The 71739-nt window shown below is 37.8% G+C and overlaps 2 protein-coding genes across 2 annotated transcripts; one reads left to right on the top strand and one right to left on the bottom strand.

Moving 5' to 3' along the window:
- Positions 1-11086: 11086 nt before the first annotated feature.
- On the bottom strand, positions 11087-21632 carry LOC140164298 (N-alpha-acetyltransferase 80-like). Its single transcript, XM_072187570.1, has 4 exons — positions 21437-21632; positions 18764-18912; positions 17776-17978; positions 11087-12922 (listed from the first exon to the last, which is right to left on the bottom strand). The coding sequence occupies exons 1-4, from the start codon at positions 21541-21543 to the stop codon at positions 12701-12703; spliced, it is 681 nt and encodes a 226-aa protein (XP_072043671.1). The 5' UTR covers positions 21544-21632; the 3' UTR covers positions 11087-12700.
- A 7-nt stretch (positions 21633-21639) lies between these two features.
- Positions 21640-40235, top strand: LOC140164299 (uncharacterized). Its single transcript, XM_072187571.1, has 7 exons — positions 21640-21720; positions 25457-25623; positions 28229-28408; positions 31895-32006; positions 33988-34082; positions 35432-35482; positions 36190-40235. Exons 2-7 carry the CDS (start codon positions 25519-25521, stop codon positions 36313-36315), a joined length of 669 nt encoding a protein of 222 aa, XP_072043672.1. The 5' UTR covers positions 21640-21720; positions 25457-25518; the 3' UTR covers positions 36316-40235.
- The last annotated feature ends 31504 nt before the right edge of the window (positions 40236-71739 follow it).

The following is a 71739-nucleotide window of genomic DNA, read 5'->3' as shown; positions in this document are numbered from 1 at the left end:
ACGTATTTATAAATATAGTCGAAGCATACTGATAATATTCGGGTATTGCACTAAACCTTGATAATGATAGGTCTTGATAGGAGCACCAATATAGACACAATTAGATACATAGACACGATTAATTTATCTATATATTTGTATGTGATAATTTATGATTATTTAATAGTAGTATATTGATGTTCCTTTCATCAAACATGCATTACAATTTGTCAAAATATCTGAGTTGTCTTCATCGTTATATAAAGCCGCAAATCAAATACATTTACAACATATTTCCCAAAGCCGATGTCTCTGTCATGTCTGCATGTATCATTTGTATTACGCAGGAGACTGTATACGGTACATTTAGGACCTCTCAGTGCCGCCGACAAGGGGGTTAACGGGGTGCGTTACCCCGGGCCCGGGGTCCTAGGGGGCCCGTAAAAAGTAAAAAAAACATACTTTACTACGGGCATGTAAAGCAAAGAAAGGTGACTTCAGGGGCCCGTAAAAAAGTAAAGAAAATATAGGCCTACTTTGGCATCTTTTCTTTGCTTTATTATTAGTATACGGGCTAACTATCTTTTCTTGTCCATTAGGCCTAAGGAATCTCTCCTTTGCTTTTTACGAGCCCTCCTTGATCCGAGGTCCCTTTTTTCTTTGCTCACTAAGGTCTCTTTTCTTCATTTACGGGCCCATGGTATCTTTTCTTTACCTTTATACGGGCACACTACGGTTTCTTTCCTTTACTGGTTCATAGAGCAATTGATACTGGCAAATATTGGGTTGACAGATGACAAAGCCTGTATTCTGGCCAAATGCCTAAAAGAGAAGTCCTCACTTCAATCTATTGATCATAGGACAGCATTCAAGCTTTGACTTACATTTGGCGGACACGCGTGTGAAAAAAATATTTAGGGGTGAAAACATTCAAAATTCTTGATTGCTTAAATGTTTCTAGGGGTAAAATGTCACATATTTTCAGATTTTGGCACTTAAAACCCCTTATTTTTCACTGATTTTGAGAAAAATTCATTTTTGGTCCAATTTTGGCCGAAAATGGCCGTTTTGGGGTGACAGAAATTTTGACTTGCTAATTTCCTGTGAGTGTATGAACATGAAAACTACTGAGTAGTGCCTAATTTTTTATGCTAATTATGTGACAAAGGTACATTTGTGATATTCAAATCATTAAATGGGATAAATCTGCTGATGCTTTTTGTGTCTTTATGAAGTCCTTCAAAACTGTGAGGTTTAAGGCTAAACAAATATAAACTTGCTATAGCCAACACCTCCCTCTAGAGCAAGTTTATGTTTGTTTAGCCCTGAGAGTCCCAGTTTTGAAGGACTTATTTTTTTTGCGCCCATTTTCGCTCAAATTTGAGGACTTCGGGCAGAAATATGCCTGTACAGTGCTATGGGGAAATTTTCAAGTTGACAATTATGCATTTTTTATGTCAGATTCAGTTTCTACACAAAATTTCACCCCAGAAAATGTTCCTTCAAGTAGGATATCTTTCACTTTAAGTTCCCACCATTCTGTCTGCCAAACGCAAGTCAAAGCTTGAACGCTGTCATAGATACAATCCTATTATTGGCCCAATTGGACAGGCTGCTTTGAAAGATCTGCTGTTCATACCCCCAATAAGGCCCTATGTCACTTGATCGATAACGCAAAGTAGGCCTATCCTTAAAAAAACAAATTATTTTAGAATATCTCCTGAAATTCAGTGTTACCTTAGAATATCTACTGATATTTTCCGTTATTTTAGAGAATGTTGTGCATTTTTGTGTTTTATTACAATATTCTTGTCTTTTCTTAGGTTTTATTAAAATGTTTCGTTATTTTGCGTTATCGATCATGTGACATAGGGCCTCTTCAATGAGCAAAAATTGAAAATTGCCCAAATGATGGGAAGGGGGGCATGGTGGGTGGGTTTTTCGGGGGTGAAAAATAATATGTTCGAAATTGGCCATATTTTTACTCCCATGAATTCCCCGTTTTTCTGGAAAAATTTCCTTTGCGAAATTTTTTTTAAATCTTTCTCGTTTTGATTTTTAAGTTCGTAAATAGCATATTACTTTTGGGCTTGGAGATAAAAAAAAAAAAAAAAAAAAAAAAAAAAATCAAATCGACGCGAGTTCCTCAAGTGCGTGTGGTCGGTCCGTCAATATGTGTATGTATCAGGTACACAGCAAATAACCACCCTGCCTGCCAGGTGATTTGACGTGGAAATTCAGTCGCGCATCTCAAGCAAGAGGCCCCATGTCACTTGATCGATAACGCAAAGTATCCTTAAAAAAACCAAATTATTTTAGAATATCTCCTGAAATTCAGTGTTACCTTAGAATATCTACTGATATTTTCCGTTATTTTAGAGAATGTTGTGCATTTTTGTGTTTTATTACAATATTCTTGTCTTTTCTTAGGTTTTATTAAAATGTTTCGTTATTTTGCGTTATCGATCATGTGACATAGGGCCTCCAATACCAGATAGTGATGATCTATTTTAAAATGGCAATGTTTCTGAAAGCTTTGGAGCTAAGATTCCAGCTTATATATTTGATGCAGCTTGTTCTTCTGGGTTCTTTGACGCCAATATTATCGGCCAATATTTAAGACAGTGCCTACCAAATAACATCATAAAGAGGGGAGGCCATTGCTTGCCATGATCATGACTTGTCAACTACTTGAAAAAGCAAAAAGCTGAAGTTCTAGCCCTAGCTCTTACCTGTTGTCTTAAGTTGTCTTTTATAATGCTTGGGAGTTCAACTAAAACCTCTCCACCTAGTTGGTAGGAAGATGGTAACAACTAGGCTAAAAAATAAATGTTATGTCTGAAAGCCCCCGCGTGCGTTCATTGTTCTTAGCTCGTCCACTTCAGCTGAAATGGCAAATTCATTAAATGTTTTTGTCGTAAAATCATGAAATTCTGAGAAATACTTTGAAGAAAATCATATTTGATTCGATACTCGCAAATTTTCGTAAAACTAATTATAAAAAAATGCATTCCGCATTCGTATTTAAAAGTTTCAATTTCTATTTCTGTAATCGTCACAAATTGTAACAAAAATATAATACACTCACAGCAAAATAAATCTGTACTTAAATATTATTGTCAAACAACAGTTATCAGCTCAGCGTATATAATAAATATTTAAAGCCATAATGTATGATTTAATTTTCCTTCAAATTTTAATTTTGTTATTCTTTACCTACAATGCTGAAACAATATTAGTAATAACTACCCGGAAGGGTTTATGTCCATTTTAAGCTGAAATCACGAGGTAAAGTGAAAGAAACCCCACTGGCTATCGTTGGCTGTTTAACATGGAGTTCTATTATGGGGACTCAAAGCTTAAAGTCATACAATGTAACAATTATGACTTTATGTCAAAATTGCTCTGGTTGACATACAAATACAACAAATTTGGCTGATTCCATTTACGTGTAAGTTGGGACTTATGTGCAAACATTACAAATATGCCAAAAAAATCAGGTTTGAAAAAAAAAAACCAATTTCATATTATAAGATCGTACATTATGGCTTTTCATTTTACGACATTGCTGGATTGTCCAATGGTGAGCATCATTAAGTTATTCACACATTAGATGTTAAGTGAAAACAAGCTCAAATGGAAGAGTCAATATGTGTAAGGTTCGTAGAATTTATTAAAATGTTATAGTATCCCAGCAAACACAAAACGTTTTACAGATAACGTTGGGTTAAGGGTATCAGGCGTTTTGATAACATTCAGAAAACATTTTTGAAAACTTCATCCAAAACATTATCGACACATACAATTATGAACAAGATCGAACAAACTTGTTCATGATAATGCGGTAATCATTCACCTGGTACGTTGTGGCCCAGTGAGCAGAGCATTAGACTATAGTGCGAGGATAAAGAGAACTAGTAGAGAAGATTGATGGTTCGAATCTCATGCAGAAATTTCTGACAGATTATGATGTCTGTCAATGTTTTTTTCTGATTTGAGGAAATTTTATTCTCTATTTACTTTTATCTTTAACATTGTTTATATAATTTTATTATTTTATCTTGTATGTGTCTTTTTTCATGATTCTTTGTTTTTATCGTTTCATTTTAGAGTAACTCAATCCATTCTATCAAATGTTGTAATGAACCTATTTGATTGTACAGGCATTTGTTATGTGTGTGAGACGAACTGTCGCGTGCGACAAGTCTTTCAATTCGCGCGAGTGTCCTTGCCTATGCATCAGTGGTCATAAGAGGTATATCATTTTATTCGAAAGGGGTGGGGGTCCCAAATATACAGGGGTCATAAAGTCTTGGAAAGAATAATAGGAGGGGGTCATCAAATGTTTTATGACCAAAATGTAGGGAGTCACACGATGACCACAGAAAGTGTGTTATTTTATTCAAAAAGACTGATTTCGATACAATTTAGGGGTTTGGGATCATAAAATTTTTGTTGCCGAAATAGGGGGTGCGCAATTTTATTGACGCAGACTTTTTGTAAATTTGGGACCCCCCTTCCGAAAAAAAAATGATAGCCCTCTAAGAGGATTTAAAAGATAACCCCTACCCCAATAATCCATAGCTATATTTGTTTGAAACTGTTCCACGGAGGATGTATCACAATAGGCTCAGTCTTCAAATGATATAAATAAAATTTGAATGAGTGAACGAACAAAATCATACAACGACCAACTGAATAGAGGCTGTGCATATGACGTATCATCCCGTTAATATGGCGGACTACTCAAATGCATTCAACAAAAGCATGATTGCATCTACCGCGACAGTTCGTCTCACACACATAACAAAATGCACTATGATCAAATAGGTTGATGACAACATTTGATTGAATGGACTGCACTGCGCCATGATTACGGGGAAGAAACCGGTTCAAATCCTTTGTTTGGAGCCAATCGATAAACGCAAGGCCTCTATAGCTATCATTGAATACTGGCTAGGATTCCACAACACAATGAGAACATGTTATAAGGCGCTTTGGAAGACACACAATACCCCAATGGCTTTCCATATTATGTGCACTCAACAACTATTCAGTATCGAAGCCCGGTATCGAAGTTACGTAATGTTACTATGTCAACGGGATCACGCGCTTAAGTAATGAACCACGATCGAAACAATCAGTACACAAAAAAGGCATACCAAAATAGCGTGATCGTAATGATCGCCATACAAACAGTCCCTCATTTCAAATATATAGTTTTTGTTTCTCTATTGTTCAGAAACCAAAAATCAAGGGATTAAAATGTGGAGATGAACTGGTATGCAATCATAACACTATTGTGCTGGGAGGACACAAGAGGGTATATATAATCAAACGTATAATGGCCTATAACCATACGTATATAATAGCCTATTGTGCTAACATTTTCATTATCGATATCTATCAACGCGGACGACTTTTGATGCTCTCTGCCGTATGTGGCACACTTCCATGACACCATAAAATTACACCCGAGTTGATAAGTTATGCATAGACATCATGTGCATATATTGAGGGGTGGGGTGGGGGTGTTTTGTTTATTTGTCTGAAATATAAACGATGCATGATGATGTAGATGATTTGATTATGAATTAGATTATTCCCCGGAAAGCACAACCCACACCTTCTACGTATGTTCCCTCCGCCACCTATATATAACCTCCTCCCTCCCCCCTCCCCACACTCGATATCGACTCTTCCCTATTATTCCACTCCACTCTTGAGCCCCCTCTCCCCCTCCTTCCCTTCCCACTTCCAATGCTCTCTCCCCGCTGTTTCTCTTTCTCCCTTACCCTTACCCCCTCCCCCTCACACACACATTCCCTCTTCCCTGGCGATATCTTCTATCTCTCTCTCTATATATATATTCTCCAATAAATAATAAGAATAAAAGTTAGTTTAAACCAGCTTTCTATGATATTGATCTTCCGTCATGCGACATGCACATAAATAGAGTTGTGTATAATAGTGTTTATAACACTGAAGTCATAATCTGTCAAGTGCCTATTGTAATGTCTGTGGAAATATTTCGATGGTCTATATATTTTCACAGTGAAATCAGCTTAGGCTAATTCGTAGTCTCAAGTCAATGCTTTCAAACTAAATCAATGCTTTCAAATGTAGACTGCTTTGTTCGACTTCTCTGCTCGTGAATATTGCACTGCGAAATTTAAACATTTCTTTTGTATACTTAGAGTAGGTAACTTCAAATCAAATAATTTTACGATCCACACCACTTATAAGAAACTGAAACCAAAACCGAAACTGACTGACACAAATGTTCGGTTTTAAACAAAAGGTAGAAACAATGAGTTCGATATCTTATGATTCAAGTGGTTAGGCAGGACAATAGGAAACCACGTGACCAAAACCAAAACCAAAACTAAAACTATATATTTGAAATGAGGCAGTGCTTGGTTCCGATACCATCACGGAGTTACGTAACTACTTCGTGGTCTGATAGTTATATGATCAATGGTCTGATCTACTTGGGTTAAAATAGCTGATCATTTATAATGGATAAATGAATAAAGTAATGTAGTTACACAATTTGAAACATTGAGGCCGTTCTATTTTTCAAAGGTCATTTAACTGTTAAATGTAGTGGAATATATCACGCATTGATAGGTAGCAGGTGGAGCAAATTTTGTCAGCGGTTTTGTTGCCGTTTGTTCGCAGTGCCTATTTATCTAAAAAAAATAAGAAAATTAAAATTAAATTAAAAAAAATTCACAATATTCGTTTGTAAAATGGGGACAAATCCAAAAACATTTCTTGACCCTTCTTCACATAAAAGTGGGGGCAGAAATCAAGATTCGAACCAGTACCATTCACCATTCAAGGCGCACCCTCTACAGACTGAGCTAACCGGTCAGACAATAGAAGGGTGTAATTTTGAACTGAAGAATATTAAAAAAATATGAAGAAATTACAATGTTATAAAAAGATTTACCAAAATGAGGTATAACGTATGAATCGATTTACAAATTAAGTCCAATGGCACTTTGAGAAAGAATACCTGAAGAAACCCCAAAACATTTGCTGCTCTAGCAACTAACCTAGTGACCTAAAGTATTGGGTCATGTCACGATATTTTTTCTGAGGTATTATGTCCAGGTTGCTCAATTTAACATACACGTATCCTTAATGCTGTTGAGATTTTACAAGGATGGCGCTCTCACATTTCTAAGAATCCAAAAGCGCCATTAGGCGAACGTTTACGGTATTTTGCAGCAACATTTTAATAAAAAAATTCAAATGTTGTTCTAGTGTTTATTAATATAAAATGGTTCCAAAAAATGTTTTCAAATGTTTTTTATTCCGACATTGAAATGTTATTACATTAAAACGTTTTGACCAAAAACTAAAGCGTGTTTATTACACAGACATTTTAAAAACATTTTTGTGTTTGCTGCATATATGTTACTTGAATAATATGATAAACTGACTGAACATTTGTATATATTGTAGCCTACTTTATGCCTTACTAGTGAATGTAATGTGATATACACACATGTGCCTTACACTTATCGAGTATGTATTCTGTATTAAATGAAGATAACTTATACATTACATAGAATTTGATTCTTTTATTAACTTTGTATTTCTATAACAACATTTCAAATTGTATTCTCTAATGAAGACAACTTTCATATGAAATCGTGGATAAGTATGAAATTCTTTTATAAAACGTTGCATTTTTACAACAACATTTATCAACGTATGTGTAAAGATCTGTGTAAAGATTAATTTAAAAAACATGTTACTCTGTGGTTGAAACGAAAAGAAAGCAGCAAGTTTAAATAAAAATCCCTTTAAAAAGATATGTACCACCACAGGGATGAATTACATTGGCACATAAAGCCTTACTCGCAGGCAGGTGAATCAAATTGAGAACATCCAGAAACGTGTTTGCAAATACATCCCGGGTACCAAGCCCGTACGCAGGATTTTTTTGGGGGGTGCTGATTTGGAAAAAGTGGACTTTTTTTTCCAGGGGGGGCGATTTTGTGAAAAGTGGACTTTCTTCCCCAAATTTGGACCTTTTTTGACCAAAAAAGCGTAAAAAACCTGAAATTTTGGGACTTTTTGTACACAGTTTTGCAAATTTGGGGAGGTGCGGTCGCACCCCCCCCCCCCCTGCGTACGGGCCTGCCGGGTACCAAGTATACCACGTATGCAGACGCCTTGGCAATTCTTGAACTCCAATCTCTGCATGAAGGCAGACCAGACCTATTATATGGAGTTTGTCAGAAAGGCATGTAACTATGTTTCATAGGTTCTCATCATGGTTCCCAGTCTGTGAATATAGCTACTTTTGCCCACAAGCGGCTCATTCAAATTCAGAACACAGATTCCAAAATAGCCTGCTCCAATTTCTAAGCTTTTAAAATAATTCCACCCATCTCCGGTCATGATTTTTTTCCCATGCAGTTTCGGTGCAATCATATTGTTTGTATGTATTTTTGTATGAATTAATTTTTATGGTAAGTGCCAATTCTATGTGTGCGATATATGCCATCTTGTATAAATGTTTGTAAAAAAAAATCATTTTTATTATTAAACACGTTTCATAAATGTCATCTTGTAATCGTGTAATTTGTATCTTGAATAATAATTCAATGGCTGCCAATTGTTGAATTTAATAAATATAATACAACACACAATGACTGATATGTATACCACTTTTCTCACGCCATGGTTCCCTGTGCCTTACTCAGGGGTTACTCTATATTTTTGGTATATGAATGGGTCTTTTTTTTTCTTCCTAATTTCCCCCAAAAAAGTACCCCAAATTTTGCATAACTGTTGCCAAAATGTCCAACAAATTGGGAAAAGTAGTAAAAATAATAAACAATTTGCATTAAATATGGCCAACAATTATGACTATAGCAGTGGGTCCAAATTTCTGGGAAAATTGGTATTCTGTCGGTCCAACATCCGGGCTATCTCTAGTCTCGGGCCCAATCTGCATGTGGCTCAAGGTTTGTTATGAACAACAGAAACCGGCTGTGAAGGAGGCTACATAGCGATGTTGCTGGAGTGATATTCAATTTCGGAAAAAACAACACTCGACCATGGAATTTAATTTTAAATTTGTCAGTATATAAACGGTAAATCAAGTAAGTTTCTTCCACTCTGAAGACTTAGAAACGGTAGTTTGATTCCACTGACTATTTGCCATCAAAATTTACATAACACCAATGACAGAAATCATCAACAAAAATCGAATCAGGGACTTGTTTTCACTCGACCGTGAGTCGCATCATCAACCGGAAGTGACGTGGCACGGACCGATAGAATATGGATTGATCACTTCACTTTCAAATTCTCAAAGACACATGCCTCCCCAAACCAAACTTGAGGCCCATCCTCCTCCCCCCCCCCCCCCAGTGTCTTCAAACACCAATTTTGGTATTAATTTTGTGTTTATACATTGTTTTTGTCATGATCTCTTGACAACTTTTTAATATAATTTTACAAGTTTACATCTGGGGGGGGGGGCAGTTTTATTCCGAGATGGATTATCCACATCATCATCATCATGCTCATGCATTAACTTTCAAAACAGACCCTAAACAAGTATTTTATTGGATGTATATTTGTGACGTGTATGTCAAAAACAGACAGGTTTTTACATATCTAAAATAAAGAGATATTTTGCTCCAAAACGCTGCTTTCCTCAATTTATGATCCTGCCCAAAAGTGTCTGCTTTCGATATACCATGTCACATTTGTGTATGTGCATCAAATGGAGGTGCTATTCGACAGTTGTCACTTGAACAATTCTGTGTGGGGGAACTTATTTAGTGGAGGGGTACTAATTCGGTCAAACACCATAAACTACTTGTAAATGTCAGGTTGATGTTTTTATAAAATTAGAAGGCACAGTTTTTCACACATCAGAATAATATAATTTAATAAACTTCAGTGACACTTTCGTACTATAAAAGTTTACGGTGTACTAGTAGTGTAGCCAGATTTTTTTTTCAGAGGTGAGCTAAGAGGGGTACAGGCCGGGGGGCACTTCAATTTGAAATGGATATAGGTGTAGGGCTGGCGTTAGCACTAAGGGGCATTCGTGAGAGCAACATGTAAAAAATATGGGGTCATTGGGTGAGAGCATGATTTTTGGCATTCGGTGAGAGCAAAATGTAAAAAATATGGGGTCATTGGGTGAGAACATGACCTTTTTTTAAATGGAATCTTTGGGTGAGAACCAAAACAGCGCCACAAAAACCTCGAAAATCAAATTTCTAGTTCTAAATGGCTTCAAATTTCTTTATTTTTTCAAAATAAGTACCAAAATCAGTGATAAATGAAAGTTGCTGTTCAAATTGAACTTATAAGGGTCTTTGGGTGACAGACCAAATGGAAAAAAAATATGGGTCTTTGGGTGACAGCGATGCTGAAAAAGGGGTCTTAACAGCCCTACATACGCGTCACCTCCAAAGTTGGAGTGCCCCCGGGTACAGGATGACTTTCAGGGGAATTATAAAAAAGCTGTCCAAAATGGGTTAAAAATCTTAAAACATTTTGGGGGCCAGCATCCCGCAGGGGTGGAAGATGTTTCACAGGGGGGAAGCTCCACCTCCCCCTTGGCAACACCACTGCTGTACTTACTTTGCAGATCTCCAGAACATAAGCTAACCCGGGGAGGGGGGGGGTACTCAGTACAAATGACCATACGGGGACGTGCCGCAAACATGGGTAGCATTTTCGGCCTTCTGGTATATCAATGCCCCCTTTTTCAAAGCCTATTTTTGGTATATGAATGGGTCCTTTTTTCAAAATGTTCTCAATTTTTTCGAAAAACATCCCATTTTTTCCTTAATCTGCAAACATTTTCCCAAAATTTTGGGAAAATTTGTAAAAACTAAGACAATTTTGGTTAAATTCGGCCGAAAATTTTGACTTTTGGTATATCAATGGGTCCAAATTTCTTGAAAAATTGGTATATTTATGGGTCCACTTCCAAAATCTCAGCGGCACGTCCCTACCAAAACCAAACTTGAGTACCCCCCCTCCCCCGGGAAGCTAACATGGAGAACCAAAATTGACAGAAAAACTGAAATATTACACTTTCTGGTTCTGCAAATTTAGCTCAGTTTTATGAAATTTTTATTATCCATGCTATAACTCCAAGTCTATAGCCCAGTCTGGTAGTACCAGCAAATTCGTTGCCTGAAATATCCCCATATATGTTTCTTCTACAAATTTTTTTTGGATATTTATAAACATGATAAAGTTTTTCTCATTTATAATATAACTCTAAAAGTACCACAATATACGTAGTAGTAAGTAGTCTATAGCACAGTCTAGTATTATACCAGCAAAGTCACTGTTCAAAATATCTATTTTCCAAATTTAGTTTTAGTTTTATAAAGTTTTTCTCATCCATGCTATAAGTCTATGGCATAGTCTGGTATTATACCAGCAAAGTCCCTGTTCAAAATATCAGCATTATATAAGTCTTTTTTTCCAAATTAAGTTTAGTTTTATAAAGTTGTTCTCATCGATGCTACATGTATAAAAAAATCCATGGCATAGTCTGGTATTGTACCAGCAAATTTGTTGTCTGAAATATCCCAATATATATCTCTGCTACAAATTTAATTCGGATATGTATAATCATGCAGTGTTTAATTCTCATCCATAATATAACTAAAAGTACCACAATGTGTAGTCTACAACACAGTCTGGTGTATACCAGCAAAGTCACTGTTCAATATGTTAAAGAGGAAGCCCTACCAAAGCAGTTCTTCTGGTGTAAACCAAACCTGTCTGGTTATCAAATTAATCAGTGACAAGGTTAACAGACTGTGCTAATTGATGTTTTAATGTTATTGCATCAATTAGCATCAATCAAATTCAGAGATAACCTTGTCATTGATTAATTTGATAACCAGGTATGTCTGGTTCACCCCAGAAGAACTGCTCTGGTGGGGCTTCCTCTTTAACATATGTCTCTTCTCCAATGCATTCAGTGTTATGAAGTCTTTCTCATCCATGCTATTACTCCCAGTAAGTCTATGACCCTGTCTGGTATAATACCAGCAAATTTGCTGTTCAAAATATCAACATTAGTCTCTTCCAAATTAAGTTCAGTTTTATAAAGTTTTTCTCATCCATGCTATAACTGCCAGTAAGTCTATGGCCCTGTCTGGTATAATACCAGCAAATTTGTGTTCAAAATATCAACATTAGTCTCTTCCAAATTAAGTTCAGTTTTATAAAGTTTTTCTCATCCATGCTATAACTCCCAGTAAGTCTATGACCCTGTCTGGTATAATACCAGCAAATTTGCTGTTCAGAATATCAACATTAGTCTCTTCCAAATTAAGTTCAGTTTTATAAAGTTTTTCTCATCCATGCTATAACTCCCAGTAAGTCTATGACCCTGTCTGGTATAATACAAGCAAATTTGCTGTTCAAAAAATAAACAATAGTCTATTTTCCAAATTAAGTTCAGTTTTATAAAGTTTTTCTCATCCATGCAATAACTCCCAGTAAGTCTATGACCCTGTCTGGTATAATACCAGCAAATTTGCTGTTCAAAATATCAACATTAGTCTCTTCCAAATTAAGTTCAGTTTTATAAAGTTTTTCTCATCCATGCTATAACTCCCAGTAAGTCTATGACCCTGTCTGGTATAATACCAGCAAATTTGCTGTTCAAAAAATAAACAATAGTCTATTTTCCAAATTAAGTTCAGTTTTATAAAGTTTTTCTCATCCATGCAATAACTCCCAGTAAGTCTATGGCATAGTCTGGTATTATACCAGCAAATTCACTGTCTGAAATTTCCACATCTGTCTGTATGTTGTGTGCAGCAAATATCTCTTTCCACTCTTCTTTTGGTGGTGCTTTGAAATAGTACTTCTCATAACCCTGTAGCGATATGTTCAAGGCTGGTGGCAGAGGAGATGTTCTTAACATCTGAAATAAAACAAGGAATAATGTTGAAGGGTGGTTTTCCCTATCAACGTGCATGGGTTCATCAGGCAATGATCAAAGTCAAAGACTCAAGATATATTTATTAATGTCTTTTAATGAAGTAACCATTCTTGTTAGTAGAGAGGCTCATTGGTAAGAGTGTGTCCAGTCCTGAGATCAGAGATCGACTGCCCTAGATCTTCTAAGCAGCCCCAACTCTCTGGGCGTTTCCAAACTAAGTTTATATTATTATTCTCTCATTAATATGATAAGAGGCCACTTAAGATGATTGTTGGTAAACACATTATCATGATGTTTTGGGAGGTCTGACTACCTCTTTGCTCATATCATGAGGAATCACGACTGGTTATTTAGACTGATCTTAAGTGATCATTCATATGATAATGAAGTGGTTAGCACTGCTGGCCTTCTTAGTTTGTCCACTTAGAATGTTGGTGCTACCTAGCAAGCTTATCAATTATTCATGACTCTTAATCTGTTTATGATTTGGGTCTTCATTGGTAATTAGTACCATGATTCCTAAGACAATGGAATCATGATACCAATTAATAGTCAGCCCATTTCTGGTCTCTTACAATAATATGCAAGTAGTCAGTATTTTGGTTTTATTTGCTTGCTTGGTCACCACCACAGAATTAGTGAAGGGGAACCAGGACTCCCTAAATACCACCACATACAATAGCACCATCAGCTATGGGGAGAAAATTGGGGGTATTCAGGTCCTTGCCGATGGTGCAAGAATACCCACAGAATACTTGCACGACAACGAATGCCTAAATAGTATTCAGAGGGAAACAGAATACCCCCAATTTTTGTTCCATGCCTGTATCAAGATGGCGGTCAAGTCCCTGTTCTTCTATTCTAATTCTGTGGTTACCACATAACAGGGCAGCGGAAACGGGTGGGTCCAGGGCCGAAGCCCCAGCGGGATCCAGGCATGGGCCAGCCTACACCACATTTCGCCATACTGCATTTTAGAAACGCTTGCTGTTTCGTTTTTATGGTAATCTAATCTTTTATTTCCTGAAAAAACATTTGGGGTCTAATGTCGATTATTTACATACTTGATCAAAACATCGAACGTGTATACAAGAAAAATGGTAGGTTCCTCTATAGTATTTTACTGACCATGGAAATGTACTGAGACACGAGCACGTGTCAAAATCGGTATAATGTATAGTATTGTCCATATAGACGCCCATTTATCATGTTTATTGTTGGATTTTTTTTATATATGGAACACGCAGTTAACAACAATTGAGCGCTATTAATAAATATTAATGTTTTTAGGCAAATAAAATTCCAAAATATGGTACGTTTTCTGCCTTTGCTTGTCACGTGGTAGGCCTATGTTGAAGTTGCGATTATATCTTCAAATAAGTTTCAAATGGATACTAACAAGACAAGTGGCCGAGTGGTCTAAGGCGCTGGGTTCATAGTGTGTCCAAAGCGGTGTGCCGTGAGTTCGAACCCCGCCTCGGCCAAATTTAATTTTACTTTTTTTAAAAATTTCATATTGAGGAGATGTGACTGGGAGAATTTATATATGGCGTGGAGTGGTGTGGGGCCAGCCGTTGTACGAATTACAAGCAGGTTGCAAAAATTTATACCAAACATCTGAAAATTCAGATATGAAAAAAAAAAACTTGACCTTATTTTTCAGATTTTTGGGTGGGTAAATATTTGTTTTCGGCATGTTGCCAAGCTCTCACCAAGTCAATTTAATTTATGAAAACAGATAATTTGTTTAAAAAGAATAATGATCTGAGACCGTTATTTATTATTTTTGTTCTTGACCCTTGATTCTCGTCCCCTGTCAAACTTCGCGAGTCTCTTCAACAGACTGATATTTGTTTCTTTTGGGGGCTAATCAGACACTAATTTTATTGACACTTCAAACCTTAAATTTTTCTTTACTGTAGCGAATACGATCAATGTAAGATATATTTTTAAATAAAATCTTATTAAAAATTACGGCACAAACCAAAAGTATTCATACTGCAGTTACTGTCTGTTTTCCTATACACAATACACAGTGCTCTCACCATTGACGTGTGACCTCTACAAATAGTGTATGTTAGAAGTATAGGCCATTGCCTAGTTAACGTCACAAAACTATATTTTCTAGAATTTCAGAGAATTTTTTCAATATTGGCCGGTTATTTTTCACACAGTGACGTTAACTAGGCAATGTCCTATTACCTATAACATACACTAAAACACCAAAGTGCGAATATTTCCAAACACCTAAAAATTTAGGACATGTTACAAAACTATATTTTCTAGAATTTCAGAGAATACTTTAAATATAGTTTTGTTCACACAGTGACATGTCCTAAATGTTTAGCTAATTTAGGTGTTTGGAAATATTCGCACTTTGGTGTTTTAGTGTATGTTATAGGTAATAGGACATTGCATAGTTAACGTCACTGTGTGAAAAATAACCGGCCAATATTTAAAGTATTCTCTGAAATTCTAGAAAATATGGTTTTGTAGGTGTTTGGAAATATTCGCACTTTGGTGTTTTAGGAAGGATATGTAAATTACAGATAACACCAAAAAGAAATTATTTCCAAACCATGTTACGGTCTACAACCATTATGTTTCTCATTTTCAAGAATGCTGGTTAACAATATGCACACTATTGTCTCATTTCGTGAACAAAGGCCCACATAGTATTGTTACCTTGCGTTTGCTAAAACAGAAACATGTGTAGTGTGGATTTAACCAGAGAAGATCTGATTTAACATAGTTGAGCTGTTTTCAGTTAGTGTTATCTTGGTTTAATAGCTTTTAATGGGGTTCTGCAAAGGTCGTGGTGAATTCTACTGTAGACATGACTGCATCGTGTTCGGTATAAAGATCTTAAACATACCTCAATAACGTTTCGTACTACTGCTCGTCTGTTTCCTGTTGGAACTTTACGTTGGTGGCGTTTTAGAGTGGATTAATTGGTCATAAATGTGGGGTAGGAAGTGGTTGCCCTCGTTTCGGTTGAGAGTGTTGGCCCCTTTTGCCGGATCAAGATGGCTTCCTTAATGTGTCTTCGTATTCTAGAACCAACGCCAAGTTCCAGGAAACAGACGAGGAGTGTCAGAGTTGATGCAGTCAATTTGAGAAAGTACTACGGTGTAGTACGAAACGACATTGAGGTAGGCCTTTGTTTAAGATCTTTATACCAAAATACTTTTGATTTTGTACACAACAACATTGGCAAATTATGAATTATGGATAATCCTGATGAATTTCTTATGGAATTTAGGTCTACTTTTTGAGAAAATAAGCGATATATATAAAAAGGCCAGATTTCCCTGTGTGGCATCCGACTGCTAACCATGTTTTGACCTCGTCTGTTCATGCGCACATAATCGTAAATATCACTCAAATTGTCGTGTTTTCATTTCAAATTTGTAGAGATCACATTCGCAAGTTCCAGCAAACATGATTTTCAATACTAAAATTGTTAATATTGTACCGCTTTTGCACAATTTTTTTACAAAGTTGGGACTATATCGAGGATTTAGTGGTATGAACCCTTGAAAAACAAGTTGACAGTCCGCATTAATTTTAATTATTTACTTTCTGGGATCCCAGCGGTGTATATGATCGTCTGGGCTGTCTGGAGCTCCTGTTGATGCAGCAGCGTTAGAGACTACAGTCATACAAAATTTAAAATCAACCAATTAAAAGGCATCTGTTTATTTTCATATTTTGTTTACAAATATTCCTCACGTTCGACTGTCGTTCGTCGTTCAATTTTATTGATCAGTTATCCTCAAAGTTCGCGGAAATGTATTTTACAAGAGGTGGTTTCAACAGAATATTTTTAAGATCTGCAGGAAAATTGTATTAAAAGATTAGGATATTTCAAAATATTTTTGCCGTCTTGTTTTTTTCTGCGACTATGAATTTTTTTCTGGGAACGCCGGTACCACGATACCGTGGATTTCGTAGGCCTGCCACATAAAGATACATGGACTGAGGAGGTGGATCAAGAAAGAAAAGCACTATGACCATTTATGGGGCAATGTTCCACTATCACCATGAATTTTATCTGTTGTCCTCAGTTTGGATGATAAAACTTTTCTGCAAAGACAATGAACTGCTCCATTTGGCATTTATACACAAATAGACATACACACAAAAACACCCCCATACCACCACTCCCCACCCACAATACATAATACAATTACACATTCCTACATACCAGTGGCTATATAGCCAGGAATTTTTCCAGAGGGGCCAAACGATGCAAGGTGACTTGGGGGGAATCTAATGAAAATGATCCAAAATGGTTTTTTAAAAGGCCTACAAAATCTATCATAGTGCCCAGCATCAGGCAGCATGTCATAGAGGAGGCATGCAAGAAGGGGTGCAAGATGGGGGAGCAGCCACCCTCTCCTTGCAATGACACTGCTACATACCCCGAAACACACATTTAAAAAAATTAGCCAAGGAGTAAGCTGCTACCTGAATGTGGACCCACTGGCATAGCGTCATAGGAGCACAGGGGGCATGTGCTCCCCCCCCCCCCAAGCAATTGCCAAATTTACAAAATCCCATAGGACTTCCGAAAATTGCCAAAATCATGGTCGGTGCCCCCCGCCCCCAATATGATGACCCACGCTATGCCTCTGTGTGGACCTTTTGTCGAGTACATACTAGTAAGTCATATGAATCATTTTGGTTATTTTGCAAAAGCAGTTTGTGTGCTTTACTCAAACTTTAATTGTCATAATTATACACAAACCTTGAAATTAGAGAGTATTCTGCAAAAACTAAATAGCAATATTTTATACTTCATTGTACCACACATAAACAAACAAGTAACTTACCGTTGCTCCTTGAGGCTGAACATTTTTATCACAATACTCATATCCCATCTTCTCAAAGAGTGGTTTTGAAATATTGGCTTGGTCTGTGAACACTTCAGTCACTACAAAGATAGCCTGGAAACCCTTATCTCTAAAATAATCTTCCACAATCATAAATAGCCTTTTTCCATATCCTTTACCTCGAAAATCTGATGAAATTGCAGCTGGAATTAAAAATCAGTTATATGCAAAGTTGAGATTCAGAACAAAATATGTTACTCAGGTGGTGAACCAATTTGTCAATACTAGAAAACCCTTGAAAGAACACAGATGAAATTGTGCAACACGAGGATACACCCCAAGTTGATATATACCTTTTGACAACATTTTGATGGCTCAATTAAAAAGCACTGTCCACTGCAGCTTCATACTGACATCTTTTCATTTTTGCCCCACCTTTTTTTTATAATAACCACCTGATTTAACATAATCATTCTTTCCATAGTGATTTTTTTTTAAAAAGCAAAGACTTTTAGAAGTGGACAGTCTTCCTTCCGCCCCTGCCACCAAGAAGTCAAACCCAGTACCACTGACAAAAAAAGTAAAGAAGCAAGTGCATTTTTTAAATCTCCTGCACCCTGGTGAAAAAAAATTGGGGGGTCAACAATTAACAATTTAAGTCAACATTTTGCGTGTGTTCATACCCCCATACCCAAATGACTCTTGGCAATCATAATCAGACCCTGGCTTGTTTTGAAGGGACAAGAAATGAGCTTATGTCTTGTTATCATATTTTGTTCTATTAAGTTTTTTTTCTTTTCGGTTTTGGAGTGTCTCTGTACCTAGAGCTAAATGCTAGGATCAGTCTTGGTTTGATTAAAAAATAGGCCTTATTATTATTTATTTTTTTATGTTGAAACGGTCAGTGATTTTCCTCAATGGATAATGCATTTGCAGTCAGTTAAACATGTAAACGTTGACACCCCTAGTTGTTATCCCCTATATTTACCTGATTCCAGATATATGGAGTCTTTGTGATTAGCAACACGTACAGCCCGGCAGTGACCAACAATGAACTCTCTGCCATCTTGGTTGGTTTCTAGCAAGACCAGAGAACAAGGAAGACCTGGGCATGATTTACTCTCCAGCTCATGCAACCTGTACTCATGTGAAATTTGAAAGAAAATAAAGAGCAAATTTGAATATTAAACTAGTAGAAGAATTGTATGGGGGACTGAAGATGTGCAGCAATTATGAGCCTGGGAATGGTAAAATTATTGGGGGAAAGTTTTTTGGCAAGCAATTTTTGGCATAGGAAAGTGATTTATGGCACACCTTTATGGGGCACCCCTAAGAAGGCACAGATTAAACTTTCAAATATGCTAAAATTTCCAGGCGGCGGATTACATGATCAAGCCGGCAACTTGTGAAACCGCCTGGCCGTATGGCATTTTCCAATACAGTCGGTTAGTTTTGTGGGGTTCATTATCGAACCCCAACGGTTTTATCTTGTATTTATATTATTTATCAACATAAGCCTATTTGTTTGTGATATTTCAAGCGTTTTAAAATTTCAAAATAATCCCATTCAATTACACGGTTGACGATGAAAATTTACTGAATTTAGAGAATGCAATGCGGCCACCACCTGAAAATTTCCTGCTAGCTATACTTGCATTGAATATATTTATGGTTTGCAAAATGAGGCATTTACAGTGAGTTTGCAAATTGGGTGGGGAGGGAGGGGAGTAAGAATTTGTTGGTTTTAGGAAACCTACATAAATATGTTGTTTATACTTCACTTGACCTTTTAGAAATATATGATTTTTTTTGGTGATGAGACAATCGCACATGGAATTTTAGAGGGATTTTGACAGCAGTTCCACATAGAAAATCTGCACTATCATGAGACTGCTGTTTTGTTTTTTAATTGATGCATTAAATATTGGCTGAATATTTTTGATAAAAGTCAATCTTTGACAAGATGTAACTTTGGTACGGAAAGTGCTATGACAAAACGGTTTTCAGTTTTGGCTTTCTTTACTCAAGGGTATAAAATGATGCAGTTTGATGGCAACTTTGAATTCACCTGGCATACCTAGATATAGCCTACAATGATGTAGTACTAGTAAGGGACCGTTCACAAACACTTGTTAGGGGGGCCTGATGCAAAAACAAAATCATCGTGAAATTTTTTTTGGCCCCCCCCCTTTGCACTTTGCAGACCTCAAAAATTTCAGCCCCCCCCCTTTTTGACATGAAATTATGGGTCAATTAAAAGGGCATTTCGTGATCCACAGCCTCATCCCCCACTTTTCTCCAAAAAGTTGAGATTTTTATACCACTGGAAACCTCTGGCTACATAATGTTTATGTACCAAATATTTCTTGCAGATTAATTCGTTTAGCAAAAATATCGTCAAATTTGAATTACAACAGTGGCCTATGGAGCCGTACATGTAATATGCATAATCATGCATAACTAGCAAACGCAAAATCAGAATCAACTGAAATTTTGGGAGTAAGCTTTTTTCGTGGATATCTACTGAAAAATGTCATAAAAAGAGGATGCTAGGATCACGAAATCCTCCTTTAACCCCATAGAAAAGCATATAAACTCAATTTTAAAATTTTTATCATTTTTTCAGCCCCCCCTTAGGAGGGTCAAAAATGTCAGGCCCCCCTTTTTAGCATCAATCAGGCCCACCTAAGAAGTGTTTGTGAACGGTCCCTAAGCTTAAACTTTTTTTAAAGTGGACATATAAACTTATGCATTATGTTAAAGGTCCGTAACCCGATCGACAGCATCATCCCCGATTTTTTTCATTGTTGATGAGGTTTTGGTATCACATAATAGATACTATTTTTCTCATTACTATCCTGAAATTTGACGCTCCAAGTCGATGTATTTCGAGAAATCATGAATCACAGCGGTTTTACAGGTTACCAGTTTGTAAACAATAAAAATTTCTTCGGATCATGGGAAGAGAAAAAAAGCAAACTACGCTAAGTGTAGTCTCGCCCAGACTGTATGTGGCTATCACGAGGATCGACGAGTGTCAGACCGACGCAAACTGGCTGTGTAGGAGACTACGCTAAGTGCTGAGGAGACGGTCCGCCGTATATAATTAAAACAATTCCTTGATTATTTCAGTTGGTGAAATAGCTCAATTGGCTAGCGCGCCATTCTTTTACCCGAGAGGTACCCGGTTCAAAACCCGGTATCGGAAGGTTTTTTTCCTCTCCATTTTTAACTCAAACTTTTTTATATTCATTTGAAATGTACATATTGCAAGGGGAAATATATTTTGTTTCCTTTTTTTCTGAAACGTTACGAAAAAACAAAAAAAAAAAAAAAACAAATTTCCGTTCAATACGGGCCGGGCATTGCAGCATGTCAGCATTAAATCATACTGAACGGGAATTGTTGTTGTTGCATGCCTACCCAGAATGCAATTCACGTATACAAGGTATTGGATTGCAAATTTGGCTATTTATTCACATTTACGCTGAAAATGCTCTCGTTTTTCACAAAGCAGCATAAAGGGGAGATATTTGATATTATTATGTAATTTTAAAGACAATCCATATCCAAAACCAATAGGGTTACCCCCCTTTAATTGTTATACATCTTTACATGTTTTTTGAATGCAATTATAAATTTATACAAAATACAGATTTACCGTGTTGCTTTACATCGTGGCCACTCAGCCGTCAAAAGAGTGATACAATCATCGATAAGATGTTGTTTTTCATGCAAAGGTACCAGCAGCAACGGAATGGGCATCATTCATTGCTTTTGAGAAATTGAGAATTTTATTCACTCACTTCTTTCTGGTCACTTTCCCTTTGATGCATTGTTTTGGTGACGGGCTGCAAATAACGGGTCAATCGAAGTTCAAAAAATATCCCGGGGAAAAATGGACGAACAGCTTAGAACCGCCAAATTAAGATAAATTTTCTTGTTGTAAGTATTCCGATTTCCCGCGTGTCGTATTTTTTTCAAGTAAATCCTATAAAAATATAGCTATTGTAGATGCATGTATTGTATAAAAGAAACCCATATTTTACATGATATGGGTACATATAATTAGTACCATGGCATGGTCTGTCACTGATGGTATCATGGTACATGATATATACATGACTAGTCCGAATAATCAGACCCTGAACAAAATATTAATTTCTGACATGATACTGTACTGGGTCTGAACTGTATTCATATGAAATCTTGATGGCAAATTGGACAATAGAAGCACATGGTTCTACGTGACAGCTTTTTAATCCCTATTCATGTTACGTGAATCACGGCATTCACGCTATTGTGGACCATCCTTCTGATATTGAGTGTTTGGACAAGCGGAACGGTCTTGCGTCTACCTCTCTGTTTGTTAACAAACCAGGAGGTCGAAATCGTCCTCCTCGCCGAATACGAAAGTCAGCGTAATAGTACGGCACTAATACATGACATGATGTCATGCATGCACATGTGCATGGATGGATGGATGTATGATCATGATGATGTATTCATCATGTTCATGGGAATTATGAAGTGTGTTAATGAATAATGTTATTGTAAGCTTATTAAATATATTATAAGTTACAATGTGTACTGCATGACTGCACATACTGCTTTTGAATTGTAATTCATCACTGAAAGTAAATAATGATAATCGAGAAAGGTAGTTTAATTGACAAAATAATACTACATGTAGATTAAGTTTGTAGGAAATGATTGCCATTGCTCATACATTCATGTGGCAAGCGAGGTCGCTCTGAAGTTAAGATTCATGGATTTCTTCAACTTGCAAAAGCGACATCGTTTTTGTATCAGCTCAGCGATTTGAATCAATTGACCCGGGAAGGCCGGGATTCACACCTCTGTAATTAGGCAGAATTATTTCTCTGTTTCCATAGACTCATTCAACATCAGTCCCAGAACAACGCCAAATATGGATTAAAAGACCTTTGACCTTTAATGTACAACGCATGTTATGATCTACACCACATTTCGCCATAATACATTCTAGAAACGCTTGCTGTTAGAATAAGAAAAATTTTAATTGCAATTATTGCACAGGTCACGGCGACCCTGTGACCTTTCCGGAAAAAGCCGAGTGGCAGGTTTTTCAAATAAATATTTTCTGTGTAAAACTGTACCATCAGATAGGTAATGGAATATATGAATATTAACTGTACATCTATCACAACAATTTTTGATAACAACTTGCGTCACAATTGATCTAGTATAGAAGGTAGAGAATTTATTTCAATCTTATATACGCCATTTTTTTTTTGGAATTAAGTGAAAAATAATTTTGTAAAAACTGTATTTTTTTAATGTAATTTTCACATTAGACCCGACAAAAGATTACCGTTTTGTTGTTATGATAATCTAATCTTTTGATTTCGTAAAGAAAATAAGGGGTCTAATGTGGATTTAGGATGCAAACTGGAACAATCCAATGCCTTGTCAAAAGCATTTGCTTCAAAATGGAGTTCGGATGCACTTCGTAATACAACTTCCGCCACTACGGAAAGCACATGCACAGCAGAGCACGTGGCCGATATCAAAATCGATTTTATGTATTGTGTATGTAGACCTATTCATAGGACCCTCGTATTAATTATCTCTTATGCGCTTGAGAATTCAACAATATAAATAATGGTAGCTTTATTATAAATACACATTAATGTTTTAAGCAGATAAAATTCCAAAATATGATGTAGTAATGAAGTTGCGATTTATTAATATTATATGTTTTAAATTTTCACGATGACACTATCAAGTCCTTCGTGGTCGAAAGCGGTCTAAGGCGCTGGTCGATAGCCAAGGGCGCTGGGCCGTGAGTTCGAACCCTGCCTCTGCCAAACTTTAAAAGAAGTGAAATTAAAATTTACTTTTTAAAAATTTCATATTTGGGAAATGTGACTGGGAGAATTTATGTATGGCGTGGAGTGGTGTGGTTATGATCTAATGGGAAACTGTGCACATCAACAAACACCATTTCTATCAAAAAGGCAACGGCCGATATAATTTGAAACCACATAAATTACTAGAGTTGGTTCTTCTCTTGGATTTGGACCAAGCTTTAGAATATCGACTGTTGCGTTTTGAAATAAAACAAACCAGAAATTTATCACCCATAGTAAAAGGTATGGCACATGTACCGAATACATGTACATACATTGGCTGACCTTGTGGATTTCCTGGCCCAGCCATGCTAACCACATAAGGAGATTATACGATTAACCTAGTGCAGCTAAATTGTCATAGCAGGGTATTATTATGTAATACTCCTGATCCATATTTGGCGTTCTCTTCAACTATATAGGGACTGTCCCAGGGGGGTCACTCCCATTGTGCCCTGTACACCATCCGCGATAATCAACTTTTGAAAAGCACCCTAAACACGGATTTACTCCTTGGCTAAAACAATACCCTAAACAGGGATTTTATTCCTTGCATCAAATTTCATACCCTAAATTTCATTTCAGCGTATTAGCAATTGCAATTTTGCTACCCTTTTTCCAATATTTCATGTTTTTGACACCCTAAACGCTAAGCGTTCAGCATCGTGCTTACCCACGAAAAACTACCCTTTTACGCGTTTTCATTATCGCGGATGGTGTACAGGCCACAATGGGAGTGACCCCGGGGCTGTGCAATAATTATGAGCCCCTCCCCCCGGGGGTAAAACGGCCCGCCAAAAATCACTTGCCCCCCCTCTCGGCCTGCCAAAATTCGCTTGCTCCCCCTCTCGGCCTGCCAAAAAAATCTTTGCCCCCCCTTACACATGCCAAATTTTTTGGATCCCAATTTGCAAACCTTAAATGGTCTACAATGTAGATATATGTTGCGAGCGCAGCGAGCAGGAAAATTTGCATATTAAAGCGTTTCCGTACTGTATTCCTAAGCCTTTTTAGAGTAGGGGTAGGTTAAACAGCCTTTTAAAAAGGGTGATGTTTCAAATTTCTCTTGATGCAGCATGATCTCCTGAGCAATTGGTGAATGCGCATTTCATCTTGCTGCTCCAGCTGTTTGGAACTCGCTTCCAAACAACCTTTAATTGTAATATCCCCAAACTTTCGCAATTGAAACGCCAGCTTAAAACACATTTCTTTTGCCAAGCTTTTCCTGATTCACAGAACTAATTGCTTTGTTTGTTCAGTGGCGTACCGTGGCCGCTCCTACCCCGGGGGCTGAAGAAAGTTAAATTTTGCCGCCCCTTCATCAACAGCCCAAAAAGGTTGACCCAATTTTTTTTTTTTTCGGTGGTTTGAAAAAGTGAAGAGAGAAAAAAAAAAATGGATTATAGGCACCAGCGCCCTAAAAGCAACACATTTTGATGTATAATATCATTTTTTATACCTTTTCTTTCAAAAATTTTCTGCCCTTTTTTCTTTAGTAATTCTTTTTGGCGCCTCTTCTTCTTCCGCCGCCCCTTCGTTTTTTTGCCGCCCCCTGCTTTTACCTGGGGGGCTCGCACCCCAAAGCTACCCCCAAAATATGCACATGTTGTTTGTTTGTCATTTGCGCACTTTGAGTTCCTTGGAAGATTTTGCGCCTTATAAGAACCATTCATCATCATCATTGTCATCATTATTATTATTAAGATTACACATTTTCAAAGAGAATATTGTACATGTACTACCGGTACCCCATGTTAACCATTATTTTAAATCACTTTCCCTCTCTTCAGGACATAATACAATGTAACTATGCTCTTGTTCCTCCAACCATGATGTATTATGTGCACACATAATGGAAGACTTAAGCCACAAATTGATGAGGAGCATTGGACTAAATGAAAGCTCTACGCTGAAGTCAGAAGAAGATGCAATGCATAAAATACCTTTGATGCAACAAGTGAGTATGGAAGTATGAGGGTATAAGTCCAATCGCCATTGTAACTTCCGGTTATTTTGGGACACTTTGACCTCTGACATTTCGGGGAAATTGCTGTAATTATTATTAATTAATTTATTATTGTCATAATGCTATCATTAAAAATATTTAAATAATTAATGTATTCAATAATAATGTTTTTGGGTGTGTTTTCATCCTTGTAAAACATTTTAGATTATATTTTGTACTCACAAAAAACAATTTTTGTCTCGCCTGATAAGGCAGGAGACTATATAATCACTTTTCCGTGTGTAGGGGCGTGTGTGTGTATGTGACAAATTTGGTTAAAGTTTTGGTTAAAGTTTGCCTTCCGCCTATTTTCTCGGAGACTAGGAGTCGCACGTTCCTCAAACTTGGTGGGTGGGTGCATCTTGACCCGAGACAGAACCGGTTTGTATTGGTTAGTGGGTCAAGGTCACTGAGGTCATGTAGGGGTCATCTGAGGTCAAATGAGTAAAACTGTCGATAGGCATGAAACTTGGTTGGTACAGTCAACATTTAAAGCCAAATGTTTGGAAGGTCATTTCAAGGTCACCAGGGGTCATCTGAGGTCAAATTAGTAAAACTGTTGTATGGGCATGAAACTTGGTGGGTACAGTCAACATTTAAAGCCAAATTTTTGGAAGGTCATTTCAAGGTCACCAGGGGTCATCTGAGGTCAAATTAGTAAAACTGTTGTACGGGCATGAAACTTGGTGGGTACAGTCAACATTTAATGCCAAATTTTTGGAAGGTCATTTTGAGGTCACCAGGGGTCATCTGAGGTCAAATTAGTAAAAACTGTTGTACGGGCATGAAACTTGGTGGGTACAGTCGACATTTCAAGCCAAATTTTTGGAAGGTCATTTCAAGGTCATCAGGGGTCATCTGAGGTCAAATTTAGTAAAAACTGTTGTACGGGCATGAAACTTGGTGGGTACAGTCAACATTTAAAGCCAAATTTTGGAAGGTCATTTCAAGGTCACCAGGGGTCATCTGAGGTCAAATTTAGTACAAACTGTTGTACCGGCATGAAACTTGGTGGGTACAGTCACCATCAGCCAGATAATCGTGCCCAGCCGATAACCGCCAAATTCATTTACCTCTACCAAAAGTAATCGCAAAAGCAGGTGGTCGCGAAAGCAGGCGAGACTCGTGGTTCGAGAACCGCCTTGTTCTGAATTTTCCCAATAGGTCAGAAGGCAAAGTGTCCCAAAACTGCAAAAACTGTCCCACAATGCATTGCAAACTTCCAATGCCGATTGGGCTTATTGACTCGGGGAATTCTTGGGTAAATGAACCATGAGATTACAACGTCTTTTGGATGATTGTTAAACCGACGGTCATTCGTACAGAGCCATACTAGTCTGTGCTACAGACAAGGGCTTATTAGGCAGCCAGCAGTGCAGGGAGTGTTTTACACACCTAAATTGTAAATACACACCCAGTTTTTGCCCACATGGCCTATACTTTGTACACAAATCTTAAATTTACACACCCAGTTTTTTTAACTTACACACCCAAACCTTCAAATCCTGCCTAAGACCCTGGCTATACAGACCATGTAACTATGTTATCTAGGGAGAAAAAATACTGGGTACCACACTCTAACAGAAACCAAAGGGAGCTATATCTTTAGAGAGCTTTCGATTTCTAAACGTACGTATCATACGCCCATGCATCTATTCAAATTCACTCTCATGTGACAGGATTTTGATAGATTCACGGGCGTACGATAGTATGATACGTACGTTTGGAAATCGTAAGCTCGCAGTCATTACGAATGTTTGTTGACCCGCTTCCACAAAACCAGACATAAGTCACTAATTTTGAAAATTGAGTTTTTGATGTCATCATTTAGTATAGGTCTTCAGCTTTCATTTGATACCAGAATTATGTTTCTGGGACATGTGGTCCTCATTCTACGGTCTTTCAACGGGAAGGGGGAAGCAACACATAAAGAAAAGGCAAATTCAAAAAAAATGGCTTTAAAATTGTAAAATGACACTTTAAGGACTTGGTTTGACTCAGAAAATGCTAGCTAGACTTGGGTGCTTTAGACGTAAAAGAATATTTTGTTTTCAATGGTACAATGTAGGTTAAAGTAAACATATCAAGGAATCAAAAAATAATAAAAACTGAAATATGCAAGGTTTTCACCCCTTTCCCAACTTTGACTCGCCGTATATCGAAATGACTGTCACTGAGTGCGACTTATGGCAGGTTTCGTCAGAGCGGGTAACAAATATGATATATTTCCACCAGATATTCAACATTATTGTTGGGGTTTTTAATAATTGTCTTAAAATAATTGATTATTCATCAAAAAGCATTTGTTAGAAGATAAAAATGAATTAGAACGAATACTTGTTGCATCTAATATTGATGTCAAGAGAGTTGAAGCGGCCCATATATTAATTTTATGCCAAAAGCTAAATTTTAAATTTAATGAATTTTTGTGATGTTCTTCTTTTAGAAAGAAACAACTAAATGAAGCTTAGGACTATAGATACATGTACTATTATGGTGGAAACATATTAATTTTATGGGATTTTTTAAAAAATCTGTTTCAATTTTTTTTCTACAGTTTCCTCAATTTAAGAAACCATGGACACCTGTTGGACAGAAAAGCTGCCTTGTAACAAAGCTTATGAGGCAGCACAAATCATCATCAAATAGCCAATTATCACCATTAGTTCAGAGAATGATCAACAGCTATAGTAATAATAACAATGACAGGAAATCGTCTAATGCAAAGAATAAAGTGGTGAGTATCATATTTTGCATACCGTATATCCTTGAAGAGTCGCCCCCCGTCCTTCAATTAAACTCCCCCACCATTTTTTTTTCAACCAAGATGTTTCAAAAATGCTGATATTTCCATGCTATCTTTTGTAGTAAGCTTTACCAAGGTGCACAAGGTAGTTGGCGAAAGTCTTATCGAAAACCGGGAAGTGAACCAGAAGTCATCATTCCTAAATTCACAGTTCGTCATTTCAGCGTGAGTTTTAAGCTGAATTTATACCCATACCAAACAATTTTGAACGATCAACCCATTTGATTTTTTTGGCACATCGAACAGGCTCATCCAAACTTGTGCTAACCTAGCGGAAAAAAATCGAGTCAACAATTCAGTGAAATTGATACACACATTGTTAAAAAAAAGTCTTCCAAAATAAAATAAAATTACCCTTTGGGCAATGCGTTATACCCCTTTACAAAAACATTAAATAATTCAGCAAACTGCTTAAAGAAATCCCTGGTTGGCATCACTGCCATTATATATAAATCAGGAGGTTGTTACACAGCCGTGCCGCGGCTGTGTCTTGTATCGTACGAAAACTTTCTGTCGACCTTTACATTTGCTCTAGCACTCACATGCTTGCACCGATTTTGACCCAACTTGGTCACAACTATCATTGACCATGCCCCTACCTGTCACATGAAATTTGTGGGGTCAAAGGTCGCGTAGGGGTCACAGGGGTCAAAAACATGATTTCAATTCAAAATGCTACTTCTCCCACAAATTTCGCAGGACAGTAACGCCACTTGCACACATGCATTGTTATTACCCAGTGTCTATAAATCATACACAGATTTGAGGTCAAAGGTCATAGGGGACACTTCCGGTATAAAACCTAATTCCTTCAAAAAAATTTATAAGCCAAGAAAAACATAGGAGAGTGATGGTATGTTCACACATGAATTGTGTTTACCCAATGTATATGTGGTATTTTTTTATTTGGGGTCAAAGGTTTATTAAGGGGTCACTTCCGGTATAAAACGAAATACCTTCAAAAAATTTTATCAGCCAAGAAAAACATAGCACACTGATGGTATATTCACACATGACTTGATGTTACCTAGTGTACACATGGTATTTTTTTCGGGTGGGTCAAAGGTCATTAAGGGGTCACTTTCGATGTCTGACCGAATACCTTCAAAATACTTCTTCAAAGGTTCTTTCGATAGTATCGATCAATACCTATAATGTATATTGGCCTTTCGTTTTGTTGCTAGCTTTTATCATTAAAGCGCTTGTTTATGTTGCATCAAGTAAATAATTCTTAGATCCGTATGAATTGTAAAAAGTTTAGGTCAATGTCTTCTTTTTAAAAGAACTATTTTACGGGTTACACAATTTGGACTCGGAAGGTTACAGTGATTAACTCTTTCACCGGGACTCCTTATCACCGCCTCTTCACTGTGCTCTTCACAGCTAAAACTTATAAATCATGCATGTGAATGTTGATTCACTTTCCCACGCCTGAATGACATGACATCATATCTTTTAAATACCATTGGATAAACCCTTACACTACACACACGTTCCACAAAGAACAACCGCTAGCAGTTATGTTTACAATGATTTCAATTGTGCGGATTTTCGGCGACACACAAGGCATTTTATGTACCATGTTTATAGTTTTGTGTGATGAAAGGCATGTCATTTATAGGATATAATACGTGCCCTCGGGGATGTGTACTTGAATCCCTCAAGATGATTTTGCGACACAGTTTAAACCTAATGGGTAATTGGGAAGGGGGTGATCAGATTGTTTAAACTCATCTTTCCATTTTTTACGTTAAATGTCTTCATGCCAATATTCAAAGAGGGTCATCCTGAATTGTTTACCATGTAAAAGGTCATTTTGAGGCGATTTACACCGTGCATAGTGCAGTTTTGTTCACGGCAAATTCACTGTGACCTTTTCAGCCATAAACACGCTTAGTGAAGATTAAACCGAAATATGCAGTACAATCTAATGAACAGGGAACATATTGTAGGGTCAGATCAAAGGTCATGCAGAGGTCAAATTTTAGAAATGCATTATCTGGACATCTGTAAGGGTTGCAGGACTCAAATTTGGTGACAACAAGCCTCATGACAAGGGGAACATTTTGGAACATTTTGAAAGGGTCAGATACCACATTGGATCTGACATCATTCGTTCCTCTAACACAGTAAGAAACCTGGGTGTTATTTTTGACTCTACCATGAACATGTCATCTCATATCACATCATTATGTCGCTGTATAAATTTCTCTCTTTGGAACATATCTCAGTATAAGAAGATTCATCAACAGGGACACAACCAGCCATGCCATGCGAGCCCTTGTTCTGTCCAGATTAGACTATGCCAACTCACTCTTAATTGGATGCAACTCTAGCAACATCACCCGCCTTCAGAGATTGCAGAACAGGGCTGCTCGCATAATCTTCCAAGTTGCTCGCCGCCATTCTACAACTCCTCTTCTCGCTAGTCTTCATTGGCTCCCAGTTAAAGATAGAATCGCCTTCAAGACACTTTTGTACATTTTCAAGTCACTTAATGATCAGGCTCCTTCATACCTCACAGACTGCATTACCATATATGAATCAGGTAGACCAGGTCTACGATCTGCTGCAGACACCACACGTCTTGCCATCCCTCGGAATCACCGGGTGGTTGGTGGTGGGGCTTTCAGCATTGCTGGTCCCAAACTTTGGAACAACTTGCCATCATCCATACGGTCATGTCCCACTGTCAGCAGTTTCAAGAGCCATCTTAAGACTCATTTGTTCACCTCATAAGATTTTTTGTTGTTGTTTTCCTCTTTTCTTTTTGTGTAAAGTGCTATGTTCATATTCCTTGAATTTGTAATAGCGCTATATAAGTGCTGGTATTATTATTATTATTATTATTATTATACCTCCAAAACACCAACACGCCCCATCTAGGTTTGTGGTCTATGACCACCATTTGCCACTATTTTCAACTCAAAATGCTACTTCTCCCAAAATTTCGCAGGACAGTAAACGAAACGCCACTTGCACACATGCATTGTTATTACCCCCAGTGTCTATAAATCATACACAGATTTGAGGTCAAAGGTCATTAATTAAGGGGTCACTTCCGGTATAAAACCACATACCTTCACAAAAATTTATTAACTAAGAAAAACATAGCACAGTGATGGTATATTCACACATGAATTGATGTTACCCAGTTTACACATGGTATGTTTTTATTTTGAGTCAAAGGTCATTAAGGGGCCACTTCCGGTCCAAGACAAAAAACATTCAAAATGTCCCTTCTGTCACAAATAACATGGCAGAGTGATACTATGAGCACACATGCATTGACATAAGCTAATGCCTATGGGGGTTTTCGTAGATTTTGGGGTCAAAGGTCATTAAGGGGTCACAACACGGCTGTGTTCGTGGTCTTAGACCACAGCTAAGTCTAGTTGTTTTTATGTTTACTTACAGACTTGGTGTGCATCAAGCAATAAACGATGTAGCTCTGAAATGGAAAGCCAAAATCCTAGGATACCAAAGAATGTGAGCATCCATGCCAGGGGGCGATGGGTCATCAAATTAGGTAAGTGGGGAGGGTAAAAAAGGACTTGCATAACCAGAGATTTTCTGTCATGATCAACAAGCAGAAATAAGTAATTTTAATCGTAATGGTCCATGCAAAGAGGTAGGTTTTGTTGACTTCTTAGGGCTCATATGATACATGTACCTATTTTATACCAGTGTGCAGCCTTCCTCAGCCAAGCTTCAGCTTACTGCAGCCACATGCTTAAGCTCCCATTGAATGAGGATTCCTCAGCCAAGCTAGGGAAAGCTGCACACTGGTATTTAGGTATGGGCCCTTAGTGCTTACAATATATCAAATTTTCAGTTGGCCTATGAAGCTCATGATTCATAAACATTGTTGACAAACTATTCTGTCGGTCCGTGTCACGTCACTTCCGGTTGATGATGTTCGAGTGAAAACAAGTCCCTAATTCGATTTTTGTTGATGATTTCTGTCATTGGTGTTATGTAAATTTCGATCGCAAATAGTCAGTGGAATCAAACAACCGTTTCTAAGTCTTCAGAGTGAAAGAAACTTACTTGATTTACCGTTTATATACTGACAAACTTAAAATTAAATTCCATGGTCGAGTGTCGTGTTTTCCGAAATTGAATGCCACTCCAGCAACATCGCTATGTAGCCTCCTTCACAGCCGGTTTCTGTTCACAACAAACCGTGAGCCACATGCAGTTTGGGCCCGAGACTATAGATAGCCCGGATGTCCGACCGACAGAATATGGGTATACCAATTTGGATGTGATCAGAGCAAAGTCAGACATTTTTAAATTTTGTTATTACCAATTATTGACTTGCTCAGTACCTACATTTTAAGATTACTGATTGATGTTAAAATATTTTTTTATGTTAAATCATTTTAGTTCCAAAGTTATGAAATGTTTATACATTAATTTTGTTGTCTTTTATTGTTTTGCCAACTTTGGTTTGATTGGATCAGATTCAGGTCATGATTGTCACATTTAGAAATCGTCAGAAAAGTGTGTAAATAGTGCCTCAGTGGAGGCAAATGGATACTGAGGGTCGTTTTATCTTTTCAGTTTCCGTAAGTCTATTGTTCAGATATGAAAACGCAAGGGATTAAGTAAGTTTACTGTAATCTGACTTCATTGTCAACTTTGAAGTACCAATCAGCTTATTTCAATAGAGCTGGATGCCTATGTCAATAAAGGCGGGAGAGACAAGATTATGGAACACCGGTGTTAGCACCGGTGTTTTTAATGGTCTAGTGCCCTCTGGTCTTTGACATTGTTAAATTGATCCACATTTATGACAAAATGCCAATCCGAATGAAAAAGTCCACTTTTTTCTGTAAAAACAATGAAAATAAGCCCTTAAATCACAAAAGGTCCGCTTATGAGCCTGTTGCACCTCAATGCACCTGTGCAGGGCCACAGTGTCGCCCTTCCCTCGTATCAATGTCTAGCTCCCTATTTTACTTCCTCCTACTAGATTAGCACCAACCCTCTCATCACAAGGTTTCATGTCAGAAATTAACATAACTTACCAAAACGAAAACTGAAATTATTTGTAACTAACAAAAGGCTTGAATAAAAAATTGGTCACACCTGGGAGGCTACCACTTCAAAATAACAATGACTTAACCAAAACGGATACGAAACAGAAACTGAAAAGATAAAAACGACGGTGATAGTCTCACAGCATCCAGTATCTTCCAATGGGCTATTCCGATTGAAATCCATACACCCCCTATGGAAGACATGATATGTCCTTAGACACAGGGAGTGTGAATTTCAAATGGGGTTACTGAATGGGTGACTCCATTTGATTACACCCCTGTGTGGGAGATTAAGGTTAAATGTTATTTAGCCCAAACTACATTTACCTTAGGCGAGGTGATGTTTCTAAATATAATTTCATTACATGAATTGTAGATAAATGCATGAATAATCACTTCAGTGAAACAATCTTGTAAACAAATCTCAGCTTCAATTTGACCTGAACTTGCTTTCTTTATCACCAGATGACACGTCAACAAAACCTCTAGATCAGATGTGGGTGAAATTATGTCGTCTTTCAAAGAAAGGAGGTCTTCCTCAATGCAACTGTAAATTAAAGGTAAACAGTAAGAGCTTTTCTTTGTGGTTCTTTCTCCCCTTTGCAATCAGATTTTAGCTAAAATCTCAATCTCATGGTTCATTTATTCAAATCTAGATGTCAAATGGAGAGTGAATTCTGTATATTCATAACCTCATTAATAAACGCGATGCGTGCGATCCAATCATATTTTATTATTTGTGAAAACGCAAACGCAAATCGAGGTCATTAATATCTCACAATTGACCGCAAAATTGTTCCAATGTCGCACACAATTGACTTCTCGTGCGCGCCAGACAATCGTCCAACGAACTGCTTGCTGCGCTGTCTGTCAGATTTGGATTGCGCGCTACCATATTTGCACAGATTTTGATACGCACTTTTGTTATTGGTCGTTTTGTTTTAGCCTGATCGATTTTGGGAAAGGGAAGATGTAAAAATTGTTTATTTTTACAAACTTTTGAGGAAAATTTTGTGTTATTTTGTAAAGTTAGAAGATCAAAGTGACGGTTATGAATGAGGTTAATAACTTTGCATCGGTTATATGTCGGGCATTGTGAAAAATCTAAACATTTTGCTTTGGACCTCGGAATATCCCTCGGTTCCAAAGGCAAAATGTTTAGATTTTTCACAATGCCCTCCAAATAACCGATGTGCAGTTATTAACCTCTAAATAGATGTTACCAATTCACCTTTTCGATAAATCTGTGGGTAGACCTGTGATGTCGTCACGCCAATGCACACATCATTACATGCGTACTTCATGGCCTTCAAATGCGCAGTAACGATGTTCACTAAGCGATGTGCACATATACGTGGCCTCAAATGATGACGTATCAGGTCTACCTGCAAAAGGCTGATAGGATTCCAAAAACTGGGAATTTTGCCAATTTCTTATTTTGATTTGGGGCAAAGTCCAGTAGGGAATTTGTGCCACATATACCCTACCACTTGCCATGCCAGTCCAATACCCCCCCCCCCAGCAAGGCAGGCACCACCTGGGATTGCTGTATCCACATTTAAAAGTTGTATTATTATCTACATGTATCTCAATCATTGCAAGTATATAATGTATATTTTGCCGTGATGAGGCCGAGGAAGAATGATTTCATCCTTGACCAGGGCCGGAATCATTTTACATTTAACTATATATTTGCAGCATTTGATACTAAATGTTTTAAAACCTTTTTATGCTATAACCCAAGATTTGAATGTGTTATTAAAACATTTGTAATTTTTTTGGCAAAACTTCTTTAAAAATGTTTTAAAATATCCTTGTGTTTGCTGGGAGCTTGACAATAAAATTGATGGCTAAAAAATAATTAAAAAATATTAGTACTCATACTTTCCTTTCTTCCATCTCTCATTAGGAAATTGAAGGTGCAATTTGGGTATACTGCTATATGTCACAAGCAAGACAGGTAAGTAAATTGATTGATGGGTTTTTCTGTCAGGGTTACTGTATGTAATTAAATCAAACATTTCTTCTTTTGAAACACTGTATGGGACATTTCAAGAGCTAAGGTCTGCTCTTTTCATCAGCCAGATGATGGAATACTACAGTCCTGATCAAGAAAACTGTATGTAAAGTTTTAAATCTAATTTGTTTTTCAAAATGCAGTGATTTATAGTGTGCTAGGCATAGGCATAAACCCATAAGGCCCACCACACTTGCAGCTAAGGTGCACACACCCAACCAATACCAACCACAAAATGAAAACGATGTGGTGGATCACCACAAGAGCATATTACTGTTATTTTTGACACATTTTTGCTTTAATATCCAAACCATTAGCAATGATGAACTCAAAGCTTCTACATTTAGGTGATGGACATGAATGTAATGTAGAAAACATGTGACAAAATCAAACCACACACCTTTACCCCTCTCCATGCAGGTGTCGACTGCAGATGACTAGTTTTCTTTGAAAATTCAAAAATTTCAGAATTGTAAATTTTCATGACTGTATTTGGAATCAGCATGAAAAATGCTTTAAAATGAGTACAAACAAGCCTAGTATTGATTCAGTGAATCTTGAAATAGCTCAAAATTTTGAAACTTTTTATGTTGAAGCCTATATGCCCAGCACACAGAGTATTAATTTGTTTAACTTCTTTTTTTGTGTAGATTTTCACAGTGCTGAAAGCTGAAGTGCTTCTGCAGGGAGCCAAGTTCTATGTACAAGGAAGGTGCCTTCTACAAGCAGATGCAATGGGGATTATAGAAACTGATAATGCTGTATCAGACAGGTGATTGATGACCCAAGAAACCCTGTGTATCCTAGCATCAACAATTATGTGAGATTTTGGCCCACAGCCATACTCTTGGACCAACAATTATGTGAGATTTTGGCCTACGCCATGCTCTTGGACCACGCTGGCGCTATTCATTATTATAAGTCAGCCTTTATTTTCTTTCTTGTATTGAAAAGTATAAGGGGTAAAATTCCATTGTGATGCCTTGAACTGCTAGGGTGGAGTGGTATAGGTACAAATAACCAGTGATAGTGATTGTACATGACAAGATATAGATACATAGTGCCTTGGTTAATGGTTTGAGGCTCAGCACAGTGGAATTTTCTGTCTTTATATATGTGACACGATCTGCTCTATGGGGTATGAAGGAGGCATTTTGAAAATTGAATTACTATGATTATTACCTTATACAAAACATTAGGCTATCATATACTGAAAACTCCAAAGGTCTAGCATACTTTGTTCTAAAGTTTTGTAATGTCTATTTTCTTCTGTATTTTATTGTTTTTGGCTTTATCTCAATTTCAAATTTGTTTTCTTTGCCTCCCATCACAGCAGCTGAAGGGAGTATCCCATCATGCATTGCAGTCTATCTGCTTGCTCCACAGCAAATACATACAAAACATAAGTAAGACCCGCTTATTATTGAGCTATGGATAGTTTCACAATACTTTAGAGAGCATATTTTTTCAAACAAAAGCTCCTCTGATATAAGTGAGTAATTGAAAGTTGAAGTTAGAGATTTTGTGTACACTTTCTATGGCATGTGCGGTTCTACTATGGTATCACAGAGCATGATGGGATACACCTATCAGCTGCTGTGGCCTCCCATGGACTAGATTGTGTCACATATATTTTGTAAGATAGATAAGGTTCAGATATATTGAAGTATCAATTTCATTATAGCTGCTCTGTCTGTGAGATATGTCATCTAGTTATGGTCCTGGAGCATAGTTGTTGGTCAATATCTCATTTGTGCCAGTATCAACCAAGTGCTGGCCACAGTTATGATATTGACAGCATCCACAATACACTGCTATATGAGACTGACTTTTTCACCATTCTCTTGGTCTGGGTTGTTCCATCCATTGCACTTACCCATTTCTGATGTCTGTCAATGGAACACCCTCGCGAAATCCCTATTGGTTTTTACAAGGCCTTTCAGTTCCACGCAGCCCTCGAATTAACCCACGGCACCGACGGCATATTGCCGTGGGTGCCCACCTGCCTTGCCTTTTCAGTGAAAATCCAAGGCAATTATCAGCTTGCCCTAAAAAAGTTGCCGTGCCCCTTAGATCCTTAATTCGAGGGCTGAGTTCCTGTCAATTTTCTCCACATAGAAAATGCCGATTTGCTTTTCCTTTTGTAATTATTTGGAGCTTATATTCCCCCGATAAGAAATCGGACTTCACCAAGAGGTATTTATTACATGACATGTTTTGTGATTTCCTCCATTGAGTGCAACAGTAAGTGTCTCCTTTGTGTCGGATGGCACGTGATGGAACAGCTGAATCCCGGCAAAAACAACTAATGGGATGAGGCGATCTATCGCGAGTGACGTCATGTGAGCTGTCTCCAATTTGAATCTACCCAGACTGATGAGAGACTTGCTGGATTGATTCTAACTTTCTTCATGTATAGACCAAGCTGATCAAAAGACCAGTAATGAGTTATTTTACAAACAAAATATTGAGAAGTGATTTTGCTGTGGCTAAGGTTTTATTGTCATTGTAAGTTACTTTGTTTGCCTCTGTATTCAAATGGGCTGTTACATTTGAGAACCACACCCCCACTTTGGAAGATTTAAAATTCCAACCAAATTCAACATACCAGATTCTACTATTCTCATCCATCAGAAGTGATCAAGATTTTAGAATTCCAAATAAAATTTTAGGTCTAATTTGAGGCCAAATTGTGCAAAATTCAACTGGATTTGACCAATTTCAATAATTTTGATCTGGAATTTCACATAAAACTAGCCAAAATTGACAGCTGGACTGAACATAATGTGTGACTGGAATTGAGCTGGCAGTGAAATCTTCCACCTTGGGGTGTGTGAATTTAATGGACTAGCCCAATATGTCAAACGTAAATTATACTGTTTTTCATCTTGGCGGGTCAGTGATGTGAGTGCACATTTCATTGGACACAGCTTCAAATCACAAGCATTCACTCAAGGTGCTGGCATATGCACACGCACTGACGCACATTTAAAGACGCTACATAGATGTGCACATGAAAGGGCTGCCCCAATGCATTGACATCATTATCTCCCCAAGATGAAAAATAGTTAAGTATAACTTGCAATTGTAAGTGGATTTATCACAGTACATCACAATTTTTATCAACTTTTTAATAAGGGCCGATATAGTCCAAATTTTGTGTGTGTGTTTGCCTTGCAACAAACACTGGTTTATCTCAGCTGTGATTTTTGTTTTCCTCGTCTGATTTTCAGATTAGCTTTGCTGAGGGCGTTGTTCTACTTTTACAAGAGAAAATATAGCACAGTGTGGTGCGATTAAGCTAAATGAGTCTCTTGTCGCTAATATTGATTTTGAGATCGAGTCAGTAATTATTTTATTGATCAACACTAAAATGACTATCTCTGGAATCATAACTCCAATTGAGATGGAGTTTTCATCAAAATAAAGCTTCAAAAGTGGCAAATATAATGAAATTGAAAATTGAATTTTTATTTTGCTCAGCAAACGTCTCATTTTATCTGATCACATCATTTGTCTGTCACAGTAGGCTATTCTAGTTGAAATCCATACACCCCCTATGAAAGACATGACCTTAATCTCCCACACAGGGAGTGGGAATTTCAAATGGGGTTACCTAAATAGGTGACTCCATTTGAAACTCACACTCCCTTAATTTGTGGGAGATTAAGGTCATGTCTTCCACAGGGAGTGTATGGATTTCAAGTGGAATAACCAAATAGCAAAGTGCACACAGAATATTGAGCTATATACGCTGTTCCTAAGTAATTTATTTGTATATAAAGGTTAGGGTGGTATTTATTGAATGTCCAGAAATAGTTTTATCATTGTAAAATATTCTAATTGATAGTACTAGATATTTTTAATCTGTAATTGTTGTATATACATAAATTTGACATAGGTTAAGTGTACTGTTACATGCACCTCACAAGAAGAAAAGTCTATATTTGTCAAGTTTATATTTTAATGACACAAAGTTTTCCTTCAAATTTCCATCATTTAAATTGGAAAAACACAGCAGATAGGCTGACTCTCCCTTTACAGGCACTGCCTTTTGAGAGAAGTGAAAGCAATCACTCCTCTACAGCTCTTCTTAAGTACATTTTAGCATTTGCAAGAGCGATTTATTGCTCCTCTAGATGACTCGTTAAATTCTTTATGCTTTAATGGCCACAAGCGGAAACAGCTCTTCTAAAGCCCTTCTTGAAAGAGCATTTTACAGCTCTTTTCTAATTTTCAAAAGGCAGTCCCTGCCTTTATATCATACGATTTGAGAATTGTTTTTGTTTGTTCCCATGTGTAAGGACTCAAATACTCTTAAATTTTACCCAATAGCTGATGTCAGTAGGCCTGTGTAGGGAGTCCAGATTCTCCTTGTCTAGTTCTGTGATTGATTGTATTCTCCTCAGGATTTTTCCAAGCAGTTTTGTTTTATTTATTTGTTGTAATGAGCTATTCCATTTAAAATCCACACTACCCCTGTGGAAGATTTTGGAAGTATCTTCCACAGGGGGAGTATGTTTTTCAAATGTAATTGGTCAGAGTCAATCATTTTGAAACCCATACTCCCCTGTATTATGCCTTTACATATACTCTTCCACAAATGGAGTGGGTATTTCAAGTGGAAGGTACCAAAATTGTCTATTCTATTTAAAACTTATACTCCCTCTGTGGATAACTTTAGCTAAATCTTCCACAGGGGATTTCAAATGGAATAGTCTAATGTCAATGTCAATGTATTGTATTTCTGCAAGAACCATGTGACATGGGTAGGTCATCATGAAATGAATTTAATATAATGAATTTTTTGAAATAATTCTACAAATGTCTTGATTTATTGACATAATCCTAGTTAGAAGTGTACCTTTTGAGCAGTCAGGTCGGGCCTTATTATATATACTTGATCAGTGCAACAATCACCACTTATACCTCAAAATAGAATTGTCAGCTATAAAGAGAAATTAATAAATCTGTCTGATATTTAGTTTTGATAGCACTTGACATAAATTCTGCACAGTTCATTGGTTGACTGCAATTCAAAATAAAGTGTTTAATAATTTTCACCATCCCAAAGAAGCTTGTGCTGCCCATACATTAGGGTCCGTATGCACAAAACAAGTTATACCAGGTCGAACTTTAGACCTGGTCTATCCATGGAGACTACAATGTAGTCTTAAGGAGAATGAACATTTTGGTATTTACATACCTTATTCTATATTATTGTAGATCAGGCTTCCTCAAATAGATTTGTTGAAGCGCCACATGAAAAAAGAGGGGGGTTCCCCCCTGTGAAGCTATTGATTTTTTTTAATTTGAGGTGCAAATGATGCCATTTGGTGCAACATTTTGTACTATTTTAGCCTGTCTTTACAAGGATAACATGGGAATCGCATTGTTTATTTATTTATTTTTAAATCTAAACGGCACCGCGCGCCACTCGGGAAGCCACGGCGCGCCACATGTGGCGCGCGCGCCGCTATTTGCGGAGCCCTGTTGTAGATCATGTTAAGGGCAAATACATGCAGCTTAATTTAGATTGGCTGCAGTTCAACTTTTGGACTTTGCTAGGAGTAAAGGATGAAAGAAATAATAACATGATCCCTCCCTAATTCTAACCTCCATAGTTAGACCAGGTACCGGTCTAACTTGTTTTGTGCATACAGACCTATGACTTTATATAGTTTGATCTGCTCATAATCGGTGGAAATTGTTAGCCTTTTACCACTACACCGAAAAGTTGACCCACGTTAAGAGTGATATAGTTGACCTGTCTGGTCTATATTTTGTGTGTTATGTGTTGATCTACGATCTATGGTTGACCAATGAAATGTAATAGAATTTATGCAGGAGTAATTCAAATATTAACTATCTTAAACTTGTCACGGTGTAGTGGTCAAAATACAAGGCCAAATTTTAAAAAAACAGTTTGATTCTGAATTGCAGATTCATACATATTGGTAATAAAATGGGAGTAATTTAAATTAAACTTAAACACTACTTGTTTATTTAAAATAAACAAGTAGTGTTGTAGTCAGGAACGGATTTAAGCAGTGGCCCGGGGCCAGTTGATTTTGCCTCTGGCCAGTAAACTTCCAACAATACTGGCCCGGCGGGCCACTAGATTTTTGATCCTGATATAACTCATATGAGGCAAGATATAATCAGCGATGGACGCAATTGGACACAGTTTCTGCTCCACATGTCACCTGTGTGTAATTTATATTTTTATTTAATGATTTTTTGTCCATTTATTCTTATCCGTGTGTTGCAAGCAAGTTGGAAATATACGGCCGCTTTTTACGGCGATGTAGGCCTACATACTATTTCCAAGCTCTTTCATGCTCTATCTGATCATAGCTATATCGCAAATACCCGCGCATACTTGAACCTTTTCTTTTGTGAACTTTTGGAACTATAGATTTATTAATATAAGGAAGGACTACTGACTGAACTAGTGTTAGTGACTATAGTCTCTCTATATTGAATACGCTCAGTACAAAACAATTAAAAATGTTCAGGTTTGCTTGAATTAAAGTGGCACCATAGATCCTGGAAAAAGATCCAGGGTCCATGGTGGCACAGAATAAAATAATGTTAACACACAAGTAACATGTATCAAGTTTGGTAACTGGTAGTCTCTAACTTAGTCGCATTGGAACGTGCAGGTTCGTAACCAGGATTTTTAAAAAGTGGACTTATGTTCAAAATTAGGACCTTTTTTGACCGACAAGGACTGAAAATCTCTATTTTTTCGCTTGCTACGCTCGTGAATGGGACTTGTTGGGTCAAAATAGGGGACTTTTTGGGGCATTTGGCGAGGGGGTGTTCACCACCTGCCCCTGTTTACCAGCATGGGAACATATTATATATCTTTATTTGCACTGTTTGGCGTAGAACATATTGAAAAAGTTGGGCCAGTAAATTTATTGCAGGGCCAGTAGATTTGCCGTTTCACTGGCCCGGAGGGCAAGTAGAAAACTGAAACCTAAGTCTGTCCCTGGTTGTAGTGTTGATTTAAATTACTCTCACATGATTCTGGTCTATGAAATATTGGATATACTGCATTTTTATTGTCATACAGTGTTCATCAGACAAACAAACAGATCTTTTTTCTCTGCCTTATCACTGTGAAAGAGCTAGATGTATACATCTATTGTTCCAGTTTTCACTTTGTAATTATATTGCAACCACAACACCTAAATAGTTTAGATAGATTACTGAACATGTTCATCAGTTTAGATAGACTTTTATAAAAATGTTTTTAATATGTAATAAGTTTTTAGGATTCTATATTCAATATTCTATTCATTCAATCAAAATGTATCGACAATTGCAAGGTGACCCATCAAATTTCACTTGGCCCCAGTTTTAGAAATAAGCCAAATTTTTCAAGGACCATTTGAGCCCTTAGATCTGCAATAAACATCTCAAAAAAGGTAACTGACCCCCCTTAAATAATGGCCATTATTCAAAAAGGGGCTATTGTATTGCAAATCTGTAAAATGCGTTGGAAGCAAAATTTATTTCTGCGCATTTTGACACCTCATTTGATACGATAGCCCAGAAAACAATAAAACACCGCCAATTTAATGTAGTGAGGTCCAGATTTGAAAGTTGCACTTACATACACATTTTAACAATACAAAAACACTCGGATATCATTACACAGATTTCCTTCCATTACACTGAATGCAAAATCAATAGAATTTACTGCAAATTTCAAATCTTGGGCTACATTGATTTAAATGTACGCTGTGACGTCAATATTTAGTCAATTGCTACAAATGAGGTGTCAAAATGTACAGAAATAAATTCCGCTTTCAACGCATTTTACAGATTTGTAATACAATCACCCGTTTTTTAATAATGGTCATTATTTAAGGGGGGTCAGTTACTTTTTTTGAGATGTTTATATGGGTTCTCATCATTTGTTTGAAGCCCAAACTCTCAGTAGGCCATTCCACACACTCCCTATATGGAAGACTTGAGCTTAATCTTCCACATAGGGAATATGTCAAATTGAGTCATCTGAATAGGTGACTTCACTTGAAATCTACACTCTCTGGGTGAAAGATTTAGGTCATGTCTTCCATAGGTGTTTGGATAGCCTGGTATGGAAACATAATTGGTGTCTTAAAGGGGGGGAGGGTAACCCTATCGGTTTAGGATATGGATTCTCTTCAAACTTGTCAAACATTGTCCCCTTTATCCATCTATGTGAGAAAACGGGAACAATTTCAGCATAAATGTGAATAATTAGCATATTAGCAAGCCAATACACTGGTACGCGTGAATTGCATTCTGGTCAGGCATCCCAAAACAATGGCCGAGTGCATGTCCCGGTGGAAACAGGAAGTGTTCGCCTTGGCACTGAAAACCGGCTCGCCCCTGTACACTTTTATACACTCTATTCATACTGATTAATCTTAAAAAACATTACATATCACTGCGCTCATTATCATTCTTGACAAGATAGCCCATGCTGTATTTACTTCGTTTAATTATTTCTTTATTTTTAGCTATATCATGCACATTTTCACATATTTATGATTTTTCTTTGTTTTATTTTTTAACTAATTTTTTAATGGGGGGGGGGGTGGTGCGTTCATAATTTTTTTCATATTCCTCGTATGATGCTTGACAATATAGGTCATGTTTTCTTATTTATTTTGGCTCTTATGTATTTCTTTATTTTTGTTTTTTGTTTTATATCATTATAGCGCCATCTATAGTTTGACATTAGGGGCCTATTTGTGATGTATTTTTATGACTAATTGGTACTGGGGTGAAGTCTTCCGAATCTATTCCGATTTCATTCTATGACTACCCAAAACTCCTGTGTCGTGTAAAATGCGACCAACTGGTAGCCTGTAACAAGGTGGTGTTTTCAAGATTTCTTCGGAAATACATCGATTTGAAGCATCAAATTGCAGGATGGTAATGAGAAAAATACGATTCATTTTATGATATCAAAAACTCATCAACAATGAGAAAAATCGGGGGGATGATGCTGTTGATCGGGTTACGGACCTTTAAAGTGTGAGCGTTCCAAAAGTCTGTGCACTATAAAGCCCACAATTTGGCACAGTGTGTTACACACAGAATGCTGGGTGCAAAGTAAAATTATCTGGAGGTGCTTTATTGGCCCTGCTTATAAGCGAGACATAAACATGGCAGAGTAGGTATACTCGTTGGTTTACCTCATTGATTGTGACAGTCTGTATTTTAACCTGATACTGCCGATCTATAATATATGTTTTATTAAGGACACATACATGTATTATACATTTTTTCTTTTTATTTGATATTTAATTTTACATGTGTGCTTGTCCCTCAGTAATATAATCATACGGGTGTTATACTTATATATTTTAAGTCGTATCATATGCAGTTGCTGTTTTTTGTTTTCTGCCACTATCAGGCTATTCTTTGGTTCACCTCAAGTTCGGTAGTGACGTCAATGCATTTAATCAGTTTAGCTGCAACTGTGCTGATAAACCAACCGTGCATGTGTGCGTGTACGCTCTACGCGATTTAATACGCAAACGATTCAATACTGCGGCCAGCAAAATCCGCACCTACGTCACCATTGAGAGGAACCAATGTATAGTACACCTGTATCAACATCGCAAACAGTTTAATTTATGCAACTTGATTGTTGGTCTCTCAATCTTTGCGACTGTTTAGTATGATATGATCATTATTTATTCTGTACCTAATTTAATAGCTTGTTTAAAATTAAGAAATTTAAGGATGCATATACTTCTAAGCAAGTTCATATTGGACTATTCCAGTTGATCCATACACCCGCTATGGAAGACATGACCTTCATCTTCCACACAGGGGTGTAGATTTCAAATAGAGTCACCCATTCAGGTAACCCCATTTGAAATTTACACTCCTTGTGGAAGATTAAGGTCATGTCTTATGAATCTGGAATAGTCAATTTATAACAGCTTATGAAATGTAATGGGACTTTTATAGCAAAATGAGTTTGTTGTGAAAAATTATGTTTTGTGTATAAGTGATATGCACAGAATTAGAGAAGGAGAACCAGGTCTCGTCCGCCATCTGGATACAGGCATGGACCAAAAATTTGTGGGTATTCAGTTTCCCTCGGAATGTGGTCGAGGCAATCATTGTCATGCAAGCACGACATGGATGATGGGCGCACTTGAGAGACGCACTTGATGTGACCTGCACGAGATACCAAGACACATCAAATGAGATGCAGAATTGTTTTCGATTTGTCTTCCCACACCATCAGCAAGGACCGGAATACCCTCGTTTTTCTCCCCATACCTGACGGCGTAATTGTACGTTGCGGTTTTGGGAGTCCGGGATCTCCTTCTCTAATTCTGTAGTGATATGCTAAAAACTCCCATCAAAAAGGTACGCTTTCTTCCATATAGCTGAAAACTAAAAAAACCTGAATGCTTCTCTCATAATTTGGTGTTTACCAAAATTGAATACATGTATATATTTCGATATATGTATTCAAATCTATAATAACCTAAGGCTCTAAAGTGTGTCCAGTATAAGGTAGAACATGACCTACACCAAAATGCATGGATCTTACACAAATGGCGCAACGGTCATGTTGCCAACTTATGGTAGAACGTACTTGAGTTTGTAGAGATCATGTAGAGAAAGATGGAACTTGACTTTGGACAGGATGTTGGGAGGCCTGTCGAGTGCAGATCTGTTGCAACACGCTTTTCAATACGGAATAAATCAGGCGGCTAATGGCATGATCGAGCCGGCAACTTGTGAAACCGCCCGGCCGTATGGCATTTTCCATATACTTGGTTAGTTTTGTGGGGTTCATTATCGAACCCCAACGGTTTTAGCTTGTATTTATATTATTTATTAACATAGGCCTATTTGTTTGTGATATTTCAAGCGCTTTTAAAATTTCAAAATAATCCCATTCAATTACACGGTTGACGATGAAAATTTACTGAATTTAGAGAATGCACGGCGACCACCACCTGGAATAAATGCTAACCTCATCGTGACATCATCCAAGCAGCAAAATTCATTTCCCATTGAAAAAGCGTTATCTGACGGATCTGCAGTTGACAATCCTGTAAAAGATAACAAAGGTTAATGGATGGGGTCATGCTCCAGCTTAGACTGGACAGACTATAGCAATATGGAAAATGCTTTTTGTTCATGATATCTTTCATGATCATACTTAATTTACAGCAAACAATTATTAAAACTTTCTGTTGATTGGACAAATAATAATCTATCAAATTAATGTATAGGAATAGCTATAGAATGACATTAAGGGAGGACAGCTTTTATGGTGTACTTAGCTCAGCAATGCTTTGCTGTCTTCGATAATGGTTCATGTACGCCAGAGCGTTCGATAGGAACAAGCGAACAGTATACGAGTTTGCTGATATCTATCGGAGCATTCAGCAGAGCAGCAGGATTATAAACACGGTGGATGGTAAAACCATAATCAATTTCCTTTGTGTTCAGTAAGAACATAACGACCCACTCATCAACTACTCAAGTGGTCATTAAATAAGCATGTCTGGGGTCGTGTCTGCGGTCAATAGAAAGTCAATAATGTGTGTAAGTTTATGTTTACATACAGTGGTGTAATTAGGTTTTAAGGGGTTGTTAATTCAAGCATGGTCGTAAAATTGATTCATCGATATTTTAGTCAACGCGTGGTATCGGAGCGGAGTGTACAATTGAGCAGAGCCTGAGAGAGTTTGCTACAGGCTTTTATGGGTTTGGGCTTTGATAAAAGTGAAGCTTTGTATACATTATATTGTTCGTTAGTCTTGCCGTACATGAATTATAGTATTTTAGCATGGGGATGTGCCTGCTCTTCATATATTCATAATCTGTTTAAAATTCAAAAAAGAGCATTGCGTATTATTAGTAACAGTAATTACAGATCTAGAACTAATCCTCTGTTACTTAAATATAATACTTTATGCATCAAAGATATGTACGCTCTAGAGCTTGGGACATTCATGTATAAACATACAAATTGCTTATTACCCAATGTTTTTGACGACCTTTTACAAAGCACTCTGAAATTCACGCTATAAACACTAGATATAGAAACAATCTCATCTTACCTCGAGTCAAGAAAGTCTTTTGTGAGAAATCTATTAAATATGCAGGTATAAAGCTTTGGAATGCTATTGATTCTGATATCAAGTGCTCGTCATCAGTGAAGCAATTCCGGAAAAAGTATAAACAACATCTTATGCAAAGCTATTCTTAGTCTTTCAATCATGTGTACCTCACCAATATTTTGTTCATATAATTTCATTAATTTACTTCAATAATTAGTTTTTGATATGTGCATTTTGTTTTTCTTTGTTTTTTCCTTAAATGTTAACATAGGATATGTCATTGATGGACATGACAGCTGGTTGGTTGGACTCGGCATTTTGTTGTCTACCAACCTGCTGCCATGTCAAATAAATGCCATATACCTGTATCAAGGGGTTACAGAGCTACAGGCCTTTGGGCCTTTACTGTAATTCCTTCACTCATCGTTGTATTATGCATTTCCATAATTATTATATTTGTATTATTATTTATATCTTTATAATGTATTATTCTTATGTATTTTTCTTGTATCATGTAATGAGTGAAAAGATAATAATAAATCTATCTATCTAAAGCCAGGTACCTCTCCGATACAATGCGCTATCGAAGACAGCAAAGCATTGCTGAGCTAAGTAGACCATAAAAGCTGTCCTCCCTAACCCTAAAACCAAATTCTAACCCTAGATGGTAGTTTGTAGCTGGTAGCAATTATGATTTGTTATGTTATCTGATTTGCACCTTGCATTTTGCTTCAAATATTTCTGCCCCAGGGAGGAGGGGTTCTTAACTTTGGGTCGGGATGTGCAGTTTGAATTTGGACCAAATTGAACGGGGGAAGAGATGCAAAATATGCTAATGGTCTTGATATTGAAATGTCTGTCCAAATTGAAGCATCTTTGCCAATTTTGGAAAATGCTTGACTATATCTTGTTTGATTTTAATGATTAAATTAGCAAATTTTCCTAATGTTTGGTGAAATTTTGCAAAATGCACCTCATCTTAATTTTGTGATACATTTGTATATATATCCCACACATGAAAATGTATATATAACCCATCTGAGTTGCACATCCCAGGACCCACCACCATTCCACTTAAAACCAAACCCATCCCCCAGTACCACCTGGGTACCAGATACTAAATAATAAATAAATATATTAAGACATATTTTGGTTTGTCACCAGAATTTTATTGAATGAATTCGTCGGCCGTATCACAGTGCATAACTCATTGTATGGTGTACACATAATTTGTAACAAATGTAAAAGAATTGAAATATTACATCTTGTTACAAAATTAATTCAGTTTGAATTTTTTAATATTCTGCTGTCAGCTTCAACACTAACTTTATTAGAGAACATCATAATATCAGCTAATACAACAGTGTGGCATAAATAATTTAGCAATACCTAACCCCATGAGAACTATTGTCTTTCTTACAGTATATCCGATTGGTTAATTGTGCGATATATTCATCTGAGTGACCAATTAAAATGCAGCTTCTAAATATTTATGTTCAACCCCCTTTAAGGGGGTACTACACCCCTGTGGTAAATTTGTGACTAGTTTTGCATTTTTCTCAAAAAATAATAACACACTGGTAATAAAAATTATATATATTATTGGGGCAAGGAATTGTGACTCAAGACAAGCGGTTCAGTATATATGATAGGAAACGAGGTACATGCAAGCGGTACCTTATTTCTTATCATAAATAACAAACCACTTGTTTTGGGTCACTGAAATTCCAGTGTAATAATTGGATTCCTTGCCCTATAATATACATAACTTTTGTTACCACTGTGTTATTAGTTTTTGAGAAAATGCAAAAATAGACACAAATTTATCGAGGGTGTAGTACCCCTTAATCCTACCTCCATTCTTATGATTCTGATTGGCTCAATAAATCACAATAAGTTTCTTGTAACCAATCAGCAGGTAATACTAATGGGATCAATCCTCTTCAGCCCTTCAGTCCTCTTCTTACCATCATGCTGATTGGCTAAATAAGTAATAATCTTGTAACCAATCAGCAGGTGAGTTAAATGAAGGCACTATCAGCGATTTGCAGAATCAGGAAATCTTAAAAAATAAACTGGTCCGAGAGGAGAGGAAATAACACAAAGTTCTTTAACCATTATTATGAACATTGGTATTTGTCACATTTGAACTACATAGTTCAGTTCAGCCTCCCCAAAAGGAGAGTTTTATTACATTGTAAATATAGGCCACCGGCCCTTTTCACATCGATAAAATCAATGATTACAATATTTACCAATTTTAGAAACACATACAAACAAAGTCAGTCATTTTTTTCAATACTGTATCTGGTAAGCAGTGCATAATGGCAGTATGAAGCAAGTTCTTTTAAAGTGTGTTCATTTGATGAAGTCATAAAACGAATGAAATTAGCCATTGTTGGCCTCGAGTCCAAACAGGAGGGGAAATATTTTGCTCTAAGATCATCGAAGAAGCTGCATTTTAGGAGAAAGTGCAATTCATCTGGTGGTGGGTGACATATGTCACAGGGGTAGGTGATGCGTCTAGTGCATATAGTTGTAGTTGTAGATGTAGTTAGCTGCTGTTTTTCTATCCTTCATTCTTCGCTTTCTACCCTTCTAACATTCTCCTAGCTTCTCTTCTATCGATCTCCTCGCTTCTCTTTTTTGCTTGCTTGAAACGCTTCTATGCTGCGGATCAACCCAACTTGCCGCTGGCTAGCCGCAAGGCAAAAAGGGAAGCAAATTATGTAAGTCTTCTCCTGCCAGTACATAGCCTCTCCTTACTCAAGACTCCTCATGGCCTCCAAGCGGTCACTACCAACCTTTGCCCCAGCTATGGGTCAAATAGCTGAGGTAGTTCACTACCTCAGGCGTAAGGGAGATAGTATCCTGTAAACGGCAAGAGGGCGTAGTGACTAGACTTCACCATACCGGCCAGTGAACAAAAGCAGGGTGTCCTGGAACCTGTACTATTTCTTGTTTTCTTTGGTTGGAGACAGAGATCACAAGTGTGAAGGGCGCAAGAAAGATGTCTTGCATGTACATTTTATACGGCCACTGGACAAGCGGAGAAGGAAAACTCTGTTAACAAAGCTAGCTGTAGGAGTTGCGACCACAGCTATAACAGCAATCGAAAAACTATGATGGCGAACCAAAACTACACTAGGGTTAAAGTCCCTAATTCAGTCTTAACATCTCCTGGTGCAGACATCGATTTGCAAAGATCACATGACGCCTTGCCTCGAAATCCTGATGGAAGGGACAAGTCTGATGAAGGTGCCTGCAGGAGGAGAAACCTTGTAAATTGCAAGAAAGTCATTTCAATCTCCACCATGAATGTACGGACAATAAGAGAACAGCAGTGTAGAGAGGAGCTAGTTTCTAATCTCATTGAGTACAATGTGGAAGTATTGGGAATACAAGAGCATCGTATTATTCACGATGAACCAATTAGATACGAAAACATACTGGGCAGGACACTGATTACAACATCAGCAACTAAGAACGATGCGGGAGCTGCAGTTGGAGGGGTTGGAATCCTACTGAACAAAAATGCTAAAAATTCACTAGCCAGCGTAAGATCACACAACAACAGAATTCTTATTGCAAACTTCCAGGGTAACCCAGCAACAACTGTCATCGTTACATATTGCCCAACCAACGTAGCTGATGAAGACATAGTAGAGAATCACTACGATTGTATGAGGAGAGCCATTGAATCCATCCCGGCTCATAACCTCTTGATAGTAATGGGTGATTTCAATGCTAGAGTTGGACTGGAGGACACTAAATTTACTTACCATGACACCACTAACAGAAATGGAAAGTACCTTGTGGAACTAGCAACAGAGAAGAATCTCATCATTGCAAACACACAGTTTCGCAAGAAAGCTGGAAAATTATGGACATTTACAAGCCCATACAGGAGGGAATAAATACCAACTAGACTACATACTCATACGAAGAAAATGGAGGAACAGTCTGCAGAACGCTGAGGCATACAACACCTTTGCTAGTGTGGGCTCCGATCACAGAATAGTGTCTGCAAGAATAAGACTAAGCCTCAGAAAGAGCAAGACGTTACCAAGGAAGAACCAGTTCGATTGGAAATCCCTGAGCACTGATAGAAATATCCAAAAGATGTACACCATAGAAGTGCACAACAGGTTTGAAATCCTTGAAGACATGGAGGAAACAGCTACGGATAAGTACAGCCGATTTATCGCTGCCAACAAAGAAGCAGCTGAGAAGATCATCCCTGCAAAGAAGCGATCTCGAAGGGCAAACTTTTCTCGTGATCCAAGAGTCGTAAAGGCAAGAGACCATATCAGGGAGACGTATGAGGTGTATCAACTGGACACTACTGATTGTAAAAGAGAGGAGTACAAGAAGGCGAAGAAAAACCTTGATGATGCATACAACGAAGTTATTGAGGCAGATCTAAATGGCAAGTTGCAAGAGGTTGAAAGAGCGCATGTCAACTCCAAACATGGTGAAAGTTGGAAACTGATCAACGACATCACTGGTAGAAAGGCATGCAGTACAGGTCAGTTGAAGGAAATACTCAAAGTGAAAGGGTCACCAATTGGTACAATCACTTCAAAGGCCTTCTTGGAAGCCCTCCTGACATTGATGATGAGGAAGAAGAAATTACACCAATTTTAGACGAGCTTGATATTAAAGTGGGGCCATTTGACAAAGAAGAATATCAAGAAGCTAAGGCATCTTTGGTTGAGGGAAAGAGCTGTGGAGAGGACAACATACCTCCAGAAGTGCTGAAGAGATGCAACCTAGATGACATTGTGTTGGGGTTCTGCAATGACGCACTTCTCAATGGGAAGAAACCGGATCAATGGTCCATACTTAATATTGTTCCTATCCCCAAAACAGGAGATCTTAGTTCAGGAAACAACTATCGCGGTATCAGTCTAAGCTCCATCGTAGCCAAAACCTACAACAGAATGATACTAAATAGGATTAGACCTGAAATTGACCAGCATCTAAGAACAAATCAGAATGGATTTAGAGTTGGTAGAACGACTGTTGGACACATCCTTGCACTACGTAGGCTGATTGAAGAGGTAAAGGCGCATAACCTGCCAGCGATAATAACATTCATCGACTTCAAGAAAGCTTTCGACACCATCCATAGAGGCAAGATGTTGAAGATACTCCATGCCTACGGTATTCCGGAACTCATTGTTGAAGCTATTGGCAAAATGTACCAAAACACAAAAGCGAAAGTAATATCACCAGATGGCGAGACAGAATTGTTTGAAATCTTAGCAGGAGTACTTCAGGGGGATACCCTCGCCCCATACCTGTTCGTGATTGTCCTCGACTTTGCACTGAGAATAGCTATTGAAGGAAATGAAGAGGAGCTAGGATTCCATCTGCAAAAGAGGCGTAGTAGGAGAGTTGGTCCAGTTGTGGTGACAGACTTTGATTTTGCTGACGACATTGCACTGTTGTCTGAGGAAATACACCAAGCACAAGAACTGCTTCGTAGAGTGGAGACTTCAGCTGCTAAAGTGGGCCTGAAGATGAATGGAAGTAAAACAAAGTATATGTCCTACAATAACAGGAGAGAAAGCATCACAACAAATGAGGGTGTAGAACTAGAGGAGGTAGATGACTTCAAATACCTAGGCGCTTGGATGAAAAGCACAGAAAGAGATGTCAAGTTACGTAAAGCAGCAGCATGGAGGGCGTGCAGTAAACTAAAGAAAATCTGGAGGTCAACTCTTACCAAGAGTTTCAAACTTCGTATTTTTGCTGCAACAGTGGAGTCGGTGCTGCTTTATGGATGCGAAGCATGGACCATCACCCCTAAACTTGCAAAGGGTTTGGATGGCTGCTACACCCGTATGCTAAGAACTGTACTGAATGTGCATTGGAAAGAACATAGGTCAAACGCAGATCTATATGGAGATCTTCCCAAATTAAGCCACAAGATCAGGGAAGAAGAACCCGGTTTGCTGGCCACTGTTCTAGAAGTGATGAGCCCGCATCAAAAATGGTTCATTGGACACCCAAGCATGGGAGGCGGAAACCTGGAAGACCTGCTCTGACCTACATTGACATTCTGAAAAATGACACTGGACTGGAGGCAGCAGACTTCAAGACAGCAATGGAGGACAGGAAGTTGTGGAAAGCCATCACAGTTCGAGGACACCACTCGAATTAAGCAAGTAAGTAAGCAATTCATCTTCAACTTCTTCTTCGTCGCATAAACAACAAACACGTTCATCATAAGGCAAATTTTCTCTCCGTCCTGTCTCGGCCCATTTCAGCCCCTTGAGTTTGAAATCTATTAGCTCTCATCAGTCATGGTAAAATTACAATATTTACAAATTACATCCAAGTAAATTAATCTGTATGTAGAATTGTAGATACAACCAACTAAATATATCCAAATGTACATGTATTTGCCAATAACTTGGTTACAGAGAAACGAGAGCAAATCACAAAATGTCTCTAAACATTTTGAGACATTGGCGAAATATATACACAATTTTGAGTTGCATGACACATCATTTGAACATTTTACATCAAGATTGGTCAAAACTAATAAACAATGTACATATATCTTGCTCTCATCCATTTCAGACCCTTGAATTCACAGCCAAGTAAATTAATCTATATGTACAATAATTAGACACAACCAACTAAATATATTCACATGTGGTCATAAGCAAGATTAGACTAACCAATTGCATTATGCAACCACCCCTGATCTTTTAATTGGTAGAATTCAGTCTAAACTATTATTAACATCAATCTAATTGTTTCTATTTATGAATAAGATATTAAGGTATATATTTCAGCCCAAAAAACAAAAACAAAAGTTATTAATCAACTGCTTAATTAGCACTTAATTTCTTAACGAGTCAGTCATATTAGCCTGTAATGCGTAACAACCGAGCTCATGTAGCCTCACTTATTTTCAATTTTCTAAGAGAATTTGAAGATAATTCCTAACAAATAGGGTATCACAGAAAAGCTAAGAATATAAACAATGTCCCGAAGGTAAAGATTAAGTTGTATAAGGATTTATGTAAGTGGCAGTACGTATTGAAAAAACAAAGTACATAGCTCTTTCCAATATTTGTTGACACCATTTTTTACCAGATCAGTCCATTTTCCAAGATGTTTGTTCAGAGACTGATATTTAACAATGGACCAATAGACAAAGCATGTAATGCCCTTTGATTTCTATAGTTAACATGGTTAACATGTATATATAGGCCTACATTATATTTCATCAGATTTCTTATGTTAAATGCTGTCATTGTGATTTTCTTAAAAATGACTTTTAAGTTTCAATGTCAATTCTTAAATTTTATGATAGCAAAAACATCGATTTTTCAATATAGATATAGATGGAAAAGCTAAAATTGCAGTGCATTTCTAAGTGCATCTGCACACAAGGTCACACTTGCACAATCACAATAGGCATACACAAAAGAATTTGGTCATTTCTTTTGTGCTTACCTACACACAAGCAGTGTGTGATGTTCTTGTTACTTCTGGGAGTTACACATTTGGTAGGTCTGATCTTGCTTATAACCATGTACAACATTTTACCCATAGTTGACTATCTAACATGCATACTATGAGTAAAATGTTGTTATTACGCTCCTGTTTTGCAGTTGAGCACTTTCTGACTATCTCCGATAGACGTGACTCTGGGATAGACTTTGGATGTGTTGACACCATGTAATGTATATTCAATCACATCCAAGAGATGATTGCCTTCAAGGCATGAAACTCAGAGTAACGACTACCTATTCTAGAAGGTCTGTTCTTTGAATTTATATTCATATGTACATATATTTGCCCATAACAGAAAAAGTAAATCACCAAATATCTGTGATCGTTTTGAGACATTGGCAGAGGATGTACAGTTTTGAGTTGCATGATACATCATGTGAACTTCTTGTTAAATCTTAAAGCCATTTTGGGGGAGTGCGCAAATAACTTTATTCTAAATCTGAATTGCTGAGAATTTCATGTACACTTTCAAGGATGCTCTCACAAGCTTCGAGTGCCTCTGGTGTATTAAATGGCAATGCCCCAGGTGGCAATGCCTTGTAGACTTCTCCTGTGGTATTCTGTGAATATTCTGGATACCGAGGTCGAATTGGATCACAACCTAGTTGCAGCAGTACTGTCCGATAGAACCTCTCATTTTTGTGTCATGTTCTTCGCCAGCTGCATGTGCATTCACGTCTGGCTTGATGCAGAATAAAAGCTTCTCATGTTAACGATGCTCCGTTTCTATATTGACAAATCTCTTTCACAGTTTCAAAATCTTCCCAAGCTTGCTTTTGCCATAGCTTGGCCTTCACCGAGTCAAGTCGTGATATGTAGCTGTATGACAAAAGGGATGACCCTCGAGAAATGACCACAACTTCACCCTAGCCCTGTATTGTTGTTTGGGATTATAGAAGTGAACACACTCATTTCGTGGGGAGCTTCATTGGTACCAAAGCGTCTTTCACGATCAACTTCTGAACGCTAACGGACTTTCTCTTTCTGATCTGATTTTTCCTGGGGATTCTTCGCTTATGTCATCAGCAGGATCTCTAGGAATGCTTTCCTTAAATATTGACAATGATAAAGTGGACATCGTCATCATTGTGATAAGCTGCCATTTCTCCAAGTTCAAACATATTGGATATGTCATGATCAAGAATGCGGCAAACCTATTCTGGAATGATGGAGCCTGGTCTCTCAGTAATCAGATGTTTGTATTCTGGAACATCATGTGATTGAAGGACTCTCTCTCTCTCTCTTTGGATAGGTGAAGCTGCGAGGACGTCCTTCAGGATACACATATGATACCGATCCAGCCCTAACTTGAATATACGATCAATGCTTTTAGCCAACGGAAGAAAAAGTATCAAGCCGCTCTCTGAATCTTCAGAGAGATATGTGTGAATAATGTGAATAACAAAGCCTGACCGTCTACACAGGATGAAGACAGCAAAACATCCCTTGGTTGAGATCTGTTGCTCAAGCACTTCCCCTCACTACTGAAGAAGGCTGTCTTCAATTCTCGCACACAAACAAAGCCATCAAATCTGCCATTTTCTGCTGCTTTTCTTTGCTTGGAGTTTCGCTTGTTTGATGGTAGATAATTCTGAGTAGGGTTATTTGCAAGTCATCTGAATGCGATAGCTCCTTCATTTTTTGCAGGATTGAACACTGTGAGCCTTCACTGCAAGGAACATTGGTGTCTAATGGTTTCTCTTGTGTCACAAGCTTCTGTGGACGAAGATGTGTTGGCAATAATTCAATAAGCTCTGAATAATTTGTCACACCTATTGAAGTGGGATGTTCAAAGTCATAAAACATTGCTCTCACAGAGGCAACCAACTCGATATTTTGTTCTTTGCCTAAAGAATCTCATCAAGATCGGTGCGGTGAAGACTCGTAGATGGTCTTAGCTTGTTCTCTGTTGTAGGCACATAAAGAGTCAAATCTTCATCTAGATCGTCATATCTTCCCTTGTAAGCAAGATGAGTATGCTTCTGACAGCCGCATATGCACTTCTCTTCTCGTCCTCATTCATGGGTTCATCCCTGCATATATCGTTGATTTCTTTCAACACATTGGCTAATTGTTGAAAGGTGGGTTCCTTCTCCGCACCTAGGACGCTCAGGATGTTGTCAAAACCTCCAAGATGGCGAGGAGCACGGTAGAGGTAAGGTCTCAGATGATCTTCTATGGATTTATCTATGTCTTCAACAAGTTGATTTGCTCTGACCTGCTGGTCCATTTTATCTCCCACGAAGCATATGGGCACCTGTTGCAGTTCCTTTTCGATCTCTGTCTCATTACCGTCCAGATTGATCTTCAAATACTCCATTATCGTTGGGATTGTTTCAATCAGCTTCAGTCTCGCTTTTTTTAAATCTAATTTGTCATTCTGTCCCAACGTATTTTGCTCTGCTGCCTTGATTTGTGTACATAAGAGCGTCATGTGATTGAGCACGGTCTGGAGATTGGGCTCGGTCGTTATTCCTAAATGCTTGTGGATGTTGATCTCTCCAGTTTTTTTCCGAGGGAATTCTTTGCTATAGAATGTGTGTGTCCGCCGTGGAACGCCAGATGAAGCGATCAGAGGGGCAACTGTCCACGTTAGATCTATGTAGTCCTCTGGAATAGCTGCTCGAAAGCAGATAAAGTCACTATGATCTACAGTTGATGTAATAACATTTTGAGGATATTGCTCATCAATTCTTACAGAAGGTACGAACTTGATTTCTGATATGCGCATTAGGACGTCTCCATCCAGGAGATCTTCGTTCCTCTGCAGCTCTTCTATGAGTTTGAATGATACGCCAGTCAAGTAATTGATTTCTTCTGACCCTGTGCATGTATTTGCTCTCTCTTCAATTCTCTAATTCTCTTTGCTAACATGATGAGAATGTCATTGAATGCTTCAAACCAATGTCAATCAGGAATTGATGCCATGCATCTGTACGGAAGTTCTGTGGCAGTAGTTGAATGGGATCCAGTAAAGCTGAGAAGAAATAGTTGTCGGGATCGAAGAAAGATTTTGCTACCTGAACCTCTCCATTCAGATCTTTGATGAAAATATGATGTTGTGACGTGTGATGAGATAACAATGCCACAAACTGATGAAGGAAAAGGTGAGCACAGCACAAAGGGAAAAGCAAAATGCAGCAAGGTATGATCATCACACATCACAAGTTGACTACACAAAAGAGTGGAAGCCGCTTAATTTCATCAGCAGAGAACTCTTCATCTCCTTCTTGGAAGTATCGCAGAAGTGTGTTACATTCATCGTCCTTTAGTTTGCCCGGCACGGTTGCTTTCCCCTCCTTTTCAATCATGCATTTGATCAGCTCGAGGATCTCACTACGGCTATTCGGTCCAACCAAATACCTTCGCAAAATAGCTTTGATACTCAAACTTTTGTATTGACCCAGTATGCTTTTTTCGTCCACTATCGGACAACCTAGCTTCTGAAGTACGTGTAGGTAGCCACTGTCAATCAAATCATCAGGACACAAGACATACTTGGACATTCTGATCGACACAAGATACCCGGATGTAGTCGGAATTACAGGCCAGTCAGCCAAAGCTTGAAGATCAGAAGGGTTGTCTTTTCAGTATACGATAGTGAAATGTAATTCCAAAGACTTTGTAACCACGAGGCTGGTGGGAGACTTCCTTTACTTTGTTTCGCCCACTGAAGATGATGTGGTGGGTCTTTCCAATTTGGGGGGAAATTCGTGTGCATGAATTTCGCCAACTCGTGTATGGTGAACTCTTTTAGAATGCCGGTTTGGTAGAGATCCACTTTAGTTTCCTTTGCTAAATTTTTTCCTCCTTTATTTCCTTTCCTTTCTTTTACTTTATCTTCTCCTTGTTCATTTTCTTGTCTTTTTGTCTCGATCTTGGCCGCCCACATTTGCAACAGAGAAGCAACATTAGTGTCAAGAAATCTACCTTGCTGGCTTGGTAGAAGTGAGTGATCACATGATAAGTATTTTGGGTCATGTGATGAAAACACGTCTAATATACCATCTCCATCAAGTTGGAAAGGCAGTCCTTGTAGTTCGTCAACTTTGCGTAGTCCATCCAGACAATATTCCATAACTATTTTGAGAACAGCTGTATTCTTGAAGGGCGTATCATCTATTCTACACGGTAAACCATGAGTGAGCGTGTTTTTGACATATTCTGTACAACATTCCGGAAATATGAATTCTTCATCTACACCAACTTCTTCAGCTTTAAAAGACCTGCCAATGTTCTCGCCACATGATACCAAGTTGAACCCAATTTCCAGTAAGAAAATCCTGAAATCAGATGCCACTCTTTTGATACCCTGGCTTGGAAAGATGTCAAGTTTGGACAAATCGTCAAAGAAGGCACCACTTGCCGTGTTTGCAGGATCCCTTGTTCGGCCTTTAAGACTAAACCATACTATGTCAAATTGCCTTGTTTTGCCATTATAATTCTTGATAACTGGCAGGACTTCCAGATCGTTCATATATATGTACCTCAAAACCGAAATGCCAATGAGTTTCCAGATGTCACTCAGCTTATAGTCCGTTGACGTCATGTTTGGAAACAGCTGATCATACATCCAGCAACGGAACTGTTGATCAGCTTCATTGACACGTAGTGACTTGCAGAGATTCCTCCTAGCCGCAACAATGAGGTGTGCGTAAGCTGGCCCGATAACATACATCGCCAGCAACTTATTCCACCTGTGTATTGTTTCTTTGTCAACTTTCTTGAGATTTTGACGTGAATGATCAACCCGGAAGGTACCATTCACATGAACTGGCAAATTTGTATCGATCTGTAGAGGCAGGAAACAGAAGGCTTTGCATGACACACCATATAGGGGAGAACCATGTATACGTGCAGCAACTCCTCCTCTAGGCAGATATGATTTTGTCATAAAATCGCCTGCTTGGCAATCCTCTTGAGGTATTGCAGCAGACAGATCTAGACCAATAGACTGGGAAACCATCCACACTTCTTTTTTCTTGTTTGAGTCAGTCATGTTGATGGTGTATACGCGATTCATCACAGGTATTTCTCTAATTGGCACATTCTTGTACTCTTTCAGATGTGTGCCGAGTTCGTTTCGTTTTGCTCTGTCTTGTGATGAAATATCAGCAGAAACGTGATATCTTAATTTCAGTTTACCGGTCTGTTGATCGATCTCAGAAATTGATATCTTGGCTATGTTATTCAGAAATAGCAAAGCCTCCTCAGATACCTTCTCAAAATCTGCAAGTAAATCTTCGACTTTGTCACTGTCGTAACATTTCAGATATTTCAGATTCCATACCATGGGCTCGAAGGGGAAAGCGAAACATTGTGCCCTTCTCATGGTCAAATTCTTTGAATTCCTGAAGATATCCTTGTGTCATGTCGGGATAAGTTTTCAGAAATCGCCGGTTTCCACTGCGGTCATCATTGGTGTATAATTTCCCTGGTCTTTCCATCGTGGCACGAGGAACATATTTGACATGCGGGTCAAACACCCACAGCTTCTTCATATTCTGAGTCAGAAATGTAGGACAATCTGAGAGCATATACACCGCATTGAACCCAATACCAAAACGACCAGTTGTTGTCGTATGAGAGATTTTCCCGCCAACGCCAACATTTTGGATACCTTTGATGTCTTCGTCTGTGAATGGCCTATGATTGTATACGCATATTGCTGGTAGTGAGTGAATAGGTCTCCAAGACTCTCCTGATATCTTAGCACCATTATGGATTCTTGGATCATACACCACATGTATTTCAGATGCTCCTGCATCATCAGCATTCTGAAGAAGCTCGGCCTTCAGCACATCAGGATTGTGAGAGTATTCTGATAAAATCCCTCTCAAGCGAGTAGTCAACTTCTCACGTTGCCCGAAAGGCTGTTCAAATCCTTCATCTACTGAACACTGATCATGTCGAATATCTCGTCGGGTTCTGATTCCGAGCAGTCTGGCTTGATGGTTAGTAATACTGACGAATGTGTACATGAATCCTTCGAAACTTTCTTCAAGTGTTGAATCATCATCCTCATTTTCGGCGTCTCCATTGTAGACTAATTCTGCACATGGCCGCAGCACACCACGAACGTCAGGTACAAGAATTTGTGCACGTATGGTGGTCAGGTCTTCATAGCTGGTCAGAGCCTTGATAATGTCCAATACAACTTCCATATCGGTACTTCTAACAGCCATATCTTTTAGATTCTTCAAGATATTTAGAAAGTCTTCTGCAGCAAAAGATTCTTTCACGCCTAATTTCATCAGCATGATCATGACTTGCTTGTGTTCTTCGTCTTGAAGTTCTGGTGGAACCACAAACAAAGGAGCTTTCAGATATCCAAGCTGAATGCTGCTGTTAAATGCTATCTTGTCTGGTGTTGTGAAGCCACTTCCATGCCACACCCACGACTTGCCTTGTAGCAGTTCTCGGAATGTTTCCAAATGTTGAGTATCATATGAGCACTTGTCAGCCATATACTTGTAGATCTGTTCAACCATCGGACCCATGTAACGTCTAGCGCGTGTACATCTTTGCAGGTTTATCAAGTGTGTGGCTACATCAGTGACTGAACAGGCATACGTTGAGTTTTGATTCCATCCAAAAAGCTTTGAAAAGGCATCATCATGTTCCTTTAAACCAAGAAGCGGAGCTACAGAACCTACAAGCGACGCTGCATCTATGAGTTTAATTTGTTTTGGTTTGTGGAGCCTCTTGGACGTGCCATACCAAGGGGCTGAGGCTGGATACGTTGGCGGACGCGTGCACTCACCCGACACCCATGCTATATCGCTGAGAAGAGACCCTAGTGACTCGTATCGTCCTTGGGAGCTAAGGATGGAGCTAAGGATGTCGGAGTGTCGGGAAATATACTTCAGAAACGCGCTGCTCCTTGATCGATCTTTGGACTTTTCTATTTCCCTAGACAAATCAAGCAGCTCCCGTGCAGTTAGTTAAACCTATCCTCTTCAAGTGCATCAGGATCCTTCCCTTAGCGTAGATCCCGGTTGGAAAAACTGGTCGGCTTTGAAGCAACGTCTTCAGTAGCTTATTATCGGGATCAACCAGGATACCTGGACTTGAATAAGTCTGACTTGTACTTGAAGTTTGAAGGAACTCTATGTTTATCACGTCGTCATCAAAAATAGGATTTTCTAATACCCATTTCATTAGCTTGTCACATTCCTCCATACTATAGATTGACCGATCGTTTACATATGGAAGTAGATGGTCTTTCACGAAAGTATCTCTATATAAGCTTGTTATGTCAAGTGCTCTGGTCAGATTATTTGACACAATAAATCGGGTTCGCAGATTTCGTCTTTGAATTGGAATGCCGTAGAGCTCAGACGGAACCGTAAAGCTACACTCAGTCGCCGTCAAATAATTCCCGTCAGTTGCTTCAAAAATAGGCATCGTACGGACCAAGTCTTTCCACCTTTGTGGGAAAGAATGAATCTCCGGAGAAAGAAGTGAAGCAAGATCGGATTTAAGTCCTGAGGATCCTCGCTTTACCATGACTGGAAGACTAGCTCTACAAAGATTTTCGAGTATGTACATGACACCTTTTCCGTCGCCAGAACGTATGTATGTTGAGATCTCTCTATGCTGAACGACAAATTCCGGGAGATCTTCCTTGACCACAACAGCTCCAATGGATTCAAGAAACGAGCATATACTATTCGAAAGCAGCTTACACGAATCACTGTATCTAGTGTTTATGTTGTATATCAATGTATTCTGACAAAGTCGTGCAAGATGCACTGTACCAGCTGTTTCTTTCAGTTGGATAAGTGGGAGATTGTCAAGATCATCCAGTGATACGGTACTATACCGAAGCCATATCCATAGATTCTTCAGCCAATGCATACGTCCATTTTGTGATCCTGATTTCCAGATGACAACACCGTTTCCATGGACCCAGTCGGAAAGCAAGTTTTCTCTAAGTATAGAAGGCACATCACATGCATACAGTTTCTTCAACTGAGTAGCTGATATGGCGTCATTCAGCTCATCGGGACAATCACTGGAACAAAAGCATGATTTCATGTTTGGAAAAATGTTGAATGTGATACCTTTATTCTGCAGGTAAATGGGTATCAAACGTCTGGAGAATACAGTAAATCGAAGATTTTGTAGTGGAAGCAGATGCACGCCTTCCACATCTGTGAACTCATTGTCTTGCAGAATATACTGAAGTAGACACATTTTTTCCTCCCTTGACAACCATTTCAGAGGATCATACCTGACGACTTCCCTGATAAGTGCAGGTGTTACTTCTCTAACGTTGACCCCTCACCACTCTAAGGCTCGTAGTACATGTGCAGGTGCATGAACAACAGGATATCCTCGCATCTTGTCATGGGTCAACACCTTCTGAATCAAGGGATCCGTATCAACATATACTTCAGCTGGCGTTCTCCATGATTCACCATCGGCAGCCATTGCGTATAAGATTGTCTCTCCTCTGAGTAGCTTCACCGCAGTTTTGATAGCCTTTTCCCATGCTCCATCAAGACCTTGCACATCTGGCCACAACTGGTATACCATTTCCGATGGTAAATTGTGCCTGATAGCTTCTTTGATTAGAGAGCTTGCGAAATTGCGTTACTTTAACTTTAACGTCTAGAGGATTATAGAGGAGTATGTATTCAAAACCAAGGTGGTCTTGAATACATAATCCTCTATAATCCTCTAGACGTTAAAGTTAAAGTTAAAGTAACGCCATTTCGCAAGCTCTCTATTGTTGCGAGCGCAGCGAGCAGGGAAATTTGCATTATGTAAGCGTTTCCGTACTGTTTTCTAAGCCTTTTTAGAGCGTTTTATTTGAAAGGTGCCCCATATGTGCCAAAAATTACTTGTTCCCCCCCCTCTCGGCTTGCCAAAAATTGCTTCCACCCTCCCTTTCAATCGGCTTTTTAGAGAGGCAAAAGATGCAATATTACAGATCTTGCGACATACGGGTGCTGGCACGTCTGTGTTGGTACATACGCTTAGCCAAGGTCTGTTTTGTTTCACCAATGTACAAGTCCTGGCAATTGTTGACCTTGCATTCAATAGCATAGACAATATTGCTCTGTTTGTCTTTGGGTGGCTTCGTTGTCTTTTGGGTGAATCAGCTTTTGTCTCAAAGTGTTGGTAGGTTTGAAAGAGACGGGAATCTGATGTTGGCTGACAAGATCCTACTTAAGAACATTCCAAAGAAGTTTGGCTCTAAATCTACGACCTCTGGCAACACCATCTCGCCACTGGTCAGTGACCCATTGCCGACAGACCAACAGACGGCCTGAAGATGCACTTAGGATAAGGTGTGAAACTGTTGCCTCTCAAAACTGTGAACTCAGTTGAATTGTTTTAACGAATCTAATTTTATATTGATGCTCCTTTCATCAAACATGCATTACAATTTGTCAAAATATCTGAGTTGTCTTCATCGTTATTACGGTGTACCATGAGGGACATGCAAACTTAAAATAATTTTTACAAACTCAAATAATTTTCTACAAACTCAAATAATACAAATAAAACCCAGAAGAAATATTATGAATGTATGCTTTCATTTTCCACTATGGTGTTAAAATTGTCCGTCTGTCACGGAAAAACATCAAAAAGTTGTTTATTTTCTATATTGTAACATATTGTTTGTTCAAAACTTAATTCCTATCTCCTATCAAGTTGGCTTCATATAAAAAAAAAGTAAAATTGTTCCCCAATATTTAGTGAAGAAATTATACCACCCACAAATCTGTCCCGTCTGTCACGATTGTCCCGTCAGTCACGTTTATGTCCCGTCTGTCACGTTCATATCTAGGCGGTCATTATCACTTTTGTTCAAATTGGAGGCAAATATTGTATATTATTGTACAATGATATTTATTTTACATATTTTTACACATTTAATATGTGAGATGTGCAAGATATAAACAGACGGGACATAAACGTGACTGACGGGACATAAACGTGACTGACGGGACATAAACGTGACTGACGGGACATAAACGTGACTGACGGGACATAAACGTGACTGACGGGACATAAACGTGACTGACGGGACATAAACGTAACTGACGGGACATAAACGTGACTGACGGGACAAACAACTTTTTGGTGTTTTTCCGTGACAGACGGACAATTTTAACACCCATAGTCACATTCATAATATTTCTTCTGGGTTTTATTTGTATCCTGGATTGCAGTAGAGGTGTCAAAGCTGATATTACACTATTAATGAATATCCCCAGTGCATATGTATTATAATACACAAATGTGTGCTATTCAAAATTGTGACACAGGACGTGACAGACTGGACGTGACAGACGGGACATTTTTAGTGCTTTTCTTACTAAATTATTTGGGTTTGCAAAAATTATTTGAGTTTGTAAAAATTATTTAAGTTTGTAAAAATTATTTGAGTTTGCAAAAATTATTAGAGTTTGCAAAAATTATTAGAGTGAAAATTATTTGAGTTTGCAAAAAATTATTAGAGTTTGCAAAAATTATTAGAGTTTGCAAAAATTATTTGAGTTTGCAGAAAATAATTTAAGTTTGCAAAAATTATTTGAGTTTGTACAAAATTATTTGAGTTTGTAAAAAATTATTAGAGTTTGCAAAAATTATTAGAGTTTGCAAAAATTATTTGAGTTTGTAAAAAATTATTTGAGTTTGTAGAAAATTATTTGAGTTTGTAAAAAATTATTTTAAGTTTGCATGTCCCTCATGGTACACCGTACGTTATATAAAGCCACAAATCAAATGCATTTACAACATATTTCCCAAAGCCGACGTCTCTGTCATGTCTGCGTGTATCATTTGTATCACGCGGGAGACCGTATACATTTAGAACCTTGTTCCCCTCTGTCTCCGTGTATCATTTATATCACTCAGGAGACCTTTCCTGAAGGTATAACAACACTTCGAGGATTAATAGTGCAAGAAGGCCATATCTTCAATAGCTGCCCTATAGACATTTTAAAATTGCTACATTCAATATAACTGAGACTGAAATACCTAGTGTGCACATCTAAAAATATGGCATCCAGCAGCTATTGCAGATGGGCATTCTTGCACTAACACCTCGACTTATCAATTATTTTCTGTTTCTATTTTACTATTTAATGAATACAACATGCAGCACAAGACAACTACGGGGAATTATCAGTGATACATGTATCCACTCTCGGTTGTATTTAGTCTCTGATCAGCCTTGAGGCTTGAATTTGTCAATTATTAATATCAATTTGCGACAGTATACTGTAAACTTCAATACAGACAAGCGTTAAGCAATGTTTTTTCTTAGGAAATTATTATAAGCCTTGAAGAAGCTGAAAGCGTGGACCTTCTAACAACTTGTCCTGGAACCAAGTAGTCACCAAAATGTCAAAGACAGCCGGTCAGCGACTGGGACTCCTCAGAAGAGCTTCGCCCTATATTCTACCTGCACAGAGAGCCATCATCTACAAGGCCATGATACGATCAAAAATGGAATATGCCAGTAGTGCTTGGACTGGTGCAACTCCCACCTCACTAGCTCAGCTTGACTCCATCCAAAATAGAGCTAAGCGTGTCATTGGTCTGCCAACAAATGAGTATGAAGATCATCGTATTCAGCCGCAGGGCAGTTGGAGCAGCCACCCTCTTCCATCGTATGTTTTACAAGGAGGCCCCTGAGTTGTTATGCCAGCTGATGCCAGACGTCCATGTCCATGACCCCAGGTTGCGACGGTCTGTGAGATCCCATGACCTAGCAGTGGAAGTCCCAAGATCAAACCTTGTCAGCCATGAAAGATCATTTCTACCATCTACAGCCCAATTATGGAATTCTCTACCTGCCCAAATTCCAGCCATTAGATCGAGGGCCAGCTTTAGCAGGGAGGTTAATCGCTTTCTGGGTGCTTCCTCGTCAGCAGCTTCTAAATGATTTATTTGTCTCTGTTAATGCCCAGTTATGCCATGTCGTAAAAAAAAATATGTTACGGTTAAAGAGCAAAATGAAATTGATCGTAGCTTTGTTTAATTACCCAGCCGGGTTTAGAGACGCGTAATTTATTTATTTATTTATTTGAACTTTCTTTACCCAAGGTAGCTCCTTCAATGTCAAACACTGATTTCAGTTTGGCTATAATTATGCTGAGTGGCAAAAGTCACGATAATTGATAAACGCATATTCCGGTTTGAGGGAAAACGTGACATACAACTCCGTTCTTTCTGTCTCGATTTCACCCACAAATATTTTTCCATGGGCCACTGCCCCATACTCCCAACCACTCCGCTGGATACGCACCTGCTGGCATGTCCAACACCCGAAGGTACTGAAGTTAGGTTTGGCTAGGGATGTGCCTCTGATAATTTGCCCCATGTATATATCAAGCCAAAAAGCGAAAAATGGTGCAATAAAACGGAAATTATGACAAAACTATAAAATCTTTCATTAGCGAACTATATTAGTTTCAAAAACTAAAAAGTTGACGCCAAAAATGCTCACAGGCCAAGTTCAGGCCTGTCAAAATCAAAAATCTTATACTAGAAGACTACAATATAATACTCAAAATCAAAAATCTTATACTAGAAGACTACAATATAATACTCAAAATCAAAAATCTTATACTAGAAGACTACAATATAATACTCAAAATCAAAAATCTTATACTAGAAGACTACAATATAATACTCATTGATATTAGAGGAGACCGTTTCCAACAGAAAGGTATTCGCTACAACGCAGAACGCAGACCAACTTGGGAATTTATAGCTTTTGACATCTCTCCGAAATAGTGAAGTTTATCTACCCTATATTTTGTCATTTGTGAAAGAAAACAAAAAAATACGTGTCTCTGCGACATACGGGGCACATAGGGAATGAAGCATGGATAGTGCATCGTTTTACGTAATTGTCATTTTAGCAGAGAAGATGAGAAACATTCGCAGAGTATAACGGGCCCTGAGGGAACAAAACAAATCTATGAGATACCTAAAAGCAAGTCACAACGATGGCTGAAGTACATCGTTAATAATGGGCTGTTTTCTCATAGCAATTTGTTTCAGATAATGTCACATAACGTCTCCTTTGTTATGCCATCAACGGCATCATAGTATCCCGGGCATAGTATCAAGCTTGGAAGTTTTTGCAGAAAGCTTATCTTATTTATTTTATTGTATTTATTTATTTATTCATTTATTTATTTATTTATTTATTTATTTATTTATTTATTTATTTATTTATTTATTTATTTATTTATTTATTTATTTATTTATTTATTTATTTATTTATTTATTTATTTATTTATTTATTTATTTATTTATTTATTTATTTATTTATTTATTTATTTATTTATTTATTTATTTATTTATTTATTTATTTATTCTCCTTAATTACATTTACATGATTTACGTACATCAGGCGACTTTTGTGCAGAAGTTAATAGTTTTCATCATTTGTAAGAACTTAGGATCGATTTAGGATAGTCAAACCGGTCTCTCAGCGTAACAATACGTCGTAACTTACGATAGATTTTGCTTCGTAGGATAGTCAAACCGATCTCTTAGCTTCTTTATTAGTTTTTAAGATAAGATGACTTCCAAAGAAAGTGCTATCTACTAAAGATAACATCGTCAACATGGCCAATGGCTGCTATCCACATGGTCACAACAATGGGTTCCATCTTCCTGAGATGATTTCATCAATGAGTGTTATCTACAGTAGATGACTTCGTCATTCAATGAGTTTTATCTACCAGGGGTTGACTCGGCCCTAATGTAAGTGATATAAGTAAAGGAAAATAAGGAAAGACACGATACTCTGCTGTGCGTGGGGCTACCATAAAGTCTTTATAGCCCTGTTCAAAATTGACCTTTCTGGGCATTTATTTTGAAACACAGTACACGTGGTCAAAGTATTTACATAATTGGTACAAAATACATTTGATGCAAGTCTTGAGGCTATGCGTAAAGCAGACTATCTTGGGAATTGCTTGAGTTAGTGCGCCACTTGCTGGGTAAATTCCCGGGGTAAATTGCAAAAATAATATCATCAGAAAAACATTTGTATACAACAGACTGTCACTTAATGCACTAAATTCTTGACGCAGGTGCCTAAGGGTTCGCGCTTAAAACCATTAAAGGTACCTAACAATATTTGATTATAAGGTTTCGTACATTTTGTCGAGAATTTGATAATAACATTTGGTACTAATTTAGACTAAAAACTCCCTCTTTAGAAGCTAAAAGTAATGCCGTTGCATCGTATCATATTAACGATCGCATATAAGTACAAGTATTGATTGATTTTGTGGTATATTACTGTAGAGCTGTTTGGGCCAACTCGAATCATTTGATTTCTAGAAAATAGTAACTTACGAAATTTTAGATGGTCGATTCTTATAAAAGGATTTTGTTTACAGTAAGTCTTTTGAGTGAATCATGACTTTGGGTGTTTAACCATTGGAATAGAGTGTCACCACAAAGTGTCCGAAAGTTTGCGTCGTCGTATCCCTAGCATTGATCTCAATGTGTGTAGTTCTGACGGAAAAGAAAGAAAACTGTCAGAACGTAATGTGTTATAATTATCTCATTTCACCCTTGGGCAATATTTGATGGAATTTTACAACTACTCCTTTGAAATACCACTTCCAATAGCTGAACTAAAATGTCAGAAAAAGGATAATTGATGAGTATCTCTAGTAAGTAGTATGACTAACTTAAAAAAACAAAAATGGTTGCGAAAGTGGTCGTTAAAAGGTAAAGCGCCCTCACAGCCTACTTTTACCCCAAACCACAAAATTTTTCATTTGACACAAAGTGAAAATGGTCTTCCTAAAGCTAAAGCTATGTCAGAAGATACCAAAATACATTTACATGATCCTTAATGTGACAAATTTTCCTTCTTAAAACTAGAAAATAAAGGTCAAAAACATCTTCAAACATGTCAAAGGTATGACGGTAGAACATAATTATTACAGTCATGTTGACGGTTATTGTCTACATCTATTCTTTACAGCTATACCAGAATCTTCAAAAGTAAAATATTGACATATTGCTGGATCTGTGTGAGCGAGCCTCATATATGATATAGGTTTCTTCTATTACTCATTGAAATATTCCAACTTAAAAGTCACTGAAAACGATAATCACAATACAAATTTTGACTTGGATGGCTATCTTTTTTTTTTTTTTTTTCTCAACTTCTGATCCACTTGATTTCATGATCTGTGAAGTATGTTCAATATTGATGGTTTTCATAAGCCATTTTGGCTTATAAAAGCAAATTAATCATCCTTATTTCTATTTTAAGTTCCGGCAGGTGTTTATTAATATTGGGGTAAATGTTAAACTTCGTATTGAGATTTAAAAAAGAGCGCAGTCGAAACAAAATTAACGTGTGCAAAGCTTTTATGTTCATCCCAGGTGTAAAGTCAAATCTTTCCTTGTAACAATTAATTAAACGTTTGAAACTGAAAACTTCAATCTGAATCATCAAATCAATCTATACCATTTAAAAGGGCATTTCGTGATCCACAGCCTCATCCCCCACTTTTCACCAAAAAAAGTTGAGATTTTTATATCACTAGAAACCTCTGGCTACATAATATTTATGTACAAAAAATTTCTTGCAGATTAAATCGTTTAGCAAAGATATCGTGAAATTTGAATTTCGTTCTGGTGCACCAGAACGAAATTACAACACATTGTCTATGGAGCAGTGTAATACACATAATCATGCATAACTCGCAAACGCAAAATCGGAATCAACTGAAATTTTGGGAATAAGCTTTTTCGTGGATATCTACTGAAACATGACATAAAAGAGGATGCTAGGATCACGAAATACTCCTTTAATATCAATAAAGAGAAGAGAAACGCCTTGGGTTTTCCTACTTTTGGCGTGAAGCGTCAAACGAGGTCACAAACACATACGCCGTATACCAGTGGCGTATAGCATTTATAGCCAGGGTTTTCTCGAGTGGGTGAGTTGCCCACTCGGAGCATGAAATTCAGAAAAAGTGGGAGAAAGAAAATGAAATGGAAAATGGGGAAGCTGGCTAGCTAACGACGCAGTTTTTGCCCAACCGGAGCCAAGAGGCTGGCTAATGACGCAGTTCTGTTAGTGTTTGCAAGCATTTGTATTTTGCTTGTTTCCAAGAAGTTAATAGATACCCCGTCAATTTGTCTTAATCAGTTGATAGTGCGTCTCAACATGATATTTGTTGACAATACTATTCCTGATCAAAATCGCTTCACGAGTCAGATATTCATCTCTTTATCCATGCATTTACAACAACAGGAGCGACAATAAAGCAATGGACAGTATATTCCATAAAATAATAATATAAGGCATTAACGTTTATAGTTGAGCATTAAATATTCCTACAAAAAACGAAGTAACAAAATAATGTTAAGTTTTTACAAAACATTCGAGACATTTATTTTACATTGAATGCTGAGCGAATAAAATGGTAGATTTTGTGAGATTATTTTCAAATTAGAGACGACACCATGGATGAAATACGGACCACTTTGCTTCAAACAAAACCAAGCACTGTTCCAAATTTAATCTACTGAGGCAATTAAAAGACA

Source organism: Amphiura filiformis, chromosome 11, assembly GCF_039555335.1.
Source record: "Amphiura filiformis chromosome 11, Afil_fr2py, whole genome shotgun sequence".
Classification (NCBI taxonomy): domain Eukaryota; kingdom Metazoa; phylum Echinodermata; class Ophiuroidea; order Amphilepidida; family Amphiuridae; genus Amphiura; species Amphiura filiformis.
The sequence above is the reverse complement of the archived record's forward strand: the minus strand, read 5'-3'. Positions and strand labels throughout refer to the sequence as shown.

Bases quoted from the DNA above. Each gene is read 5' to 3' on its own strand.
- LOC140164299 (XM_072187571.1), top strand. From the start codon at position 25,519: ATGGAAGACTTAAGCCACAAATTGATGAGGAGCATTGGACTAAATGAA. The intron at 25,624-28,228 runs GTGAGTATGGAA...TTTTTTCTACAG, and splicing joins AAATACCTTTGATGCAACAA to TTTCCTCAATTTAAGAAACC. The intron at 28,409-31,894 runs GTGAGTATCATA...GTTTACTTACAG, and splicing joins CTAATGCAAAGAATAAAGTG to ACTTGGTGTGCATCAAGCAA.
- LOC140164298 (XM_072187570.1), bottom strand. From the start codon at position 21,543: ATGATGCCCATTCCGTTGCTGCTGGTACCTTTGCATGAAAAACAACAT. The intron at 18,913-21,436 runs GTAAATCTGTAT...ACATGAGTACAG, and splicing joins CCACGATGTAAAGCAACACG to GTTGCATGAGCTGGAGAGTA. The intron at 12,923-17,775 runs GTAAGTTACTTG...GTTTTATTTCAG, and splicing joins TTCAGCCTCAAGGAGCAACG to ATGTTAAGAACATCTCCTCT.